The 72,089-nt window shown below is 37.1% G+C and overlaps 2 protein-coding genes across 2 annotated transcripts; one reads left to right on the top strand and one right to left on the bottom strand.

Annotated features, from left to right (window-relative positions):
* Positions 1–11,424: 11,424 nt before the first annotated feature.
* LOC149775309 (uncharacterized) lies at positions 11,425–16,109 on the top strand. Its single transcript, XM_089943618.1, has one exon. It carries the CDS (start codon positions 11,776–11,778, stop codon positions 14,203–14,205), a length of 2,430 nt encoding a protein of 809 aa, XP_089799744.1. The 5' UTR covers positions 11,425–11,775; the 3' UTR covers positions 14,206–16,109.
* Positions 16,110–47,045: 30,936 nt separating this feature from the next.
* LOC149775308 (serine/threonine-protein phosphatase PP1-gamma catalytic subunit B) lies at positions 47,046–71,870 on the bottom strand. Its single transcript, XM_089943988.1, has 7 exons — positions 71,674–71,870; positions 69,990–70,121; positions 66,094–66,324; positions 65,207–65,311; positions 59,731–59,954; positions 55,404–55,538; positions 47,046–51,335 (listed from the first exon to the last, which is right to left on the bottom strand). The coding sequence occupies exons 1-7, from the start codon at positions 71,726–71,728 to the stop codon at positions 51,228–51,230; spliced, it is 990 nt and encodes a 329-aa protein (XP_089800114.1). The 5' UTR covers positions 71,729–71,870; the 3' UTR covers positions 47,046–51,227.
* Positions 71,871–72,089: the final 219 nt, after the last annotated feature.

Below are 72,089 nucleotides of genomic sequence, written 5' to 3'. Positions count from 1 at the left end.
TCCCAAGTTGAAATTTTCGCTAGAACCATGAACCCACTGGGGCCACATCAGCATCAGCATTATTGGCAAAATTTCTTGGTCGTCTTATATTATACGGATCGCTTTCAGGGTGATTGGAGTTATCTTTCACAAACATCATTGTAGGACCTGCTGATCTTGTATAATCATCAGAATATCTTGCTAATCCTATTATTGTTGTAGCAACGTCTACATCTTTCTGAATCGATTCAATATTTGTTCCATCGATCATATAAGTGGCGCTATCAAACAACGCCATAATCCCATTGTTGACAAAACCAACTTTTACTGCACCTCCGTAATTAGTATCATCCGTTTTTATAACTGTACCTTCTACCTCAAGAAAAGCCTCAGCGGGTAAAAAGTATCTACTTGTATCATGAACTTGTAGTTCAATTCTTCCACGTTGATATGGTATTCGTGCCTCATAAGAATAAAACTGATAATCACGTACCGATTCATCTTTAAGGACAGGTGCCTCCATATCAAATGCTTCATCGGATTCACGCTTAAACATTTTATTATAATTATTTTCGTCTAACACGAAAACCGGGTTTGGAAACTCCACTTCCTGATATCATGCTTGAAATATTATTTCCTGATTCACTGAGTCTTTGATCTATCAAATTTGATGTTATATTTCTTTCTGCCTCTTTAGATAATTCCGCTAGTTTTTGATTTGCAGCCTGATTTATTATTTTACTTACGTCTGCGGGCATAATTTCAGTACTTGCCAGTTTCAATGGTGGTTGTTGTTTTCGTCGCAATAATCGTGCTAGTCTTTCTTTGATTGCCGAGAACGCATTACCAGCAACATTGACAATTGCTCCAGGAGCTTTTTCACGAACAATATCGATAGCTTTCATCGATATTTGTTTTGCAACGGGTGCTGCTTTTGGAGCTATCCTTGTGAATAATCCCCGTACAACATCACCAAGTCCATCTCCGTAAGTAGCTCTGTAGATTGGTAATCGTGAGTTCACCGCTCTGACCTGTACACGTTTACGATGATTATTATGTATGATCATCTTTTTTAATTTACCATTTATTTAACAACTAGTCATCAACAAGTTCATCGATAAGTTCTCGGTAAACTCCGATATCCATGATACCACCTTGAAATAATCGCCGACAAATACCAGCTGCTTCATTAATTATTTCTGGTGAATTATTTCCGGCACGTTTTCCTCCTATGAGAACTTCTAACCGTGACACGTCATTAATGATATTATCAGGACATAAACTAGATCCTGTTTTATGTTCATCTTGAGGTGTTTTAAATACTGGTGGTTGCATCACCGGATAAAGTACTTCAGTGGTGGCCGGGGATATGTCAGTTGAGTCACTTATTCGAAATAAATGTGAATCTATCGGTGTAAATGTCATTGCCGGCGCAGAAATTTTTTTACGTTGTAAAGGTGGAGGAAGCTGATACTGGGAGAGTTGTTCTTGATCTTGTTCTAGTCTCTCTCTACGAAGTATTTCTACTTCTTTATAAAGATCTTTGTATTTCGAATCATCACTTTTAACCTGTCTTTTGTTTGCATGTATGCGATATATCCATTTAATAAGATTTTCATTTTTTACTTTTTCATGACGGGGTTTTAAAATCCCAGATTTGTCAGATATATAATCTAATATTTTTTCGGGTAATTTTTCTATTTCAGTATTCCTAATTTCTTCAACAACCCCTTCCTTAAATTTTGCAATTAATTTTATATTTTCTTTTACTGGCTAGAATTTAGGTGCATGTTCTTTTTACACGTCGGCGACTTCAGCACGAAGTTTTCCAATACTTTCAAGTATTTCCTCACCAACATGTGGAGGTTGAGCCGCAGCTATTTCCCTGGCTATGCCAGGTGGAAGATCTCGTAAAATCTTCTTTGTCTGTTTAGTTCTTTTTGCTATTTTTTCGGTTTGTTCTGCTGTTTGTTTTGATACCGGAAGATCTTCTTTGATGACAGCTGTAACATGTTCAGTAGCTGCAGTGACGGGTTTAAACAGTTTTTTTAGTTTCTTCTTCGTACTCAACTTGTGCTTCTTGCTGCGCTTGTAGATTTTTTCTAAATGAGTCTCTGACAGGAAGAAATTTTTTAATTGCGTCTAATCGTTCTCGTGCTATTCTTGCAGTATGAGATTCTGGATGTACCATTATTTTTAATATAACAATTTTTTATTTGATATTAGCAGAAGGGGGTGTAAATTTAATTAAACAGATATCATTAATATAATGAACAACTGTGTGTGGTTAATTTAAGGAAACACTAACAAATGCAACAAAAGGTGCCGTGGAGAATATTGCAAAAAACATAATTATATTTTAAAGAAAAATCCTCATGCTGGTCCACGAAGTTGTGTTGGATGTAACAACGGCGTTAGAGGATTATATCAGATTTGTAAAAATTGCGGTGGAGATCGATACAGAAGTTTGATGAACTATTACAGAAAAAGAAAGAACATAAATCCAAAAATAGAAAAACCACCATCAGAACTTGAATATTACTTGAAGAACAAAACAAAAGATTCCCAAGATTCAGATGAAGATTCCCTTGATTCAGATGAAGATTCTCAGGATTGATAGCAGCAGAGAGGGTTCGTCTACAATTCTGTTTGGGACAAACAATAATCGTAGACGTGGTATTGACCTCTATGAAGGGTCACTATTTGTTTTGGTCTAAACACAAGGGTGACCCTTCCCTTAAGTGGTCTGTTCACCCTCTCTGCTGCTATTTCTAACCGAAAACAGAATAAAATAGATACAAGATATCTAATTTAGATTTATTTAAAAACCTCCTCCAAAATCTTTCTAAACTTTATCATTAAAGAGAATATAATCTTTGAAACATGTTTTGAAACTTTTCAAAAATCAGGCTATTGTGGCCAGCTTTTGACAATCACTAATAAGTGAACCGTGGATTTTATTGATTCCTTGTGCGGACCATGTTTGATAATTGTTATATTTGCCAAGTAAATATCATGTACAAGTTATTCATCAGTTACATAATATTACAATGCACTGTAGAGCCGTCACTGAATTTTTACCCTGCAAGTAAAAAGATCGAAATAGTAAACCAACTTATTTTATTTTCATTCTAAACTTTGACAAAAATTGTGCAAATATTAATGGACATATCTATTTCATTAAAAACATATTAAATCCATTAAAGCTTGATTTCTGGATGGAGATTTTATTATATTAACACACATATAACAACATTTCCATATAAAAAGAAAAGATCACAAAGTTACTTAAAATCAGCACTATATTGTGTGTTCTTGAACGGTATTACATTTAGTAAATTTAGTCAATCAGAAATTGAAAACAAAAGCGCTTTAATTTATCAAATAGGTGGTTTTGCAAATTGTTCGCTAGATGATCTCGCTACTATTATTTTCAATTAAATTAAGTTGTATGAAGAAGTGCGTTGGTACAATAAAGCCACCCTATCCCTGCCGGGTGATAAAGCGTAGGTGAAATACTCCGTGATTTCGCACACTGAATTTTGATGATGTATTCAAAGTTACCATCTAATCGCCCTCAGGTGAACCCTTCACCTCAGGCTCCCCATGTCTACTTCACAAGCAGTCTTTACATTCTCGCTACCCTTAATATACTGCACCTGGACCCAGTACTGCTAAAGAAGTAATTACCATCTCATTAACCGTCCATTTGTCAACTTAGCTTAAGCTAATTAGGTGAGTGGTTGATGATCCGTTTCCAAAAATAAATTTACGTCCTTACAAGTAACGTTGGAATAATGATACGCCAAACATAATTTCCTAGCATTCTTTCTGAGAGACCAAATAATTCCGCTCTACACTCAACCATTTCTTACAACCACATGCAACCGGAAATACGTTTCCATCATACTCTTGCTATAGCGCTGCCCGTAAATCTCTGTCAGAAGCGTTAGTACGTAAGACAAACCTCTTTGTAACGTCTGATAACTTAACTACAGCATCTGATGCCAGCTTGTCCTTCAAGGTCTGAAATGTTCGTTCACAAGCGTCTGTTTATATAACTTTCGTTGGAGCCTTTTTCTGTGTCAAGTCGGTCAATGGGCTAGCAGTAGCATTGACTTTAATTAATCCACATACCAACGATAGTACCCTGCCAGTCCCAACAAATATCGAACTTCGTATTTGTTTGAACCGCTTCCCATAATTGGTCAGCTTTAGAGCTATCTCATAATCTGGGGTTAACGTGTTGCCGCATTTATGAAGGTCGTCTCGTCTGTCAGCGGATTAAATACTTGACGAATGCTATGCTCATGATATTTGAGAAAATAAATCATATTCCTAGCAATTTCGTGCAGGTATATCTCGATGAAAGGTCGTTCAAGTTTGCTGGGCCGGCTAGTAAGCGGCTACCCTATGCCGACACCAAATGGTGTCGGTGAATTCCAACTTTTCGATAGGGAATGGACTCTGACCATACACACCAACATAAATATACAAATATAAAAAATGGGGTGACAAAGGCCAGAGGAAACTCGGACTACCACATTTACTGTTTTCGGACGGTACTTCTTACAAGCCTTAACAATATGGGCTGGCCTGTTGTTAAGTAACACACGTAATGTCCTTTATTCCCAAGAGTACCCTTATCTGCACCATGGGTCTTCCCACGGAATACCGGCCTCTGGCTTCCCACCGTTCTGACCATTGCGTCTTTGGGATGCCTCCGCTGTGACCTTCCTTGGTTCGCTGATGCCAGGTCGATCCCTGCCACCCCAGGTGGTTCGATGAGAGTGCTCACTCTCGTAACGCTCGGCCATCACGCTGATATCTTCCAAGGTCGAGAATTCACGCTCCGCTAAGAACAAGATTAAATCTTTCCGATACGCACATAAAACGTGTTATTTCAACATTTCATCATGTGTACTCTCGTACCTTAGCGACGTACCCATAATTTTTTGTGCAGGTATAAAAATGGACTCGCACGCTTCATGAAATTGCACGTGCATTTATGTGGAACTTTTCGATGACCCTCTGAAGACCTTTCGGAACGTTTTAGCAGACAGCTTATAGTGCCGTAGTAGTGCTGTTTCGTTGTTTTATGCGTGACACAGTCGTCTACGTCGTTCAATGTCATATTATGGTAGATGTCTTTCGTAGCTCCCTATAAGAATGCTGAAACATTGAGAGCCCACTGGTCTTTGGATATCTGATGAACCAGTGCCAACATATCGAACTGCTTCAAAAAGTTGTCAGTGATTTCGTCCTTGTCGTTGTACATGGGCATGATTGTCTGTACTGGTCGTCTGCTTTCAAATCACCTACTTGTGGGTCCTGAACATTCATTCAGGTCCTTCTGGACACGGCTTCGATCCCCATCCTCTCCATTGCTAACGTATGTCCACGTTCCCTTGCTCTTCCTCGGCTTGTAATCTGGCTAACTCGAGCTCTTTGTCCTTTTCTCGTTCCTCTGCTTGTCTTTCTTTTTCTCTGTCTGCTGATTGTCTTTCTCTTTCGTTCTGTCGCTCCGCAGGTTGTCTTTCTTTTTCTTGCTCTGCTGCTTGCTGTTTCTTGTGTTCTCTAACACTTAGCTCCACAAATCAGCTAATTGGGCCCATTCGTAAACTAACCCGTCCTTCCCAATCGATTCAAATTCCCTAACTAAATGCCTATCTGTCGCCATCATGGTTTACTTGTACGGTGAGTCATGAACTATGTTCCCACACTTGAATCTTACTGTCCTACTCGAAAAATAGCTCCACACGTACTTACCTACTTCCGTTATGTCCCTGTAATGGACTCCTTAAACCAGACTATCCGTTGCACGAATAATCAATAAACGGGCAGTACACAGCCTCAATTTCTCTCCAAAATTCAGCGTAAAGCGTGCACATCAAAACAAGGCACAATTACTACTACGGACTTACCTAATTAACTCTTCTCTCAAGAGAATACGAAAATAATCACCTCCCACCGAGTTCCACAAAGTCAGAATATAACCTTTTCTCCACAAATGTACTAAATAATGGCAAAGGCGCATGCCTCAGTCTCTTACAATGCTATTACATGAAGAGAAATGACACGAAAATTGCATATACTGAACATATATATGGAGCTATTTCCAGTTGTGTTTTCCGAGACTCGCTTGCTTCCACGTAGCCGAATCTCTCTGTACCTTTAAGTTCCGTATCCCTCAAACGTCCAGACACCTGTCCCTTGGACCAGGATGCACTCCAGTTACAATCTGATCTAGACCGCCTACAAAGATGGGAAAATGACTGGCAATGGAGTTCAATCCTGAAAAATATGAGGTCATCTGAATCACCAACAAGAGACGGATCGTCCCAGCCAGATATACCACCCATGGTCAAAAACTGACGATGACATTCTAAGCCAAATATTTGGGAGTCACCATTGATAGCAAATTGTCATAGAACAGTCACATTTACTCTGTTACAAAGAAGGCAAACAACTCCAAAGAATTTCTTCCTAGAAATATGTCTACATGCCCCAAACAAGTAAAGGCTACGTACTATAATCCTTAGTACGCCAACATTTGGAGTTGGTGTCGACCATTTGGGACCCATCTACCAAAGCAAACATTGACAGACTTGAAGCAGTACAACGAAGGGCAGCACGGTTTACTACTGGTGATTAATGACTAACCAGCAGTAGTCTCCACTTTACTCCAACATTTGGAATGGGAAGAGCTTCAAGCTCGACGCCAACAAGCTAAAGCTGTTATGATGTACCGGTTTGTACACCATCTAGTTGACATTCCAACAGCACCATACCTGAAGCAGACAGGATCTAACACTAGAGGACATTCATGCAGATTTCTCATTTCCTTCACCAGAGTCGACCGCTCCGGTGGCCTAGTTGTTAGAGCGTCCGCTTCGTATGCCGGAGGTTGCGAGTTCGAACCCCGGTCGAGTCACACCAAAGACTTATAACAATGGCAATAACAGTTGCCTCGCAAGGCGCTCAGCATTAAGAGGTTAGTGTTAGGACTGGTCGGCCCGGTGTCAGGATGACGTGACTAAGTGGGACATCATGCTACATGTCTGCGGCATGATGCCCCAGTGCTAGACATCACTATAAACTGCCCCACTGCAAGACATTGTAGCGATAAGACTGAAAATTGTTAAAGTTACTTTAAAAATCCAAATCACACACACACACACACACACACACACACACACCAGAGTCAACAAACATGCCTTCTCACGATGAGGAATCTGCCTGTGGAAATCCTTACCAGCCACCCTAGTAAACGCCAATTCCATGGATGCTTCCAGAGCAAGGCTTAGCATGGTGATCGCTTAGCACCAGACCTGGGATTTTTTTAACCTTTTTTTAGCTACATTTATACCTCCCATCACATGTATATAGTTCACACCATGTATGAGTATGTTCCAGAGGAACCCAGCACATTACTGGAAGAAGAAGAACTTTAACTAGAAAGCACTTTCTACTAATTTCTGAACTATGAACTTCTTGCCTTCCCGCATAAACTTTGACTAATTCGCGAGGAAGAATACTTAAAGCATTGCATTTCATCTGGAAAACACCCCTCCCCCGTTATTTAGCTTAGCTAATCAAGATTAAATTTATCTAACCGCCGAAAATTAACGCACGCCCATCAAAGTTCTCTATTCCGTCCTTTTTAAACAAAATTACACATCGTTTTTATACTTAGCCCTTCAATGTTCTAGCTTAAAAGCTTTAGATCAGGGGATTTATTGGATTTAAAATAATTGTGTCATGTCGAGCCTTGACCGCTATCCTCCTCATGTATACTTTGTGTAAACAAAGAATCGTCCACATTATAGAGTCGTCTTCGCTGTTATTAGCCAGTGGATTTTCTCCTGCCACTGTGTGAATTTAAGTCATCGGTTGTGAACCCTGCATTCGGAAACGTTGGGTTGCAATTTGTTTGACTTCATTCGTGCTCTGGACAGTCGTACACGTATGTCCTATTTCTCTAAGTAAGCTTATTGTGTCATATAACTCCAAACTCACCTTCACGGTTGTGTTAGTCATGTGGTAGTATAAGGCTTTTCTCCAGTCACGCTTGGTGAGATCCTCTCTTGCTACTCCGTCGTAGCTTTTTTCTGGGCTGTAGCAAGTACATTTTCTTTATCGTTGTACCAGCTGAACTTGACTATAATTGGCCATGCATGCACATTGCGCTCACCGTCACAGATATAAAAACTAGCAAGTAAATGTGCTCTCTCAATCTGTATATCATTCTGGATACTAAGAGTGTCTTGAAGGAAACCTCTCAGCTTATGCTCTGACATTTACCATCTCTCTCTGTTAATGCCTTCAAGTCCACGAATTAGCAAAATTTTCACGTTTACAAAGTACTTCAACCGTATCAAGTTTACCCTCAAATTTTATTACTCTTTTCTCCAGCTTTACATTTTTATCTCGCATTTGCAGGTTTTCTTCCCTTAATTCGCTATTTATTTTGGGAGCTAGGATCGAAGTATTTGTTGTTTAAGGCACTTGGCGCTTGATGAATAGCTAGCCTGCAAAGCCTTCCTGATTTCCATTCCAGGTACCTGTGTAGATTGAGAAGCAGATATAGCAAGCCGGACATCGCCTGATTAGTACCCGATAATCTGGCCTGCTTTCCTTTACCATGTACGTCGCTCCCTTATGGCATTATTTCACAAAGGACTATGGACGCTGCATTTTAAAGTTGGTCAGAGCCTATTACTAATTCCTCAAAATGTTATTACTATAGTCAGTATAAATCCCTACTACAATGGGAGAAATACTTCTCATGCAATATATCCTTTAATTTAAGATACCATTTAGTGCAGCCAAGCCATAAGCTAATGATTGAAACAGGAAGAACGAAAAAACAAAAGGAAAAAAACCTGACAGAGCATTCAGGTTTTGTGAATTGTGCAGGAGAAATATTTATTTAATAGAGGATGAATTTCATTTTGCTTGCGTATGTCCAGGATATGATATTATTAGAAGACAATATCTAAAATAATGTATGATTTGTACAACCAAGCGTTGAAAAATTGTCTCGCTTTTGGCTAGCAGTGATTTCGTGAAACTGTATGATTTATCACACTACTTGCATAGATCATTTGTTATGAGAGAGACTCTTTTATCTCCATCCCATTCAAATCATGGGAAAATGTTACTATTCGAAAATAAATGTCGACGTTTTTACAAAAATTATATTTTACCTGTATTTAAAAAAATGCGGCATTCCAATTGTATATGTCATAAATATAATTTTGTATTATGGGCCGGAGGCCTATATTATTGAAGAAAGTGATTTGAGTTGATTTATTAAACAAAACGATTCATAGAAAATTTCACTTAATGAAACTAAATTCAAAAGGCACAAAGTGTCCCTGGATTTGTATTTTTCCGTCACTTAAACCCAAATTCACCTTGCCTCTCCACCAGTCTGATCGTTATCCTAATGGATCATAATTAAAAATCAATCATGTTCCAAGCCAGGGAATGTTAAAACGAATGCAGTTTAGCGATTTAATACGGTACCTAGCCCATCAGTCATTTTAATTTGTTTCGTGTCACAGTGACCGCTGCATGATTCACTTAGTTATGTGTTGCAGTAACATCTTACAAAATTCACTGTTACACGGTGTAAGTTTGCGAGTCCCTAAAGAACCAGACTGCTAGTGTATGTTTGCAACTCAATAAAAAAAAACATAAAGCCAGTGCAAATTTCTTGACTCCCTAAAGAACCATGCTGCCAGTTTAAGTTTGTGACACCTTAAAAAACACATACTACCAGTGTAAGTTTGTGACTCCTTAAAGAACCATACTTCCAGTGTAAGTTTGTGACTACCTAAATAACCATACTGCCAGTGTAAGTTTGTGACCACCTAAATAACCATACTGCCAGTGTAAGTTTGTGACTGCCTAAATAACCATACTGCCAGTGTAAGTTTGTGACTCCCTAAATAACCATACTGCCAGTGTAAGTTTGTGACTACCTAAATAACCATACTGCCAGTGTAAGTTTGTGACTGCCTAAATAACCATACTGCCAGTGTAAGTTTGTGACTACCTAAATAGCCATACTGCCAGTGTAAGTTTGTGACTACCTAAATAACCATACTACCAGTGTAAGTTTGTGACTGCCTAAATAACCATACTGCCAGTGTAAGTTTGTGACTACCTAAATAACCATACTGCCAGTGTAAGTTTGTGACTACCTAAATAACCATACTGCCAGTGTAAGTTTGTGACTACCTAAATAACCATACTGCCAGTGTAAGTTTGTGACTACCTAAATAACCATACTGCCAGTGTAAGTCATTGACTTTAAAGAACTATACAGCCAGTGTAAGTTTTGACTCCTTAAGAAACCATAATGCCAGTTAAGCTAGTGACTTTCTAAGGAAACATACTGCCAGTGTACGTTTGTGACTACCTAAAGAACAATTCTGTGAGTGTTAGTTTGTGAAGACAAAAGCTCTATTCAGCTTAAACACTTTGCACTGTCCTGGTAATGTGCCAGACAAGTATGGCAAGCCAAACTCGTATTTATTGGAAACCTGGATATCTCATAAACTACGTTAGATATCGTAGACACATTATAATTACATTTGTATATGCGATATCTTATACAATATGCACGATGCCTACTACATTGTTTGAGATGTTTTATATAATTTACACGATATCCTACATATCAAGTTTACGAGATATAAAGCATAGAATATGTCGTATTTAATTAACAAGTTGATAAAATTTATGCGAATTCTTATAATAGTTTTAAAACATCCCCATTTGTTTTTATACACTTGATCTGACATTCTATAATGCTATTTACTCCATATTTACATATCAAGTTTATTAGCTATTTTATAGAATGAATAAGATAATGAGCAAGATATCTGACATAATTATGGAATATAACATAAATAGAATATATCTACCTGTTATAACTTATATGCTATCCTATTAATAGAGGACATGTATCTGATACAAATTTTGGTATATCCTATTAAAAAGAAGATATTTACCTGGTATAATTTATTTGATATCCTATGAAAAAAAGATATTTACCTGACACAATTTATCGGACATCATATAAAGCTCTATGTTTTATGTAGTTTACGAGATATCTTGTTTTTCGTAAAAAAGATACCAATATGGCTCCCTTTAAACGAGTAACCTAAACCATATTTCCATGTAGGTGACAAATTACATTCACTGATATTCAAACTAAGCCTTTCAAAATAGCGAATGCTTATATTATTTGTGCAGGTATGCATATCACAAGACAATGTGGCCGAAATAAGAATTGCCGCTTGATTAAAACTCAATAGATACTACTTTGATCGAAACGACACTTTGTTGTCAAAGGAAATATCGATTGCACACGTGATCACTTGACTGAATTGCCATTAGTTACCTACTTCGGACTGGAAAGTATTCGTCATTATCAACTGTTGGAATGCATTTAATTTTATGTTTTTATACAAGTTAGTTATTTTCAGATCATAGTTTGGACCGTGAGGCAAGCATTTAAGTAGATTCTGGGACAAGTATTTAAGTGGACTCTGGGACAAGTATTTCAGTGGACCGTACAACAAGTATTTCAGTGTTGAGGATAAAACAACGGGGAAAAATAAATTTTCTCTTGAAGAAATATTTCCATTCTACGCGAAAGAGCTGACAATGTGGTTTCAAACAGGTTAAGTCGATGCACTTTTTAATTACGAGAGGGAAATATTTAGAACAGACAACATAAATAAGACGGAATACCATATGTAGTCGCTTTTGAGATTTAAGATGGAACAAATCGTTGAATTATATGAACCACAAACTACCGGAAGAGGAAATATATTCGATTCCAAGGATCTTAGTTTCATCAAGACTTTGCGGTATGTGGAATCCCCAGTTCCAGAAAGTCCCAAAAAGTTTAGTCAAAGAGAGGCTAAAGTTTTCACTCCAAAGGGTTCTATTGCTGGAACACCAAAGCCTAACGGGAAGGCTGACCCGACACCGCGAGAAGATAGGAGTGCTACGTCTCAGACTAATCCGCTTCCAGGAATAAGGCAGGGATCAAGGACATCGTCCAGGGACACGATCACAAATGACATACCAATCACCACCGATGATATGGGGGATAAGACCAGGGTCCGTACGCCAAGAACAAAAGCCACAAGGGCCCAACCAAAAGAGAGAGAAAACAGTGCTAGTTATGGTAGACCACCCCAATTAGAGGCATCGATCAAGACTGAGAAAAAGCCCCCTTCCCAAAAACCAATTGAAGAGGCGATACTTTGTCCGATATGCCTAGAAATACTCAGGATTCCAAAATTTCTAATCTGTCTACATAATATATGCAAGCGATGTCTTAATGGTCATATTGGGAAAACCGTGGATAAGCGTGGCCCTACAAAAGCTCCTGCTTTAACATACAATTGTCCGGTATGCGATACAAAGTGCCCAGCGCCTGAACAGTCAAAGGACCCTGACAGATGGGCTGACCTTATGCCTAGAAATTTCTTTCTCGATACGTACACTCGCGTGTTGTCGGCCAAAAATGGAACGTCCATATGTGACCCTTGCGAACGCAGAAGAGAGAGAATATTGGCGAATTCCTGGTGTACAGAATGCTGTGAGTTTTTCTGCGACAACTGCATGAATGTTCATGGTGGATTTGAGCAGTTCTTAAACCATAGCGTTCTTACAGTCGAGCAGGTGAAAGACAACGGGGATGAAGCATTGCCGCGATATGAAATTTGTCATGAACACAAAGACAAAATTACTTTATTCTGCATAGATCATCAAGCCCCATGCTGTACCAACTGTGTCGCTCGTAAGCATCGTAAATGCGAAAACGTTGTTACTGTTGAGGAGGAGTTTCGAGTTTTGAATGGAAAGGGAGAATTCAGTCATTTGTCCAAACTGTTAAAAGAATACACTGCGACATCAGCCGATCAGCTCGCAAACAGAAAAAGGCTTATGCATGAGCTAGAATTGAAAAAGTTCGAGATTGTCGGCAAGATTCGGACCATTCGCCAAAATGTTGAGGAAACCTTCCGTGACCTGGAAGAGAAAATCCTGACCTCCTTCTCAAGTTTTCATAGGACGGAGATGGATAAACTGAAAGTCCAGACGACGAATTGTGACAATATACACAAAGCAATCTCTAATGCATCCATCCTGTTTGATACCTATCAAGAAGAAGGATGTGAATCCCAACTTCTTGCATTGTCCACCAAAGTTCGTATCGAATGTGAGAAATACGAGAGCACTTTAACAGACATCCAAAAACGTCTGGAGAAGGTGGATTACAGCTTTACGGTCGACAAGACGGTTGAAGATTTGTTGAAGGGGGTACGTCAGCTCGGCACCATTAATGTGACAAGGTCTTCAGATAAAGTTCCACAAATTACTGCCAATCCTTTCAAGAAAGGCGTCGCCCGAGAGATTGGAAAGATCCGCGTTTGGTTGCCTGGAGATCGTGGACACTGCAACATTACAAGCGGTATATACCTAGATGATAGCCGTCTGCTTCTGGTTGACTACGACAATTTCAAGATCAAACTGTTCAGTGAAAAGGGAAGAGTCCTTGGCAAGCTCACCTTACAAGGAAAACCAAGCGACATAACTATGATCGATGAGGAGAATTTCGCTCTGACCATCCCAAGTTCAAATATCGTTCACTTCATCTCTTTGAGTGGCAACACCATCCTCGAGGGCAAGACCATAGAGATGGCGAAGATGTATCACGGACTTGCCTACTACGGAAATAAATTGTACATGGTTTCCAGCAACGGAATAACTATCTGCTCTATTGATGGTACCGAGATTCAGACGATCAAGCCAAACAAAGCCGGTGACCCGATTAGCCTATCACCGGCTTACATTAAAGTCAGTAACGAAACCATTTTTGTATCAGACCATGAAAAGAATTGCCTCACCGCCCTCACGCCACAGGGGGCACAGCTGTACGCCTACACGGCAGAGGATCTGATTTACCCAGTTGGTGTAGACACGGACAACCAAGGGAATGTGTACATCTGCTGCAAGAACTCCATGTGTGTCCATCAGCTGTCGTCGGATGGCACCCGAGTAAAGAACATTTTAACTGAGCGAGACAAAATAGAGAACCCTCTGGCCATAGGCTTCCATCGGTTCCGGAACAAATTCTTCATCACTGAAGCCAAGGGTCTCAATAAGGACTATATACGAATCTTCCAGCTAGTGTAGTTCTGTGATAGGCTAACTACTTTTGAAGACTTTCGGCGATTTATGAATTTTTATTAGAACTTTTGCACTATTTCAGCAAAAAATTCCTATTTATGATGATTTACTGGTACTGTGAGTTCGATACAATGAATACATATTTTGAATGCTATGTTTCGATTAGAAAACTCGCATATTTAACACGATCTACAAGGATTATGTGCATACAATATTTATTGCTAAAGAAACTTTTTTAGAGCATAGGTATACGTGCCTACGGCTGAGTTAAAATCAAGGAAACTCAGTTTAAATACGTGCCGAAAATCTCTCGTGACGTTTTTAGGGTGCAGTAACATCCATGAAACGTCGGAATAGTGGATCTCACTCAGTAAGGAGAACGATAATTTTGCTAGACGTTATTTAAAACCCACCCACCCAACACACACACACACATACACACACACACACACACACTTGTTTGTGTTTATTGTTCAAACAAGCAGATATCAAGAAGCACAACTTCTGAGTAAAGTTTTAAGCAGAATCGTTATGAAATTATTTGCACTTTTAGCCCGAATGAAGTCTTGATTTTAGTTGTTTGGCCTAGTAGTTTAAAATGAGTACTGGTGGACAAATTTCGGGGGATGCAGCTTATTTGAAATCGCATTCTGTTTCCGTGTCTGTCCATTCCAATCTTTTATTCCAAGTGATATGAATAATGAAAAAATTAGAGTTGTTTTATCACGATAGAATCAACTGTATCCCTTACAATACGTCCTACATTTCTTCTATACGTAAAGAAAATTTGTCACAATGATGTCGTGTATACATTGCGACTACTAGCACATGGTGGAGAAAATAATGTCTTGTTCGAGTTTATATATTATAGTATATGTATGTACTCTTTTACTCTGTATGATCTCTTATATTCTATCTTCACGCAAAAACGTGGTTCTATTTGCATATCATGTTAAAAGATCCTTAATTATGGTAATATTTCTAGCCTGTCGAGTGTAGCAAAAATGTACTGTAATTGATCTTTCAGTAGTACATATCTGAATTGTAATGTAACCGATGTTTCAGTAGTACATACCTAAACTGCAATTTAATGTTTCATTTATAAATACCTGAAAGATAATGTAACCGATGTTTCAGTAGTATAAGCCTAAACTGTAAGGTAACAAGTTTCAATTGTAAATTTATGAAATGTAATGTAACCGATGTTTCAGCAGTACATACCTGAACTGTAATGTAACATGTTTCAATTATAAATACCTGAAATGTAATGTAACCGATGTTTCAGTAGTACACAGGGACGGCCCTAGGACGATTGAGCTGATAGGGCCCTGCGCTCAGTTTGAGAGAAAGTAATTTTAAAGCGATGGAAGAAAATTTTAAGTTCAATATCATATAAAACTTGCATATAAGTTTATTTCCAAATGACGTGCTCACAGGGGGCACCGCACGTAAATCCAGGAGCGGGGTGAGGGGGCGCCAAATAAGAGTTTGGGTGAAGGACATTAAAATGGCATGCTTAAGTTTCTGGTTAAAAATAAGTAGGTCTTATAGATTCAAGGACTTAAGTTCCACGGGAAGGCTATAAACTTCGTGTAGGTAGGATGAACTCGAGTTCCTCGGCTATAAACTTTGTGTTGGTAGGATGAACTCGAGTTCCTCGGCAGGGCTGTAGATAGATATGGGTAGGTTGAACTAGTGTTTCAATAATCGCCGATTTAGGATATGCGATAGAATAAATTCACAAAGGACATAGACACGTAATGAATTAATGATCTACGTCTTAACCGTTTTGCTTTGAAGTAATTGAAGATATTAGATCTTTTTTTTGATGTTATTTAATTGGTATTATATCTTGTTGGCAATATTTGAAGTATGTTATTAAGGCTGAATAAATATACGATTCTCTGTCATAGGGCTTCAGTGCTGATTTCAAATCAAATGAATGGATCTCTCTCTCTCTCTCTCTCTCTCAAACGTCCATTGAATATCCCGGGACTAGGTCCAAAAGAGAGAATATTACAAGTGATATCTGCATATATAAAGTATATTTTGAAAGACTAAAATAACCACTGACAGACTAGAAATGTTTCGGTTTTTATAACACAACTAAGTTGCTATCTAAGCCACGATCTGTTATGTTCTTCGTTTTAAAGTATGAAAATGACATGTTAGACTTAAGAGATATAAAATGAATTGAAAACTGCCCACTGGTGAACTTGAACAAAGAGTTAAAGTAGTAGTGACACTATCGGAGTATTGGATAACTTTCGGCCTTTCTGTAGACAATAATAAGAAAAATGCCTTACAATGTGGTAAGTCATGTGTGAAAACAAAGTGGAATATTGTTTCTTATCACAAGTACAAAATAGTTCTGATAGTTAAACCCAGACAAATACACGCACAACGAAACAATTAGAAACGAATATACGCTATCGTGTTATGTTGTTTTCTGTATTTCGTTGTTAACAGCTCAATTTGTCAATATTTACCATTTAGTGATACTTGTATTTGGTTTGAAGAGTAAGGCCGAAGTCCTACATTGATAGTTATCTGTATGTATTATTTTTTTTTTGCTCATGAAAGTTTCCTCCCTTTACGTAACGTTTATCGGAGACTATTGGAAGCGGCAAACGGACCAAATATATACAACTCAAAGTCCGTATCTGTCACATTCAACAAGACCTTCCCACACTCGAGTCATGTTAAATGAGGCTTATTCGTTTTATGAATGCTACATTAATCACTCACGTAAGAGGAATCATCATAGTACTAAACTCTTTTACATAAGATGTATGTATACTACGATACGGGATGATTTGGTAAGGTTATTACATATGATACGAGATGATTTGGTAAGGTTATTACATATGATACGAGATGATTTGGTAAGGTTATTACATAATGATACGAGATGATTTGGTAAGGTTATTACATAATGATACGGGATGATTTGGTAAGGTTATTACATATGATACGAGATGATTTGGTAAGGTTATTACATAAAGCAGACTGGGCTTATTTAGTTGCAGACCTTTAAGACTAGACTGGATGATATGATATTTGGAACTACCAAGGGGTAGTTAATATTTATATATTTCTAGGTACTTTCCAACAAAGATTGACTAATAATTTTATTCAAAATTGGATGGAAAGATTACATAATTCTAAAAGAGAGTTTCTTTTACGTAAATATTTTTTCATTCCAGTCTAAAAATGTATCCTGATAAAGTTCAATTTTCAAAATTAATAAATATTATAGTTTCTTCAGAGTGTCATCGCACAGACTGAAAATCGAAGATAATGGGTGGATAAGACGGTACAAACCAACCAAAGAAAGACTATTTTCTGTGTGCAATAATAATAATAATAATAATAATAACTATTATTATTATTATTATTATTTGAGGATAATAAATTTGGTTCTGAATCAGTTCAGTCAATCTTACATGTATTCCTCAATAATAGAATATTAAAACTATAAATGCAATGTAAATGTCAAGTTAAACTATATTTATTACAGTGTTTGACACACTTCTGATCATAAAATACAAACACATACATACATACATACATACATAAGTAGTGAAGGGGGGCACCCTACGGACAATGGGAATTAGCATTACAGACCCCCTTGGGCAAATCTACGGACAATGGAAATTTAACATGGAGAAAAATCGTGGGCAAATCTACGGACAAGGGGAATTAACATGGGAATAAATCGTGGGCCACTTTACGGACAAGGGGAATTTAACATGGGGAATAGAGTTTGGGTCTGTCTAGGGACTAGGGGAATTTAACATATGGAAATTGAACATGGTGGGTCTGTATAGCGTCAAGGGGAATTGAACATGGTGGGATTGTCTAGGGACAATGATGGTAGAGGGTCAAACACAACAGAGACAGAAACATACATACAAGCGTGAGATTTATATATAAAGCATTACCAAGACCTGAAATCTTGCTGGGGTGTTCAAAAATTTGCATAATTGTAATGATGCTATAAATAGCTATAATCAAGGAAATGCTCAACGACAAAATGGATGTGACTAAAAGTAACGCTAAAATGGCGAAATTGTCCCAGAATTTAAAGGAAAATAAACATATCCCCGAAAATTAAGTTACAATGGTTTAGACTAAAATGGATAAAATTAGTAACTACTTACAATATCAACTTCTGTGACGATCTTGGATAAATACCTATGTATCTATAATCAGCTGAAATTCCTATGAAATCCCACTATCTATTTATAGCTCCAACTTGTGGGTTTTTCCTTTGGAAAATCCCACTATCTTTTTATAGCCTCAGTTTGAGTGACGTTCCTGTTTATCAATTCTAGTATATATGTATAGCTACAAAATGTGGAAATCCCCAAGTCGATATTTATAGTCTCAAAATTTCCAGCGTCAGTGACGTCACTGTACTGAACACTAGGGGATAAATGGCAACAGTGTTGCAAGTGGCTGACCTGAATACGCGCTACTGTAGGTAGGTAGGTAGAGTGTATCTGATAGGGATAAAGTGAGTTTTATAGGGACAAACAGAGACCAATACACACACACACACACAACATACGCGCGCAGACACACACACACACACACACACACACACAGAGGGAAGAGGAAAAAACAAACCCCAAATATACTATCCACACTCGGGAGGAAAAAAAAAACAACCAAATATACGATCTACACAACGTACGCGAACACACACACACACACACACTATAAAATGGATAAAATTAGTAACTACTTACAATATCAACTTCTGTGACGATCTTGGATAAATACCTATGTATCTATAATCAGCTGAAATTCCTATGAAATCCCACTATCTATTTATAGCTCCAACTTGTGGGTTTTTCCTTTGGAAAATCCCACTATCTTTTTATAGCCTCAGCTTGAGTGACGTTCCTGTTTATCAATTCTAGTATATATGTATAGCTACAAAATGTGGAAATCCCCAAGTCGATATTTATAGTCTCAAAATTTCCAGCGTCAATGACGTCACTGTACTGAACACTAGGGGATAAACGGCAACAGTGTTGCAAGTGGCTGACCTGAATACGCGCTACTGTAGGTAGGTAGGTAGAGTGTATCTGATAGGGATAAAGTGAGTTTTATAGGGACAAACAGAGACCAATACACACACACACACACAACATACGCGCGCAGACACACTCACACACACACACACACACACACACACACACACAGAGGGAAGAGAAAAAAAACAAACCCCAAATATACTATCAACACAGAAGGGAGATAATGTAAACCCCAAATAAACTATCCACACAAACGTACGCGAACGCATACAAACCCAAATATACTATCAACACAGAGTGAAGAAGAAAAAGTTTTTTGAAAGCACCTAAGCCCTCACCTGCAATGACCAACTCTGCCAAACACCTACACCCCACCCCTCCCCACCCCCCACCTCCCAACACTACAAAACCCATTTAACCCGTTATTTTATGGCATCAGTGTGTGATTTAGGAAACATCAAGACACAAAATGATGGATGAATAGACTGACTATTGTTTACCGACTTGCATGCCTAAAGAGCGTGCGTGAAGGAAAACATCCTTCCATTTCAATTCTAACTAAAACATGATCCAGAGGGATAGAGAGAGGTGAAAGAGCACAATTTCATAAAGTGTGAGTAAAAACCAAAACACGCCATCCTTATTATACAATGTCAAGACCAAGAGACACGTTTTCTTTCTGGTCTATTCTCTTTTAGAAGGTAGTATGAAATTTCACATCAGGGCCAACGCATCGGCTCACATCGTCAATTTTTCCATTTCCATGTCTTTACTGGCACAAGTTCTTCATCATCTTCAATTTCTTCTTCTTCTGAATCCCTCTTCTTTGTTTCGTCTTGTTTTTGTTTCTTCTCTTTTCTCGTAGGGCACTCTGAATTCCAGTGTCCTTTCTCCTGACAACGATATTAGGTATCTTGACTTTTGTCTCTCTTTCTTAGACGAAGCAGGTATTCTGGAGACAAATACCCATTTACCTTTGCAGATATAGCAAACTTCATTAGCACTTACACACTTTCGTTTGACTCTCATCAAATCAACGACCAAAAGAGTAAGTTTTGTTGCCACTTTCGCATGTGAATTATGCTTTCGTATGACTTTTAGCAAATATTTGACCAGCAGGTCGATCTGTGCTGACTCTTTCATCTTCTTGATCGTTTGAGAGCGGAATGAATACTCTGACGCTAAGACACTCTCCTTATATACAGAGACCTGCCGCCTATGTAACCTAGTCAAATGTAATTTTGTAATAAGATGAAACGATTTCATTAAGGAAGTAAAAGGCAATGATGTACCGTATCGCCTCACACAAAACCTGAAGTGTTAGTTCAAATCCGTGTCAGCGATTTCGAAGACGACATAACTGGGCTTTAATCAATGCTCTCCATTTCTGCCACAAAACCACGAGTCCTGATTCACGACAAAAGAAATTTCGTTCGGTCCATAAAAAATAGTATTACATCTGAGAAACGCAAAAACGAACTTACAGAAAATTGAGAACGACGGCTTACACCTACAACGTAAATGTATGAGTTCAAGTAGTGCGTAAAACTTAGTCAAATTAAATTTTTATAGTCAAGACGAAACGATCTCTTTTCGAAGAAGAAAGCAGACACCAAACGACAATGGCGATCCGTGTCACACAACACTTTTCAAAATGTGTATTATCAGAGGTTTGTTCTAGCGATCTGCACGGTTAAATTAAATGTTGATGTATTTTGCAATAAGACGGACACAATTTCCATGGGATCGCCCATGGTACGATTGTTCGTGCATTAGTTTAATTTTTAAAAATATTTTTTTATATAAATCGCCTATAGGATAGACCCAGTAAAGCGTGACCATTCTCGTCACTGTCTGAATAGCTACTCAAGTCAATTCGAAGCGAACGCGGTAAGAAAATAAGTATAGCCAATGAAATGGCTTACAACGGGTGATGCATTGTTTTGTTCTAGGACTGTGTGGCATAATAATCCCTATGTTCTTGCGTTGTTACCATTACAGTGCAGACACTGAAATGTGAACTTACAAGCCCTCTTTGTGTGTGTGTGTGTTGTACCATTTCCTCTTACCACATCAAAATACTGAGCGTCACAGTATTGGTTCGCGTTTTCAAGCTGACCATTTTTTTTATATTTCACTTAAACATTTCGACATAAACACTCTCACATCGGTAGAGTCAGAACAGACGTATTACAGTATTGAGGGGCATGTTATCTTTTTTTTTTCAAACTAATAAATTTGGGGTTTGTATGAAGTAAAGAACCGAAAGTACAGTGAAACTCAAGGATGATGACCCAATCTGTCTCTCTATTGATGCGTGTATTTACTTAAGAAGAAATATGACCTCTAAAACACAAAGAGATACGGCAAGCATGATTAGATTAAACACAACGATGTTTTTTTCCTTCACGCCCGTGTAATTTAGAGTTTCAATCGTCTTTGAAGACAAACTTGGTCTCCTTTTGTAGGGCTTGAAATAATAAAAAAAGCTGAAAAATCTTAAGCACTTTGCTATAGATAATTTCATCAACAGACTAAACAACATAAATACCGTTACAACAATAGAAAGCCTTAAATCTTCTATCAAAAAGAAATGCATGAAAAAATTAAAGATTAACGATAACTAACCAATGAAACCGAATTTAACAAAGGCAATGACGTGTGAAGAAATGCCTCTCACTTTGGAAAGGTAGGCGAATGTACTCTGCCATGCACCATCAACTTGAAAAAAATTATAAACAGAGAGAAACCTGAATTCAAAATTCAGTTGGTTTTTTTCTTCAAAATTATTTCGTTTCTTTTTTTCTTTTTTTTGGAACAAATCTAAGCACTAATATAGAGTGGAAAAGGGAAAATGCACATGCAAGCTTTGATGTTTCTGAAAAAATGAGGGGATATTCCTGACGTTCATAACCACCTATATATGCTTGGACTTGTCTGTGACTTATCCACAAAACAAGATGTACATATTTCTGGTCAAGCTGCAAGTGTGTGCGTGTTTTTGAAAATGGTAAAACTTGGATATACAATTTTCTCGTGACACTTATAAAGTGAAGAGTCTGTGCAAGTGTCAAAAGCCAAAGTCATATAAGTTTTGTATTTTGTACGGCTTGTAAAGATTTCCACTTTAGGAAATGTGAAGTATCACAAGTTATTATCACAAACAGAAGTGGAACATAGGGGCTTGCAAGAAAGAAAATAACCCAGACAGTTGGTGTCATCAAGAGTGCTAGAGACGGTACCCAAACTTGCTTGCTTGCTTACTTGAATTAAAGTGATTTTCGCTCTAATGGAGCATGTATCACTGGTTTAATAACGCACCGCGTGATTTTTAATTACTCCTGGGGAAGGAAAGAGAGCCTCATCCCCCAGGCTTTTATGTACTCACAGACTATTTTTAAATTTAGCCACTCAGGTGTAGGACTAACTAGTCCTTAACAACCTGACTGAAAGGCTTTACACATGAGTGGGAATTGTCTCACCACGCACTCATTTTTTCTGTCCGAGCGTGGTAAAGGAGGAAAAAAGGTGCTCAGCAAGACAGCCATGGATGTTAAGTACTCACCAAAACGCTAGCCCGTACTTATTTCAAATCAAGTCCCGTTTTTTGCTAATCGACAATAATAAGTACCAATAATGTGTTAACCACCTGTGCAATTAGTTCAAATCTAACGAGTCTGTTAAATTTCCTAACATATCTGTCTAATATTAGTACTTAGTGTACATAAAAATAGCCATACTGATCTTATTTAAATTATTATGTCTAAGCGACATATACCAGTTTGGTCACTGTTAGATTTAAAAAGTTAAGTTTGTTGCAGTGTTCCAATGGGTCAAGTTTGTTTCGAGAATAGTTTAGTCAAGGAGGGATACCAAGCCAAATATGGTTCCCTATTTAATAAAAAGCAATCTTTTGGAGCCCTAAAAAAGTCTGTTTTTTCTGTTAGAAGGTAACACGTCTCTCTTTTGCTTTCACGTTCTTTCCCGCACTTCTAGTCTCATGATTCTTGATATCAGGAAATGCGTAGCCATGATGGGCGGTAATGTAAGCAGCGGCTTCTACCAGTTGACTGAGGGGGTATCCAGTGTAGGTATGTCTGTAGAATTGGGGAAGAATTCTGACCCCTAATCCCCATTGAGAAGGTCGTGGTTTAAAGGTGTCTAGAGATCTGTAGGCAACGTATTGTATGGCTCTAATGAACTGCCCTGCTATGTTGACGTCATACAATGCTTGATCTAGCCCCATTTCGGTGTACTTTTCAACGAGGGTCAGCGTCCCCCTCCTCCTCCTCAACCGCCTGAATTTCTTTTTCTGGTTCTGATACTAATTCTTCAGTTGAGGTAGATAGTTTCAAATCCGCCGCTATGGTGTCTGTCGCTGTTATTGTTGTTGTGGTTGTTATTTCAGCTGAGATTGCCTGTAGTATCGGAGTGAGAAAAGAACGTAGTGCCTCCGATAATTACATTTGAGTTTGCCATACCGTTTGTCTAACATAATTGGACCTTTGTTTTGCCACCACTCTTTCCGGGACGGGTTATTTGTTAGGTATAGTCGGCTGTTGACTAGATGTTATTTGTGTTCTCGAGGTGGGTGGAGTGCTAACTGGCAGAAACCGTAAAGTGGGCAAACGACGTCAAAGAAGTCAAAGTACGTTGGAAAGGATATCCGACCAGTTATCATTCTTGGATCGACGCTTCGCACGTCATCGACTATAAAAAGAAGTGACCATCATTCCCTTTCACACAGATTCAGCTACTGCGATCACTCCTTCACCCAATTCTTCTCTGCAAGATTTACAAAAACAACCCTTGTGGGTGAGGTATAGAGAACGTGTGCCTAAAACGCAAATCGTCTTTTTCTGCCAAATCTTCGTGGTGTATTGTGTCATCGGGGCAGCCATCGCCAATTTGAGTTTGCAACAAGGAGACAAACAATTGTGGACCACTGTATTGAGCAGTTACATCGGTTACCTGCTTCCCAATCCCTCCCTGAAATTCTCCTCGAACGGGAACCACGGGAACCTTGTGTCCAGTGTCAGTGCCAGCCACCACTCCAACAACAACTCCATTTTGGGCGAAGACACTCTGACTTCCAGTATCGCCTCGGAGAGCCACAAAACTCTGGAATTATGAGCAATAACAACCAATTTTACTTAACCTTACCCAGTGACAGTTCCATGGAGGTGTTTCCCAACAACACGTTGTGCTGTTACACGGTCAAATTACCTCAGACCATCCAGTTAGATCACGAAGCCCATTGGGAAGTGGCTTTAGTGGAAATCATTCACCCAACACAAATCAAAAACATCACCGAAAAGCAAAACACTTTCGAGGTGGAAATCCTGAATGCCCAATTGGAGGAAGAAATCAACAAAATAGGGTTTTTAGGGGACACAAGACCAGCCAGCAATCCAGCCTTCATTATCTACACCTTGAAAATTCCTTCAGGTTATTATTTTAGTGGTGAACATTTGGTGGACACTATTGCGGACAGGTTCAACTTAGCCTTTGGCAAAGCACTGAACAGAGCCAAAAAAAGTGTGAAGATTGAGTACCATAAAGTGGCTCATCGTCTCGTGATCAAATTTCAAGATACGGACACATTGTCCCTCAGGTTCAATGGTAGTTTGTTTGAAATTTTGGGTGGACATGCAGAAATGGTCGCAAACAATATGAGCCCCAAGATCAAAAGTAATATGGATTTTTACAGAGCTTTTGGAAACCCGGTAGAACTGAACCAAGGACTTAATTTGATCTTTGTGTATTCCGATGTGGTGGAGTACAACGTGGTGGGACACACCTCTGTGCCGTTACTGCGTGTCATTCCTTTCAAAGTGGATAGTACCACAAACAATGACCAGGAAGGTGCAAACACCTATCACGTACACCGTGAATTTGTACATCCTCACTATTTACCCGTCAGTAAGTCGTATTTAGACACTGTCAACATTGCTATAAAAGGAGATCTGGGACAAAATATTCCCTTCTCCAAAGGGAAAGTTACAGTGAAACTCCATTTTCGAAAACGGTTCTCTAACGAATTGTAAGTCAAGACAGCGACGAGTGACATTTTCACCCTATAAAATCCGGCCAGATGCGTGTGGAATTTCAGTTTGCAGAAAATCTACGCGCAGATAATACGGTGAACGTCCTCCTGTATGCTGAATTGGACAATACGATATAAACCAACAGTTTGAAAGAGGTCATTCTACTCTATTAGAAGTCATGGAAGACTTTTATCAATGTTTGTATAGTAGGGATTCTTTGGACATGGAATGTGAAGATCCTGAGGAAGGAGAACCCCAAGACAAAGACGAAGAAGTCATCATGATGAAGTCTAGATGGCCAGAACAAGAATCACATATAGTTTCCTGTTATGCAATAGTCTTGACAGAAAAAAAATTAAGGAATTGATCAAGAAAGATTGCTATGGATGTCATAACGATCATCCCAGTCAAATTCAACACGATAAATGCTAATGCTGAGTCAAGAAGAAAAATTGGACGAATATCTGGACGAAGCTTGGAGTCTCATCTCGGAAGAAGACGTGTTACAACAGTGGTATAAAGGCTTGCGTGAACATTATTGTACTCCATTAACAACTCAAGAGATCCATCGCATCGAAGCTCTGTTGGATCAGAGTTGGGAGACAAGGCGAAGAAAACGGTTACTTGTCAGACATTTTCAAGCAGAAAGTCAGGATCAAATTGATGACTTAAGAAAAAAAACAGAAAATGGATACCTGAGAACTTTTATTACCTTTTGAACCACAGTTCGTACACTGCTTCTTGGAATCCTGTCGTCTGTGATAAAGATGAACTCCCTCATCGCAAACCTAAAGACCATCAAGCTTACGTGATCAACACGGACGACAGTCATCTCCCAGGAATCCACTGGGTAGCCGTTTACTTTCCTCAAGAAGGATGTGTGAAATATTTCGATTCGTACGGATTGCCCCCTTTGGAAGACGATATCATTGACTTTATGAGAAGAAATGCTTAGACCACCCGATTCAATAATGTGAAATTACAAGGCACATATTCCTTGGTGTGTGAACAGTACTGTGTGTATTTTCTGCATCATCGCAGCCTGGGCTATTCCTTAGAACATTTAGTGACTCATTTTGATCCTCGTTCTTCTTCAAGAAGCGATGTGAAAGTAGATCGATGGTTTTGTGACCAGTATGCTTATATTTTGTCTCTAACTAGGAAACGTAGTGTCCATCAATGGCCTAATGACTTCCAACAGTGGAAATCACAATTTCATTCACAACGTTGTCAGCCCTGTTTAAAGTAGAGTGTGAATTGAAAAAAATGTTTGGCATTTGAAAAAAATGTTTGATGTTATAGTGTTGGATTATTGTTAAAAAATGTCAGAGTTGTTTGTTAGTATGAATAAAAAATGTTGTGTTTTGAAGAAAAAAAATGCCTTTGTGGTTTGTTTGGCTATAAGAATCTTGATTCATGCTCTTTGACTTCTCTCTATCCCTCTCATAACACTATTTGAACGTTCCGGCTCGAAAACCGTGTAGTAATGTTTTCCTTCACGTCCGCGCTTTGACCATAAAAACGGGGCAGTCTCCAGTCTGCCCATCCATTGTTAACTTATCTTCCTACGAAGATGTGCTCAAGATTAGCCAAGTTGAACGAAGCCTATGTGAATTTGCATAGGGTCATGACAAGTCTGATACCGAGACCTGAAGAGATAGACAATATCATAATGTTGAAAGTCACTGAAGACCTGAAAGAAGAGCTCTTCAAGGAGGAATTCAAGAAGGAGAAAGAAGAATGGATGGAGAAGTACAGACTTCATAAACGGCAGAGAGAGAGCAGCAACAGCAGCAGCATGAACCTGACAGCGGCTTTGTCGATTGTCGTATCGACACCAAAGAGTTCTTCTTCTTTTTTCCGAAGAAGCAGACCTTATCCTGTGAGAAAGCCTGTCATCAGAGGAGGCCGCCATCTTATAACCTAAGCGATCGCCATAGCGTCAACTTCCCAAAAAAAATTTCAGGGCTACCCCATACTCTCGAAAAGAAATAACATTCCATTGCCTATGATATGTTAGTCAGTTAGAAGAAAAAATACAGAAGTGAGTCTATCAGCACATGATTTCTTTATCTTGGTTAGAAAGTGTGACTCTAAGTTGTTCGTTTCCGTCGCTTATCATAATTTTACAAATAGTAATGTTCTGTAAAAAAAGTGAGTGAGTGTTTCTTTTAGGTCTGTGCGTTTTTGTTTTTTTTTTGTTGGTGATAATATGGATAATGTAAGTTCGGGTACAACGAAATTGAAAGAATTAGGCCCAGAACTCGGTGTGGAGGGAAGAAATATACGCAACAGCAGCGGGAGCAAGAAATGCAGACCTAGCCAGTTAGCATTGAGGCATTCTGCGTTTGACAATGCTTTTGATGTCGTACACGTCGTCTTTTTTTGGTGACACGACTTGATTTGAAATAAGTACGGGCTAGCGTTTTGGTGAGTACTTAACATCCATGGCTGTCTTGCTGAGCACCTTTTTTCCTCCTTTACCACGCTCGGACAGAAAAAATGAGTGCGTGGTGAGACAATTCCCACTCATGTGTAAAGCCTTTCAGTCAGGTTGTTAAGGACTAGTTAGTCCTACACCTGAGTGGCTAAATTTAAAAATAGTCTGTGAGTACATAAAAGCCTGGGGGATGAGGCTCTCTTTCCTTCCCCAGGAGTAATTAAAAATCACGCGGTGCGTTATTAAACCAGTGATACATGCTCCATTAGAGCGAAAATCACTTTAATTCAAGTAAGCAAGCAAGCAAGTTTGGGTACCGTCTCTAGCACTCTTGATGACACCAACTGTCTGGGTTATTTTCTTTCTTGCAAGCCCCTATGTTCCACTTCTGTTTGTGATAATAACTTGTGATACTTCACATTTCCTAAAGTGGAAATCTTTACAAGCCGTACAAAATACAAAACTTATATGACTTTGGCTTTTGACACTTGCACAGACTCTTCACTTTATAAGTGTCACGAGAAAATTGTATATCCAAGTTTTACCATTTTCAAAAACACGCACACACTTGCAGCTTGACCAGAAATATGTACATCTTGTTTTGTGGATAAGTCACAGACAAGTCCAAGCATATATAGGTGGTTATGAACGTCAGGAATATCCCCTCATTTTTTCAGAAACATCAAAGCTTGCATGTGCATTTTCCCTTTTCCACTCTATATTAGTGCTTAGATTTGTTCCAAAAAAAAGAAAAAAAGAAACGAAATAATTTTGAAGAAAAAAACCAACTGAATTTTGAATTCAGGTTTCTCTCTGTTTATAATTTTTTTCAAGTTGATGGTGCATGGCAGAGTACATTCGCCTACCTTTCCAAAGTGAGAGGCATTTCTTCACATGTCATTGCCTTTGTTAAATTCGGTTTCATTGGTTAGTTATCGTTAATCTTTAATTTTTTTCATGCATTTCTTTTTGATAGAAGATTTAAGGCTTTCTATTGTTGTAACGGTATTTATGTTGTTTAGTCTGTTGATGAAATTATCTATAGCAAAGTGCTTAAGATTTTTCAGCTTTTTTTATTATTTCAAGCCCTACAAAAGGAGACCAAGTTTGTCTTCAAAGACGATTGAAACTCTAAATTACACGGGCGTGAAGGAAAAAAACATCGTTGTGTTTAATCTAATCATGCTTGCCGTATCTCTTTGTGTTTTAGAGGTCATATTTCTTCTTAAGTAAATACACGCATCAATAGAGAGACAGATTGGGTCATCATCCTTGAGTTTCACTGTACTTTCGGTTCTTTACTTCATACAAACCCCAAATTTATTAGTTTGAAAAAAAAAAGATAACATGCCCCTCAATACTGTAATACGTCTGTTCTGACTCTACCGATGTGAGAGTGTTTATGTCGAAATGTTTAAGTGAAATATAAAAAAAATGGTCAGCTTGAAAACGCGAACCAATACTGTGACGCTCAGTATTTTGATGTGGTAAGAGGAAATGGTACAACACACACACACACAAAGAGGGCTTGTAAGTTCACATTTCAGTGTCTGCACTGTAATGGTAACAACGCAAGAACATAGGGATTATTATGCCACACAGTCCTAGAACAAAACAATGCATCACCCGTTGTAAGCCATTTCATTGGCTATACTTATTTTCTTACCGCGTTCGCTTCGAATTGACTTGAGTAGCTATTCAGACAGTGACGAGAATGGTCACGCTTTACTGGGTCTATCCTATAGGCGATTTATATAAAAAAATATTTTTAAAAATTAAACTAATGCACGAACAATCGTACCATGGGCGATCCCATGGAAATTGTGTCCGTCTTATTGCAAAATACATCAACATTTAATTTAACCGTGCAGATCGCTAGAACAAACCTCTGATAATACACATTTTGAAAAGTGTTGTGTGACACGGATCGCCATTGTCGTTTGGTGTCTGCTTTCTTCTTCGAAAAGAGATCGTTTCGTCTTGACTATAAAAATTTAATTTGACTAAGTTTTACGCACTACTTGAACTCATACATTTACGTTGTAGGTGTAAGCCGTCGTTCTCAATTTTCTGTAAGTTCGTTTTTGCGTTTCTCAGATGTAATACTATTTTTTATGGACCGAACGAAATTTCTTTTGTCGTGAATCAGGACTCGTGGTTTTGTGGCAGAAATGGAGAGCATTGATTAAAGCCCAGTTATGTCGTCTTCGAAATCGCTGACACGGATTTGAACTAACACTTCAGGTTTTGTGTGAGGCGATACGGTACATCATTGCCTTTTACTTCCTCAATGAAATCGTTTCATCTTATTACAAAATTACATTTGACTAGGTTACATAGGCGGCAGGTCTCTGTATATAAGGAGAGTGTCTTAGCGTCAGAGTATTCATTCCGCTCTCAAACGATCAAGAAGATGAAAGAGTCAGCACAGATCGACCTGCTGGTCAAATATTTGCTAAAAGTCATACGAAAGCATAATTCACATGCGAAAGTGGCAACAAAACTTACTCTTTTGGTCGTTGATTTGATGAGAGTCAAACGAAAGTGTGTAAGTGCTAATGAAGTTTGCTATATCTGCAAAGGTAAATGGGTATTTGTCTCCAGAATACCTGCTTCGTCTAAGAAAGAGAGACAAAAGTCAAGATACCTAATATCGTTGTCAGGAGAAAGGACACTGGAATTCAGAGTGCCCTACGAGAAAAGAGAAGAAACAAAAACAAGACGAAACAAAGAAGAGGGATTCAGAAGAAGAAGAAATTGAAGATGATGAAGAACTTGTGCCAGTAAAGACATGGAAATGGAAAAATTGACGATGTGAGCCGATGCGTTGGCCCTGATGTGAAATTTCATACTACCTTCTAAAAGAGAATAGACCAGAAAGAAAACGTAAGTGTCTCTTGGTCTTGACATTGTATAATAAGGATGGCGTGTTTTGGTTTTTACTCACACTTTATGAAATTGTGCTCTTTCACCTCTCTCTATCCCTCTAGATCATGTTTTAGTTAGAATTGAAATGGAAGGATGTTTTCCTTCACGCACGCTCTTTAGGCATGCAAGTCGGTAAACAATAGTCAGTCTATTCATCCATCATTTTGTGTCTTGATGTTTCCTAAATCACACACTGATGCCATAAAATAACGGGTTAAATGGGTTTTGTAGTGTTGGGAGTGGGGGGTGGGGAGGGGTGGGGTGTAGGTGTTTGGCAGAGTTGGTCATTGCAGGTGAGGGCTTAGGTGCTTTCAAAAAACTTTTTCTTCTTCACTCTGTGTTGATAGTATATTTGGGTTTGTATGCGTTCGCGTACGTTTGTGTGGATAGTTTATTTGGGGTTTACATTATCTCCCTTCTGTGTTGATAGTATATTTGGGGTTTGTTTTTTTTCTCTTCCCTCTGTGTGTGTGTGTGTGTGTGTGTGTGTGTGTGTGAGTGTGTCTGCGCGCGTATGTTGTGTGTGTGTGTGTGTATTGGTCTCTGTTTGTCCCTATAAAACTCACTTTATCCCTATCAGATACACTCTACCTACCTACCTACAGTAGCGCGTATTCAGGTCAGCCACTTGCAACACTGTTGCCGTTTATCCCCTAGTGTTCAGTACAGTGACGTTATTGACGCTGGAAATTTTGAGACTATAAATATCGACTTGGGGATTTCCACATTTTGTAGCTATACATATATACTAGAATTGATAAACAGGAACGTCACTCAAGCTGAGGCTATAAAAAGATAGTGGGATTTTCCAAAGGAAAAACCCACAAGTTGGAGCTATAAATAGATAGTGGGATTTCATAGGAATTTCAGCTGATTATAGATACATAGGTATTTATCCAAGATCGTCACAGAAGTTGATATTGTAAGTAGTTACTAATTTTATCCATTTTATAGTGTGTGTGTGTGTGTGTGTGTGTGTTCGCGTACGTTGTGTAGATCGTATATTTGGTTGTTTTTTTTTTCCTCCCGAGTGTGGATAGTATATTTGGGGTTTGTTTTTTCCTCTTCCCTCTGTGTGTGTGTGTGTGTGCGTGTGTGTGTGTGTGTGTGTGTGTCTGCGCGCGTATGTTGTGTGTGTGTGTGTGTGTGTATTGGTCTCTGTTTGTCCCTATAAAACTCACTTTATCCCTATCAGATACACTCTACCTACCTACCTACAGTAGCGCGTATTCAGGTCAGCCACTTGCAACACTGTTGCCATTTATCCCCTAGTGTTCAGTACAGTGACGTCACTGACGATGGAAATTTTGAGACTATAAATATCGACTTGGGGATTTCCACATTTTGTAGCTATACATATATACTAGAATTGATAAACAGGAACGTCACTCAAGCTGAGGCTATGAAAAGATAGTGGGATTTTCCAAAGGAAAAACCCACAAGTTGGAGCTATAAATAGATAGTGGGATTTCATAGGAATTTCAGCTGATTATAGATACATAGGTATTTATCCACGATCGTCACAGAAGTTGATATTGTAAGTAGTTACTAATTTTATCCATTTTATAGTGTGTGTGTGTGTGTGTGTGTGTGTGTGTGTGTGTGTGTGTGTTCGCGTACGTTGTGTAGATCGTATATTTGGTTGTTTTTTTTTTCCTCCCGAGTGTGGATAGTATATTTGGGGTTTGTTTTTTCCTCTTCCCTCTGTGTGTGTGTGTGTGTGTGTGTGTGTGTGTCTGCGCGCGTATGTTGTGTGTGTGTGTGTGTATTGGTCTCTGTTTGTCCCTATAAAACTCACTTTATCCCTATCAGATACACTCTACCTACCTACCTACAGTAGCGCGTATTCAGGTCAGCCACTTGCAACACTGTTGCCATTTATCCCCTAGTGTTCAGTACAGTGACGTCACTGACGCTGGAAATTTTGAGACTATAAATATCGACTTGGGGATTTCCACATTTTGTAGCTATACATATATACTAGAATTGATAAACAGGAACGTCACTCAAACTGAGGCTATAAAAAGATAGTGGGATTTTCCAAAGGAAAAACCCACAAGTTGGAGCTATAAATAGATAGTGGGATTTCATAGGAATTTCAGCTGATTATAGATACATAGGTATTTATCCAAGATCGTCACAGAAGTTGATATTGTAAGTAGTTACTAATTTTATCCATTTTAGTCTAAACCATTGTAACTTAATTTTCGGGGATATGTTTATTTTCCTTTAAATTCTGGGACAATTTCGCCATTTTAGCGTTACTTTTAGTCACATCCATTTTGTCGTTGAGCATTTCCTTGATTATAGCTATTTATAGCATCATTACAATTATGCAAATTTTTGAACACCCCAGCAAGATTTCAGGTCTTGGTAATGCTTTATATATAAATCTCACGCTTGTATGTATGTTTCTGTCTCTGTTGTGTTTGACCCTCTACCATCATCGTCCCTAGACAATCCCACCATGTTCAATTCCCCTTGACGCTATACAGACCCACCATGTTCAATTTCCATATGTTAAATTCCCCTAGTCCCTAGACAGACCCAAACTCTATTCCCCATGTTAAATTCCCCTTGTCCGTAAAGTGGCCCACGATTTATTCCCATGTTAATTCCCCTTGTCCGTAGATTTGCCCACGATTTTTCTCCATGTTAAATTTCCATTGTCCGTAGATTTGCCCAAGGGGGTCTGTAATGCTAATTCCCATTGTCCGTAGGGTGCCCCCCTTCACTACTTACATACATACATACATACATACATACATGTGTGTATGTGTGTGATTTGGATTTTTAACGTAACTTACATAATTTTTCAGTCATATCGCTACGATGTCTAAGTGTGGCAGTTTATAGGGATGTCTAGCACGGGGACATCATGCCACAGACACGCAGCATGATATCCCACCCAGTCACATTACGAGATAGATTCATACGTCAAAATAGATTTAAAGTAAGTTATAATTGAAAGGAAACCACCGTAAATAAACGAATAAATGAAAGGATGGAGATTATTTTCTTGAATAATATGATTAAAATGAGTAGCATTCCATTTCCCTCTACTGAGTAATCAAACAAAGGCAAAATACAGTCATTATAAACATTTTAAGCACATAATTCGTCACGTTCGAAGACAGTCTGTTTAATAAAACTATCCTGGAGGATACTGCAGGACATACGCCCTCTTTTGATTTTCCCTAAATAAATGCCTGTCAGTAATCAGACATACAAGTTTTTTTATATTTCTTTCTATGTTATTTAATTTAGTTTCCTGAACAAATATACTGATGTCTTCTAATTGGTCTATTCTTTGCGTTGATCCAGTTGCCGTACAGTTATTATATTATGTATTCAATTGCAATTTTGCTGGTCTAGCTCCATAGTAAAAACAGCATCAACGTCATATAGTAGATTTTGTTTAAGAGAAGGGATTATATCAGTCATCGTGTGCAATGCTGTTGCATCCTCAACAACAAAAAATCAGTTTCAGTAGCATTTATATCAGGAATTAAACAGGCCCGACCCGAGGATGTGCGGGGCCCAAGGCTGGAAGTGATAAGCGCGGGGTTTCAATCAACAACTTGCACTGCGGAGAAGTGCGGGGCCCAAGGCGGTTGCCTCGTTCGCCTTGCCCTAGGTCCGGGCCTGGAAATAAATCATTAATCAAAAGGAGAATTGGCAAAGGGCCAAAATAGAGCCTTGAGGGACTCCATTTTTCGCACATTGTAAAGATGTTGCATTGGCAACAGAAGCACACTGTTGCTTCCTATTAGGTAAGAACAGAACCATGCAAGCAAATTAAAGAAGATTTTGTATATCTTGACTTTTTATATCAATCTTTTATAATCTACTGAATCAAACGCCTTTTACAAATATAGGGCAGTTTGGCATGAATGCTTTATTCTGAAACATGATAATGAGTTATGCAGAAGATTATATTTCTTGAAAAATCAGCGAAGATGAAGGGCAGTGTATATTTAAAAAAATGTTAGATAAGGTTATTAAAATTGATATAAGTCGATACCTGTTTGCAGACGATCCATCGTCTTATTTAAACAACGGGAAACACTTTGGTTAATTTTAGATTAGTTGCAAAGCCTTTTTTTTAAATCTTTTTTTTAAAGGTACACATTTAGAGTAAGGCCGAGATGTTTACTCTATGTCCGTGTTATACCCATCAATCATACACCAAAAATGATGGGAATTGAAGGTTCTTTGAACAATACCTAAGATATACAGGGTTTTTCTAAACAGCCAGTATAACCAGTGAGGAAACCCGAGGAATCTGTTTTTCTTTAAAATTCTAACCCTATGCAAAATACGAGACTGTAGATCCCCACCACGTTTATGCGTGAATTAAATTAATGCTTTTGTCACTCATTTGATACAGATATTATTTTTTCTGTTTGCTTTGATCTTTTTCTCAATCTATAACAGTGTAACCATGCTTCTGTACTGCACTATCCTTACTTATGTACTGAGCATGTGTCCTCATAGTCTAATAGGGATAATTGCACCAATGGAAGTAAATAATTATTTACTTGTTTTGTCGTTAAATAACCTTGGCACTAATTTTGACACTTTGCTAGGCAAGACCTTGTCTTAATTCCAAATTGCAATTATTTTTTGTTGTTATTGCGGTTTTCGATTTTCAGTTCCCTCCTGTTTGCTTATAAATATTCAAATCTACAGCATACCCATACCAAAGAGTGTCCAAAATAATCGTGTGGTCAATTTTTTTTCCTCCAATAATTAATAAAGTGTGCACATTGTGGTAGGGAAAGTACAAATCATAGTATCATTTAAAGAGTTTGTAGATTCTTTGATATCAGCTTGATCCAAACAAGCACCATTTTAAGCGTCAGTCTTTTAGTTTCAAACCATAATAAATCAGAATTATACCATGAATGAGTAATGTTAATGTGATAGCAAAGTTTAATGTTAAAGCAGTGAGCAGTTACATTTTTGACAGGTACCCTGCCTGGTACTGTTCCACAGAATTTCTTTGAGGACATGATTGTTTAAGTACATATTTCAACTTTGATTAATATAGGATCAGGAATATTGTCTCCAGAGCGGAATCTAGCTCAGCCAATCAGATGAAAGGTCATCTCATTCATATATGTGGATATTGCACTTTATTGAAGTCGTTCAAGATCTTGATGATAGACCCAAGTTCCAAGTTTAATCAAAATCGGATCAGCAATATGGCCTCCGGAGGGGTAACAAATCTCAGCCAATCCGATACGCGGTCACTTCATTAAAATGCGTCGTTTTCGTTCCTATTCGGCTTCATCCAAAATCTTGATCATATGAACTTATATTTTAAGCTTAATCAAAACCTGATCAGAAACATGGCCCCCAAAGTGGTAACAAGCAAATGTAGATGGATGGACAATGCATGTAAGGCCATACCATAGCGCACTTTGCATTATGGCCATGTGACTTAAAATACAGACATATGAACAGTACATGTTTGATGAAACTAATTATGACTGGTCTATTCTGTCATAAAGCTAAAGAAATGTTTTAAATTATTGAGGTCGAAATGCATAAAGATAAAATTACAGAAATACGAGCTTGCCAATGTAACATATCTCCAATTGTGAAGAAAAAAATGTATATGAGCACACATTTCAATCATTTTCAAAAAGCCACGATACAGGTCTCTGCAGCTCAAAAACTATTTGATAAGATCGGAGAGATGGGGATAACATTGGATAACATAAGAATGTTTAGTACTTAATAGTAGAAGCTGAACACTCTGCCTCTTCGAATAGGAAAAGAAAGAAGTCTGCCACTGCGCTCAGAGAGGGACAGCTAGGAGTACGTTTCTTGATCTTGCGAGAGACAGATATCCTGGGATTGAAGAGTGCCTACCATAAGAAACTTCTGCAAGTCTTCGGGAGCATTGTTTAGTTGCAAACCCTCCTGAGACGGAGGGGTTATGTCATACTGGGACAGTATTTATTCCTAAAAAAAGAGGAAGATCTCTGGGTTGAAGAAGTAAGGATCCCACATGTTCTCTGATCGAAAATTATTGGCAGAAGAAGTGCATTTCTTTCGTTCATTATATGTGCTCCAACTTTCTGCCAGGTGCGTTGGTGTGCACTTTGTACAACATAATAAACACGTGGGTGAGAATCACATATGGCATTTTTGTGCCCATATCTTTTCACATAGTGTAACATTCCTGTAAAGAAAGTATGTACTGCCGAAACTGGTATTATGCAAATATTTTGGTTTCGAAACTATACTGCCGAAGGAGCAAATTAAAGTTATTTTAACACAAGTTAAAATAGCACTGTCCTTGTTTGATTTTCCAACTGAGTGTTAGCTTGCACACAGTGAGAGGTTGGATTACGTGAAAGTGCATCAGTAGTTATAAGATTTGTTCTAGAAACATCGGAAATTGTAAAGAGATACCGCATTAACCTCATTCGAAATCTTTAGATTATGAGAGACAAATCCTCAGGAATCTTAGAACGCAACAAAGGAACGAGTTATTTGTAACTTCACTGAAAAGAATCAACAAAATAGCTAAACGTGAAATGTAGGTAAATGTGACCGTATTTTATAGTTACGATGAGGTACAAGTACAGATGCATACAGTCCTAAAGTTGGATTATTCTCCTATAAACTGTGTAAATAGCAGAGAGCGGTCTTCCATACAGTTGCTCATCTTCCATGAATTCTCTAATGCTTTCGAAACGATGAAACCGCCTTAAAATTGTAAGATTTTACAGATAATTACATCCATAAACTTCATCTATGTCGGCCCTGATATCAGTGGGAGTTTACCCTAAGAGTGACACCAGAGATTCTGTTTTGGCTGTCACATAATGCTTTCTCCACCTTCGACCTTCGGTCTTTGGCGTACCAGAGCAAATGCATATTTTCCTCGACCTAATTGGCCCAAGCTGTCGCCATCTTGCAGTAGTGATGACTCCTTCTGTATGTGTGAGTATGTCAACTTTAATACCAGTCTCGTTAGGCCATTAGTTTCCATCCAAAGTGGCAAATTTAGCAAGGCAATAGGAGCAGCTTAAGCATTACAGCTATTAAAATTTATTTTTTCTTAATTTAAAAAAAAATTTTTTTGGTGGTTGTGACGTGATTGTGTGTGTGTGTGTGTGTCTGCGTGTGCTTGGCCAATTCTTGTGTCGTAACTATTGGTTACGTGGACCTGCTCGTAGCCTAGACGATGCAGCTGGCAATCTTACTCAAAAACATTTCCTGTCGGATGAGATGAGTCAATCATGATGGTCGAGAAGTTGTGGTCTGATGAGTCCCCCTATAGTGCAACAGTAGGTCCCTCCTCTTAGTCAATGTCCTGGGTAGGCCTACCAACTGGTCGAGTAGATCGTTGAACCGCAATCATTGGAGCCATAGAGGGGCTATTAGAATGTGCTGAGCAGTAACGTACTGACTTGTGGAATCATTCTGAAGGGTGTGAATGTGTAAGAGAAAATACGTTCCCTCCCCTGACTGATTGCGTTTACTGCCCAAGTCATGTGATCTGGGACTGGGGAGACGTAAAAGGGGAGATTGTTGTTCAGTGTCATCGCTAACAAGTCCACTACTGGTCTCCCTATGTCTTAACAGGGAATCTGCTACTGACTGGTGCAGAGACCAATCCGTGAGGACTACCTTGCCTCTCTTGGGCCAGACTATCTAGCAGAATATTTTTCTTTCCTGGAACATAGCAAACATGGAGGGTGATCCCTTCCTAGCTTGCCCACTGAAGGAGGTTCACAATCTCCACTCAAAGAAGAAGGAGCGTGTGCCTTCGTATTTCCCTATGTATGCTTGCCACTAACGTGTCTTCGGAGGAAGCCATAACATGGCTCCTCATTTGGTTAACGCACCCTGAAGGGCCAAGAATACCGCTCTCGCTACCAATTTAGTATTGTTAAGAGTGTCTTTATTCTGGGACCACAAGCCCCGAAGAAGTTCTCCCTCTGGCTTAATGTGAGCACGCCAACTCGAATTTGACATATCGGTGTACAGATAGGAGTGCCGTTTGGGGGCTTGTATTGGATTTCGAGATAGAAATCGATCCCAACTGACCCACTAACTCAAGTAGTAATGAATATCCGGTCTCTGAGAAATCTCAGCTACATTGGATCTGTGTGCGTTGTCCAGTTCAACAAAAGGAGTTCAAGGTCCCGAGGAGGGATATATAAGGCGAGTCGATGAGGTCGTGGCTTGAAGAGCCGCCAGAAGAGCCAGGATTTGTCTGTCCTGTCCTGTGGAACATGAGCTTGTCCTACATTTGTGAGAAGTTCATTTCCACATAAACGAAATCCCAAGAAGAGATTAGCTCTGATTTCTCCCGGTCTGGAATAAGTACTAGCTGGGTCCCCGTAGACAAACAGCAGGACAGATCTTGCAATAGCATCCTTTTAAGGTTCTTGTGCAATAAACATTCATTGAACTAAAGACATAGATAAGAGGTGACTACTCTTACCACCTGGCAAAACCACTGGGAGCGTGGATATACTGAACATCATAGCATGAAATCGGAAAACTCCCAGATTCAGAGAAATCCAGAGGCATTTCCTGTGAGGAAAGAAAATTGGTATATGAAAATACGCATTTTGAAGATTTATGGAAACTGCCCAAGTTGCCATGGCTCTTTTTTTGCATTCTTAACTAAGGCAGTAGTCTTCGTCTTGAAGGGTTCCTCATACAAAGAAACCTGTTTAAAGCGGAAAGATCGACGATATGCCAACACTTTAGATCTTGTATGGATATCGGGAACATCTGGGAGTTGAAAGCTGGAGACTGGTCGTTTTCTACAATATCCAATATGTCTCTGTGCAGAAGGGTTCCCACATCTTCGATTAATTTAAATATTTTTGACTGGAAGAAACGGATGGGATTCCTTGAAACTGGATGTTGCTTCCGGAAATAAAGTCAATAGTGCACTTTAGAATATAGGAACTCACGGTAAGAGTGTACACGGCAGAGGAGGGAGCAAGTCCCTATGACTACTTCACTTTCTTCCTCCTTTGGAAAGGGGGTTGAAAAATACTTAAACTTTATCCTAGGGCCTTATGGCCACCTCGTCTAGCTACTGATGGGTGAGAGTGTGGCTCAGATTTGGATTGGTTCTAGGACTGTATGCATCCCTTTGAAAAACTTCTTTGAAGGCCACGAGAGAGCGACTAAGTTGAAAACAATTCCTGACCCGTTTCAACGGGCTTTAGTGCGAGAGGGGCCCGTATAAGGTGACACTGTTTGTACTGGCGACATGAATATTGGCATACCTTGGTGCTATGTTCATATGCTGCAATTGAAATTTATTAACATGTGGTGATTCTAGAAACTATTAAAGCAGACAGCTGGTGAAATGGCTGCTCCCATGTGCTCGAAAAATGAGCATAAACTAGTTATAAGTACATTAACTTTAGCAGTTATTAAAATTGGTAAAATGAATTTTGCCATATTCATACCAGCTTCTGAAAGTGCAATGAATAAATCAGAAAATATATTAAAAAGAAAATAAGATTATTGGCTCGTTTTTTCTTTCTGTCTAATTTACCTTTCAAGTCCAGGAAGTGAAAATGACCAAGCTGAATTATTTTTGGTATGTGCACAACTAAGTGAGACAACAATCTATATCTATCCTATATGCATACAATAAAAAGCAACGAATTTCGTACGCTATAAGCAAAATAATTTTTATAATTCCTACACAGATTAAGATATTTTGGTGACTCAAATGGCATAATGCATTTAAAATTCATTTATTTCTGTTTAAATAATCCAATCCCGATATTATCGTGTTTTACTGAAATTTTCATGCGTTCTTCTGGGATATTTGACCTTTCCATGATGAAATGCAATACTAAACGTGTTGCATTCCTAGACCATTTTGGATATTGTAATAGTGTTAAGTTACTGCCAAAAATGGCCTAAATGGAAACATAAATTTGCCACGTAAGACAGAGTATGCAATATTTATAATCATTCCATTATAATAATAAGTTTTCTATGTTAATTCTTTTCGATTCATATGCAACATTACGCATTCATTGCACATTTAATTTCCTTTCCACTGGACAACAAATGACGTGAAATCATTACCCAACAAAGATAATATTATGTATAACAGAGTTACGCAAAATAATTTGGTGTTATTGTGCAATGCAAACATACTAGAAACATGTTGAATTATATTTTACTTCTGTTGATGCAGTACATTTATAACCTGTACTCCATACATTTAAATTCCTGGTTCATGAATAAAAAATATTATAATAACAAATGGGTATGAATATTCAAAGACCTACACAACTCCATAACTTAATTTCTCCTTGTGTGAGCATAAAGTCATTTCTTCTTAATCGTTTTGCCTATGTCGAGTGATACTAAAATGGTGGAATGCCAATTATTTTCCCTGACATTCTTTCTACATAACTACTGGTTTCGAGACATTAGTATTTGATCAACCGACAATTTGATTTTCGATGTCAAGTTGTAGGCAGTCATTTCTCCACATGTATATGGTGTCGCGCTGCGAATACTATGTACTTCTGACAGATACAGGTCAAGGACAAGTTGTTTTCATTTACAACATGCACCTTGGAGAGAATGTTGGCACACCTCTATGCTACTCTCATGTACTGTGGCTGAAATATCTTTACATGCTGTACTTGTGGAAACAGTACACAATCTAAGGACACTGCTGACCAAAACGGATGCTCCCTTGTGCTCGAAAACTTAATCTGAACTAGTCATAAGTACAATAACTTCTGTTGTTATTAAAGTCCAGGAAGTGAAAATGACTAAGCGGAGCTGTCAGTATTTCTTTTTATACGTGCATATCCGACTTAAGTACAAACTGTATACTCTATTATTCAAATTACACCCATCAATCATAACCCAGTAAAAGTTCTTTTAACATTACTTAAGATATGCAGGGTCTTTATAAAAATAGCTAAGATAACTAGTGAGGAAAACCTGGGAAATTCTTTCTCTTTACAAATTAAATGTTATGCAAAGTACTAAACTGTTGAGTGCAACCTTTGTAATAGTTGGAACTGAAATTTATTGCAAATCATTCGAATTGTATGTCTCGTAAATAATAAATTATTGCTTTATGAATTATTGTGTATCGCAATTCATTTTATGAACGTCGTTATCTTGTTTTGATTAAGTGAAGTCTCATTATTGTTTACGTGACTTCTTGCGATATTTAGGTTAAGTTTGGAAGCACTAAACTGATAAGCTAGAGCCACTATATCGTTGATTGAAGTTGGCTATTCTACACTCTGTAGTTTTAAGCTTCATTTTGGACAAGAACAAATGACATTCAGTCAACAAAACATTTCCACTACTGAAATGCCCGTTTCAATGGGCTGAGTGCAGGTACGAGACCATTGTTGTTGGACCCTTAGATCCCGAATTGCCATAGAGAAAATGCCTCAAATTGGTGACATTTTATTCCTGCAAAGGATAATATCTTCTGAAACAGAAAGCAATGAATAAAAATACTGACTACGATATCAATTGATTTGTTTGTGGCTTTGTGTGTTCAATGCAATTATTCAATGCCTGATTGGATATACATGGCAGCCACTATATTTTGTTACGTTATCTCATTTAAATCAGATTTATTTTAATTTTATTGTTTGTCAGTTTTAAAAATTTATTTTTATTGTACATGCTTTTATAATATAATCTTGTTTATGTGATTTGGAATATATTTCAGAAAATAGTTTGACCTTGACTGATTCATTTGTAAACACCTAAGGCTGACCAGGTTCCCGACCTTAATTCCAAATTAGTAACAGTCAAGTGAACAAGTTATTTTTTTAATATTTTCTTTAATTGTGGGAATAATAAGGTTGAGATCGAGGCTGTGTTGGATACGTGGCCCTCGACTTGTAAATAGATTTTAGTGAAGTAAACAAGTATTTTTAATTTTATTCTCGGAGTAAAATGATTGGTTCTTATCAAGGACATACAGAGGCTATGTGATTTTTTAAATATGTAAACATGATCACGTGACCCTTATCCGGGCATCTGTTTTGCGCAATATTCAAGTTTTAAACCATTGTTTAGAGAAAAAAAATGTCAGGGTTCTTCACACTGGGACGTAAAGGTGTTTCTTTTGTTATGTCATTGTGGGAATTACATTGTAATGTTTATTCGAATTATTTGGATTCTAAAAGATTAATTCATTTCTCTGGAAATATTTTGAGTGCTCATAGAGCATTCTTGAACAAAGACATTTCTGAAAAATTTTATTCGGATTTCCAACAGTGGATTATTGTTTGTGAATAACACAGAACTGTAGACAACAACAGTGAACAGGATACAGCATACGTCATCGCCTTTCATCTTGGATTCTTCGTCGTTGTTCGAACTTGAAATCATTAGAACATTTTATTATTTGGACTTATAAAATTTTATTAGTGGATTACTCTTGGATTATTTTTGGACTTGATTCTTAAAACGTAAGTTATATTTTTCTTAATTTTTGCAGTATTTTTCCAGGGAAATAAATAAGTTGTTAATTTTTGTCAAAGCTTGTTGTTTTGACTCTTTCTTGTATTACTGTTTATTCGAGCCTAAACATGTAACATAAGAATTGGTGGCTCGTCCGGGATAATTTTGAATTTTGGTTAATACAAGAAATATTTTTGTTACGTATTCGGTAGAAAAGAATGTTTTGGATAAAAGTGCTTTGGTTTCGATCAGTAAGTCTGTATAGCCCATCACGTGCTGAAAAATGGCGTTAAACACTATCAACAACAACAACTATCTTTTGGATACATCAGCTCTAAAATAGGATTTTTCACTAACACAAACTTACTTCTTGAATCAGTAGTTTACCGCCTACTATACCATATTTCTTACCTGTTCCATAATGCTGTATTTGGAATTTTAGTCAATCAATGCCCTAAACTGCTTGTGCAAAGTGAGGTATTAAAACAAATATCTTCACTTCTTAATCTCATCCTTTCTATTCAGTTTATCTTAACCCAGATTTGGATATATGGTTTTGTAGCAGGATTCACAAGGCTAAATAGATGGATAAAAAAAAAAGAAAATTGGATTCTACTTTTAAACTGCCTGCATTTTAATTAAGCTGCATATTCTGACCTTTCTAAATTTAATTTTGAAATACAGCTGAAAGGGAGACTGACAGTCATGCCCTCTATTTTTGTCCATCCAACATGTATATCTGACCTGTATTTAACACAATTTTCAGGCTCAAAATCGATCAGTGGTATCTCCATTACAATTTCCTGGTTCGAATAATCCAATATACTTCATAACTTTAAACTTTATTGTCATTATCACCATCACCAGTCAGTAGTTGGCAAACAAAATGCCAGGAATCAGACGATTTGGGTTTTCTAGGTTGCCCATATTTTATACACGCATTTGTGAAACTTCCTTCATGGAATGTTCAAACTACGCCATAACACTTATTCCAGGGCATAATTTGCCAATCAAATTTAGTTTAACCATGTTTGTCATACTTGAAGATCCCAGATGTGTGAACAGTTGCCGACCCGAAAAAACAGAATGGTTAAAAATAAATGTGATAATTTATTGAGCACGTTTTCATATGTGGGATGTTCAGCTAATTTGTGGGAGTTCTTGCGCATCACTGTTCTCCAAGTGTGCAAATTCATACATATTTTGCACAATTCAAGCAATTGCACACCCTGACAGCATCTGTTTAATTACTTTATGTATCAACGACTTTAGGGCGAATTTTCTCTGTTGCTGTGCTAGTGTTTCCTGTCATGCTGGGAATAAGCTGCACTGAGTGCTGATTGCAAGTTATTATTTAACCTCGACCAGAACATGCTGTAACCACCAATATTTGTGTGTGTGTGTGTGATTTGGATTTTTAACTTGGCCTTAAAAAAATTTCAGTCATATCGCATGTGACAGTTTATAGTGATGTCTAGGACTGAGGCATCATGCCGCAGACATGTAGCATGACGTCCCACCCAGTCACACTATCCCGACCAGTCCTAACACTAACCTCTTAATGCTGAGCACCAAGCGAGTCAGCTGTTAGTACCATTTCTGTAAGTCTTTGGTATGACTCGACCAGGGATCGAAACCACGACCACCTGCATCCGATGTGGACGCTCTAACCACTAGGCCACCAGAGCGGTCATCCAATAATATTTGAATGTAACCTAATTCACTGTGTGACACACCAGTAGAGTAACTTTCAAATGGACCCATTTAGACAAGATCGAATTCAATGTAGAAACTTCATGTAAAATTGGGTTTTCAGTAACAAGTAAAGTACTTCCATTATATTCATTATGCACGTGAAACACGTTTGGAATGTATCCTTTATGCTTAACACGCTGCTGGGTTAAGGTAATTAGTATGGAATTCATGGATGGGGCAGATTACAAACTATGTAACTTTGTTTTCATTTGCAGACGGTGAGCATGTGGTCTCAAAATCTTTTTCGTTTTTACTAACATAAATACCTAGGACTGCAAATGCTGTTTCTGACGACTTCTATATTTAAAAAATAAGAAGGCGAAATAGTAATAATTATTCATAACTGCTGAAGACTAAAATAACATGCATGGTAAGTATCGTTTTGTACAGATTCTCTTATATCGATGTGTATCGTTCCACCCCATGTTGGTATCGTCTTTTACACAGACATTTGCATAGCTCTTTTTTCCTTCTTTGTAAATGAGGATCGAGCAACTGGTACCCACAAATATGCATTTTTATGCAACTCGTGAAAACAAAGCACTTCAAGGTGGATACCTTTGGGTTTGGCTATAGCTGGACGCATTACAGGCAGCCATCACATGGAGGTTAGTTTCATACAGACTTGTGTTGCATCTTAAACAAAACTGTTGGTCTCTTACATTATTGACTGTCAGTGCTTATTTACCTATTTTCTTTTGTGGATTAGTAGTAAAATGGTGAAACTGCTCACTTTCAATACCTCAAGATTTTCATGACATACAGGTGACACTTGATTTACGCTATAGATGCATTCCAGGTTGGCACATAGATCAAAATTTCCCACAGGACTACTGTAAATTATGTAATTTTTTTGACAAAGTATACCTCAACTTTTCAAATAACAATTATTTATGCACAATTTTTAAACAAATGAACACATAATATGCAGACCTGCCAACACTGAAAACTAAATAAATCAAAATCGGGAAAATCACCATTAAAAATCTGGAGGTACAAGAGTAAGGTGTATACATCATGATATAGATGTCTACTTCTGTTTTTTTTCAATTTATTGTATGTCGCAGATTTGCATTTCTGCAAAAGTTCATCATTTACTAGTATTTGTCCTTGGGTGCCAGATTTGCTAACAAGGTTGATGATGACAAGTTGGCTCTTTGGCTAGTTGTTTTTATCTGACCATTGAGACAGCTTTCTCAGCATTACTGTTGCTATGTGGTATTGAAAGTACTGATAGCATTACTCTCCCAAGGGTTGGAAACAACAATTGGCCAGATCCATCCTTTTTTTCCCCCCCCGAGTGCAAACCACTGATTATCTGCCCTTTCCACATTCAATTCTGCATCTAACTTGTAGATTTGGTAAAGATGAAACTCTCTCTATGCAGATCATCAGTGCCAATTCCTTCCATTCAACTGGAGAAAAAGGCAAGGTCCTTTAACGATACTAATGATTGTTTCGACACACCTGCAATGCTGACACTGTGTTTATTAATGTCACCTAGACCACCACATTGTACTGAGAGATGTTGTGAGCAATACTGGCAGAATACACGATAGGTCCCTGCTTCTCCCAATCACTCCTATATTTTTGACCACATTTCTTTTGATTGGTGAATTTTCACCAGCCACTTCCTTTCCTTCTTTTTTTTGCTTCTTGCTGAGAAACCTGTCCATTATGTTGCTGTGATTTGCTGATGGGGTCAGATAAAGAGAACAACACTGTCAGACAATCTCTTTCTATTGGTGGATGAAAACCGGAAATCAAGCCGGATATGGTAAAGTAATAAGAAACATACCATACAAAGACAAGCCAGAAACAGAAAAACGGAAAATGTTTTTGTTTTAAAAAAATATGAATTGTTTTTTCTAGGAGTTGAAAAATCTCGATTTTTTTCTTATAAATCAGGGAATCTCCCAATTTTTTCAGTAGGGTTGGCAGGTCTGAATATATATGTATTGCTGCATGCAAACCACAGCACATGGCACCAAAAATGGCATAAAAGCAAGTAGCAGAACAAACGGAAAAGCGCAAGAATTGAATTGGCGTATAGCAAGTGGCACCGGTACAAGGAGACAAACAAAATTGCCGACTAGAATGACAGGCCCATTGCTAAATTTGTAAGATCATGCATACATATATAATTGGGAGGCAAAATCAAGTCAATACAGGTTTTAAAAATATCTAGGTCAATTTTAATTCCTTCTTTTTTCATACATACACAATGAAAGTTGCTTAAGATCTACTTAAAAATATTTAAAAATACCGGTAATTACATATATATACAAAATTTACCTTTCACAAACGACAACCAAGAAATACCAGACAAACACCCACTTCTTCCCGAAACAATATTCACCAAAACAGACAACTGAATACACAGACTTCACGATGCATTTGCCTGGACAAGTCACACCAAGTGTCCCTGTCATGTATATGTTTAACCCTTCTTATTCTGCCTGCTACTGACCTGCAGCTATTATGGTGATGTTATCCACCACCAGGCCCATACACTACGTTTTCCAATGGACATTAGGTTATAACGATTTCATTTACCTAAAACCTGCTGTCCTTAAAGTGGTCACTTGCTTTTCAAGAATAGATCAAATTTTTTTAAAAACCTGTTTCTCTACGACATCCAACAGTGTGAACAGTCCTCCGTGATTTCATGGTCACTTGATAGGACAAATTTAAACTTGTTCTATCAACTTTTACTTAAAATACATGGAAACCCCATCAAGAAGGTTGACCAGGCCATAACAGTGAAAGCTGAAAATGGCATGGAATCACCGTGCACATGTACATTCCCGAGATTCAACAAGGTGGCTTCTCTACTTAGGGTAAAAAATAGCAGGAAACGGCCTCAGCAATTCTGGTGGAAAATTATGACCACTAGGGTTGCATGTTAATAAATCCATAGACTTCAAAGAAGGTACAATTCAAACGGATGCACAGGCACACTGAAAAGGACTTCAATGCCCTGTTAACCCTTCGACACAATAAAAATGAATCCTAATGACAAGAAAAACTGATGTTAAAGACAATATTATTTAGGTCTGTACAACTCTTGCTGGGTCCCATAAGAACCTATAAGAATCAAATCTTCAAATCAACAGAAGGCAAGCAAATCAATCACAAAATAATGAAGTTAATACTCATTTCCTGAATAATAGATAGACACTAAACAATGTTTATAGTTCCATGTATATAAAACTGAAGAACATGTACAAATCTCCATCCAAGTAACTTCAGGTTCAACTTCTTCCATCTTCAAAGTTTAATAAACCAAATTTTTGACTAGCAAGTCTAAAGATTATCATTTTCTCATATGTCCTTAGATTTCATATTCTGTTAATAAAGTTCAGACCATCAAAAGTTCCAAAAGTTGTCTGTGATATTTTAATGTGATTAAAAACTTTGATGACGAAAGTGGACTTCGGCAAATATCATTGAAAAACCATTGAAATCAACAAGATTTGTTTTGATATAATCTCTTCAAATGAAAATGGTATTATAATTACAAAATCTTGAAAACATTAAATGGATCAGCTCTCAAATTGGGCCTTGTAATGTACATGCATGGATTTGAGCATCTTTGATGTATTGCAATATGGGAATACTCCTGCAGGGCCTAGGCAGCATGTTCAACAAGGTTAATACAACTTCTAATGAGTTAATAACTAAATGCCCAAGATAGCAACCTGTATCACTAGATGCAGCTTCGGTAGTTGTTATATATACTGACAACACATGGGCAATAAAATCAAAGCTTTCTTCATTTGTAAAAAGTACAACTTTATATATTCAGTAACAGTTGATAATAATACAAAAACAACTAATGAATGACAGTTTGGTAATTTGCCCCGATTTGTTTCAATGACTCTTCCTAACTTGTGAAACGAATTTCAAATATGTAAGAATGTGAAGTTTGCAAAAATGGAGTGACACTTGAGATTTTGTGAGAAGCTTTGTGCAACATTATGTACATGTATAAAAAATAGGCTACTAAACAAAATAAAACAGATCAGCGAAAATCACTTCAAGAGTGCAAACTGGGTTATACTCACAGTTCAGTAACATCTATTATATTATGTCTCCAGGCAGTGCATATGAATCACATGCCATCAATCTAGACCAAGCAGTGTCTACAGAATGCAACTACAGATTTGTAGTTGTTGGTTAAACTCTGAAATATTCAATGTCTTTTCTACACTTGTAACTATTTCTTTTAAGGAAATAATGGTATTCTATTTTTCAAGAGTAGACTGGAATCCATCTGACTGAGGTCTTTCAACTCCAGCTTGCACTAGAATTGAGAATTAAAAATTGAGGAAGAAATTGCACACTAATTTTAATTCGGTCTTAAAGATATAATTCTCATTTTAAAACCAGTCCATGTCTTTCTGCCTTGGATTAAGCTTACAGGATCAGCCTCTTTCTTTTACAACATATATTCATTGCATAAAGTTTTTCCTTTTCCCGGGATTATGTATTTGCGGTCTGTCCTGGTCCTTATTAGTACAAATGTCGGAATGTAAGGTATTATTTCCAGCAGTCAATTTTTGGAATGAAATTTGTACACTTTTTGTTTGCTTGTTTACTTTAAACCATCGAAAAGCTTTGCACAACTCAAATTTGTACCTCGTCTCTTTCTGTGGTCATCCAATGCAAGATACAACAGTTATGAAAACACCATAAGAAAACCATTTTCATATTGGACCTAACTTAAATTGTGTGCAAATGAAGATAACTAAAACAGGCTTAAAATACAGCATAAACATGGTGTATTGAGCACATTGCTCCCAAACTAGTGGAAGATGCTACCAAGTCAAGTTTAGTAATCTATGCCTGTGAAATCTCCAATTTTAAGCTGTACTTCTCTCACCAGGTGCAACATTCCATCAACTTCACTTTAGAAGTGGAATAAACCTGGCCAGTTTGTGGATTGCCTCTTTTTACTTCAGAAACTGGATGCAGGTGGCATCAGTGGTTATAGATCAATCAAGTCTATTACCAAACAGCATTGTGCAGCTCAGGCATGATTCACCCACTGTGTAATGGGGTGTACTTCAGAGGATACCATACAAACACGACTGGACAAGGGTCATTAAAACTTGAGTACTGTATATCCAACATATGGAGAAAGTAAAAAAGATCTATGCCAAGTCAACAACATTCTCCTTCATGTTAACTATTCGATGAAAAATAATACATAGTGGAAGTTTAAGAAAAAGAAATTCATTAGACTTTTCATGTCCCAATTTTTAAAATGTCTTGACAATAATGCCTTCCTATGTGAACCTAATGTAACAGGCATGGAAAATACATTCACTTTCATCAATGATCATACAAGGCAGTACATCTGACAATCTTTAAAGAACAGTTTTGAATCGATCAAATTGTCCAATAGCGATACTTACTGCCCAGATGGTAATATCAGAAGTAACAAGACGACAAATTATTGGCTTTTACATATTAAAGTGGCAATTGGAATACCAGGATTATTTTCTAAATAGTTTTCTAACCATTCAATACAAATTAAATCGTTATCAATGTGGAAATAAACTGATGGTAAACTTGTTAAACTGCAATACTGTACATATTACTGGGATGTGTCTAAACAGCTGTGCAAAATATACATATGACAAATTATTTACATTATTTTTCTTTACAATGTCCTGAACACGAGAAAAACACTGGTATTCAGTAGTTTAAATGAATATTTGTACAGGTTAAAATGTCTACAAAATGATGTGGCAAAACATAGTAGTTATATTAAGATTAATCAGTGGGTTGAATCATTATGTTCAATTTATAAACCACATTATCTAGAAGCAACAGAACCATTCATTTTTCTTTTACTCTATCTTATACTACAGTTTTCATGCCCCCCCCCCCCTCAACTGCCATCTATGATGACCAAATTGTTTCTCCAGCTAATTAGCTTGAAGAATTTGTGAAAGAGTCAGCAAAATGAGGGATGGGAAATAAACATTTAATAATTAGTGGGCAGCTGAATGTGGACATCTCCTCAAGCTAACTTGCAAGAAAAGGTCAAACGAGCCAAATGGAAAGGGAGTTTATACAATGAACAATTACATTAATTTACATTGCAAGAAATAATAAATATAGTTCTTTTACAACTGAGTGTACTAGAGCATGGAACAAACATTCAAACCAACACTTTCATTTTTGTTCTCAGATGACTACTTGTGTTCAGGAAACAATCCTCTTCTAGTTTTAAATACCCCCCCCACACACAAGCCATTTTTTTGTGCATCTTCCTTTCAATATTGTGAACAGAATGTCTCACAAATGTACAACTTCTGCTTTCTTCTCAACAGTTTAGTCTAATCACATCTTTCCTTTATTTGCTTTTGGTGTTCCCCGAGGTGGTGTTACTGGCCTGCCTGCATTTAGTCCTCCATATGGAAACTTCTTTTTATCAGCAGGTTTCAGAATCTGAAAAGGACAATTTATAATAAATGTTTGTTGTTGTTGTTGTAGGGTTTAACGCCATTTTTCAGCACAAGATAGGCTATACATGGCGGCCAGTATTAATGGTGGAGGAAGAACCCGGAAAACCCCCGGAAAGAACCACCGACCCACGAGAAGCTACTGGCAAGCTTTCTCACATAACCACATTAGCCGAATCCAAGACTCGAACCGACGCAGACAGAGGTGAGATGGCAGTGATCCTTAACGGTGAGCGCTTTATATCACTCGGCCACTCGGGGCCCCAAATAAATGTTTGTAAACACTTCCAAGATATATTTTCTTAAGACATGGGTGTAAATTAGTCTTTAATGAACAACAATTCCAACAAAAATTTGAGAACAGTGACAAAGTTGGGTCCTTGTAGAGAAAATGGTGCTCTACTTGTAGCAAGACTGTAGAATAAAAGACACGTGCATTCCTTTCCATCGTTAATTATATTTGGAGAATTAAGATCAGAGACATTCTTCACAAACCAAAATAAGATCCTGTTTGGTTAGTATTCAGGAAAACATGTTTCAGTTTGCATGTTCCCATATTGTCAGACACAATCACATACAACCCTGAAAACCCAAGTACCATGAATGGTACATTTGACAGTAATACATGCCCCATGTTTAATTGGAACCTATGTAGGCACAAGCAGTGTACAACTTACTCGGGGAAATTAGTCACCAATGGGTCTAAATGAACTTTAACGTTGGAAGCCACGGCATTCCAGTTTGCAGAATGATCGATTTGGGATACCATTTCCTTGGCAAGATATAGTTGTTGACATGTTAGAAGTGGCCCATAAACTAATTTTTTCTTAATATATCTTGGTCATGACAGTGACTTCTAACCTACAGATCCCAGAATTTAAAAGTTTGTTTATTATCCTAAGTGTAAGCCATCCACAAACTTTAGTCAAGGAACTTGCTCAAAAACCAAACTTGTTCTGCAGAACTTTTTCTTCCAACTCCAGTGACCAACAAATCAACATCTTCCATACCTAAAGTACAAGACATCAAAAGACTTTGGACAGCTAGAGGTATTATGCAATTACCATTTTTCTTTTTTTCATTGGTGATGACCAAGACCTCCGATCAGGCATGGGCCTCAAATGTAATCAATTACAGTATGTAATAATTGATTTCAGAAGCTCTATAATCATAATCACAATAGTCTTTCACTGGCAGTGTAATCATGATTACAAGCAGACAAATAATTTGACAGATGCAAACTTTGAATGCTTAATGTTTGTTTGTTGTAACAGCAACTACAAAAGTTGTTGAGGTGAAGGTGATGTAAACAGTGCCAAGTAGTGCTCATTTGGCATGTTAATATGTAAATAATTGTCAATAAACATTTACTTATAGTTAAAATTATGTTTTTTCAGTTATACAATGTATATCTGCCCAGAACAAAAAAACTAACAACAAGCAAATATAAAGTAATCATAATCACGATTTCTAAATAAAGTGTAATTGTATCATCAATTGCAAACAACCTGTAAGCATAATCCTAACTGTAATCAAGTACCTGTAATCTACCCCATGCCTGTCTCTGACCTCAAAATCAAATGACCAATTTCCAACACATCATGCAAGTTTTGCAACCTTTAAGATACATAGTCGATAAACAGAAAATGATGCAATGTCTTTTCTTCCACCAGCTGGAGACCTAGATCTTTTCCCCAAAGTAAAAGCTATCCATCACCTTCTGTACAGTCAGTGATGGATAACTAATATTGCTGTGCATAAACAACTTTTTTAAATAGTGATCTTGAGCTTTTAACTTCAAAGCAATGGACTTCTTACCCCAAGTACAAGAAACCCATGTAAGTGACGCAGAACTAATGTTATTGTGCAGAAACCATTCTTTCTGTCCACGACCTTCACTTTGATCCCATAATCAATAGGGTTTCTCCTTTACTCCCAAGTGCAAACCATCTACTGTGTTTGGTATCAGTAGATGGTGGAGAACTTAGTTATTATAGAGAAACCATTTTCTTTTAGAGACCTGGACTTGTTGGCAATATTTAATGGCACATATGTGTATCACCTGTAAAAATCTGAAAGCCCTCTTTGTCAGAGTGCCTTCTTCAATTTTGGTCAAATTCTGTTCTGCGGTTTTTGAGGTCATTTAATGGTTTTAAACTTTATTTTGCAAAAAGCAACCATATTTGATATAGTATCTGCATCTTTCGTGAAATTCAAAGTTGGCTTTATGATTATTGTAAAGTTAGTAATGGTGACCGCATTTGGTGGTAGACTGGCTATAAGTTTGCTTAACATTTGGTCAGATGAGCTAGAGATTTAACATTAACACAGATACCAAAGTGAAAGGCAATGCTATAAGCCTTCGGTCAGGTGAGCTTAAAATGTCATCTCTTGCCAAACACATGACTGCTGACAGGAAATGCTATAAGCCTGCTTAACCTTTGGTCAGGTGTGCTAAAGATTTTACATTAACACACAGATGCCAAAGCAGGCTTGATAAAGTCGAAGAAACCAGAATCTATTCAGGTCTTGATCCTCATTAAGGTTATCTAAATATCTAATTTAGCCAGGTTCAGATCAACTGAGACAAAAGAGAAAGGGATGGATGGAAGATTACTTCAGGTTCATGTATTAACAAGCCATCAAGTTCAAATCTTAAAAGCAAGGTCACACAATACTCCAAGGTAAGTGAAATGAACAGTTTAGTCACTATTTTTTTCTCTTAAATGCACGTGTTCACAAGGTATGTGTACTACAAATATATTATTGATCTTTGACCTTGAAGAAAATGTCATGTGGGTTATTTTTTTAAAAAATCATTCAAACCAATGTGAAGATATACCTATGTACCATGTACCAAGACTGATAAAAAATCTGCTGGCATTTGTTGGCGATACCAAATTCACAAGCATGTGCTAATGGTGAATGATGGACAAAAGGGCATCACAAGTTGGACTGGTATAAATGCTTTAGAACCAACAGTGGAGTAGGATAAAAAAAAAAAAAACACCTTCCCATTTTAGATGTACATTTTTGTTTAAATTCCATTAAGGAAATAGTAAACCTGAAGTTAATTTGAATTGGACAGTGTTACACTTTTGGAATGTTTATTTATGCCTTTTCTGGTTTCTCTTGCACAAAATATGAAACAGCCTTGAATGAAAACGAGTAAAAAAATACAGGAGATAGCTAGGAAATGAGATCTACAGGATTAGTTATGTAACAAACAAAAAAACACAAAACAAACCTAAACACAGCTTTATCAATCATTCACAAACATAGGTTGGGAAATGATTAATTTTATCCCTAAGGCACAAAAATATCTCTGCATTATAATGATTACAAATATAAGATGAAACCTTTCTTACTGCTGATGGAGTTTCCTTCCACATTTAAATAAATTTTTACTATAGAAGTGTTCTCATTTTCGTGCCATTATTCAGAATGCTTAATTTCTCGTTTTTTCTTCATGATGTACAGATTTTTCCCCCTTCAAATTAGATTTCTGCAACATTTTTGTTTACTTGCTTAACTATGTTTGGCAGTGTTTCTATCAACCTTTCATGTGCATCATGACTTTAAAATGTCCGGCAGTAATTTTGAGTCCATCCTGAAAGCTATATGGAATCAAATTCATTATTTTAAAGGAAAAAAGAGTGTCCTTTGTGTTTTAAAGGAATGAAAATATATCCAAAAACTTAAGAGAGCTGAGACTAAAGCCATTCAGTGTTATAAATGGGGATCTGACCTTTGCCATGTGTAAATGATTTTGGAAAAGGATCTTCTGGCAAATCTGAAAGGAGTCAGTAGCAGTTTGGAGGACAATTAAAAGAATACACAGAGTTGTGTACTGAAAACAGTGTTACATAACTGCACAGACATGTTTTGTAATGTCTTAAAATGATTTTCTCGTTCTTTTGGCATCCACGGGGAATTTTTATTTGCTGTTGTAAGTGTCAAAATTTTTCTCAACAGATTAATACATTTTTACCTTTTTGTCCCTAATTTCCTTGGTTGGCAATGGGTAAATTGTGTTAACTACCATTCCTCTTACCTGGAACGAGCACATCAGCGTTTCATCTACACTCATCATGGCGCCAGCATTGTCAAACTCTCCACAGTAATTTGGTGCTGAGAACAGTGTTACCAACTGGCGTTTGGCAAAAAATTCATATCCATCTTCCACTACCTAGAACAAAATAACACCTTGATCTAAAAATCATCTACTTCAACAAGAAATATGGGATACTGATGCAACACAACTTTAAAGAATTTTCAGGAAGACAAAACCATTTTTTTTAAAAAAAAATTATTGTGAAGCAATGACTAGACTTTCAAGATGGCAGAGGCACCCATATTGGATCTAACATCAGCACTATTTTTATTTAGATCCAACTAGAAAACATCTCAAGTTTTGGTGAAAACCCTACTTTAATAGGACTATCCAGTGAAAAGGAAATGCGCTTAGATCATCAAGCTAGCCATCACAGCATCAATATTTGATGCAAGATTGCCACCCTCTTCCTGAGGACCAACTATCTTTCAAACATCTTTGTTGAAATCCTCCATTTGTTTATGCAAATCAATTCAAAAGGAGTAGTGATGACAAGATTTTCAAGATGGCTACCATGGTAGCAAAGTATTAGAATCTTATCTAGTACCAAAAAAGTTCAACCCTGAATTTATTTGTGCCAATAAAACCCCAAACAAGGTTTTTCAAACAAACTAAACTCCTTAAGACGATTTGCCTAAAAATCCGTCATTAAAAAAACAATCACAAAAGGGTTGATTTAAATTTTGACAAAAGACCATCAAAATTATAATTGCTATAGAAAGGACTGAATTTTCCTCTTATAATTTGATAAACCAGTCCCCAAGCCTGTACTGATACAGGGGCTTGTAGTTTTTTAATATATAATACAAGGAACGACAATTTCCTATTTTTCCGGCAATCTATTTTAGATCTGAAATCAATGCTTCAAGCTACATTTCACTGTGTAATAGTTTCACACCAAAGTTCAGCTCAGAGATTCGATATTTTGGACAACAAATTTGGCTTAAAATGAACAGCAGTCTGTATTCTAATTTGGACATTTAGTTTGGGGTGTGGGGTAAGAGAAATTACATATAGTAAATTTGCAATTTGCAGCCACCGTGTGGTAGTGGCGTATGGTGATCGCTTAACAGCAGGCATATCAAGTTTAAACTTATATCGACTAATACTTGAATGAAATTGATAGGAAAAGTATTATAATCATTATGACTTTAATAAGCTGACAGACTAGGTGAAACTACAGCATAGATGAAACTGACCACATACTCGCCATCTGCATTACTTTAAAGTATCACAACTTCACAAATCTCAATACTCACTTGATATCAACAGCAAACTCATTTTTAATGTTGTACAAAAATTAAATTATATTCAATGAAAGTCAGATATCTTTTGTAAAAACCAGAAAGAAGATATAATTCCAAACATAATTATTTTGAGAACAATGACAAGAAACCTGTTGCTGTTGCAGCAATCTGACCAGTAAGATTCATCAAGCAGAGAACACGTCAAAGTGGTAGTCATGTGATTCAACAAAGCCCCGATAGATGTTCTCAGAATAAATAAGGCAAAATTTTGAGTTCTTTCGTTTTTGTAATTTTTACTACAACCAGTATACGACTTTCATTTAACATTTTTAATACAACATTTTAAATGGCTTGTTACTGATATCACGTGACTACTTTCTATGTCATCAACATGTGGGTTGCGAGATTTGTGTACTCGTGTGACTACAATGTAAATAGCGAGTACCAGGGCAAAATTAGTTTTGTCTTTCAACAGACTAAATACATAACAATTTGAATACTCTCAATTTCTGAGAAAGTAAATATGTGTGTGTGTGTGTGTGATTTGGATTTTTAAAGTCATATCACTAAGATGTCTGCATTGTGCCAGTTTATAGTGATGTCTAGCACTGGGGCACCAGCCACAGACATGAAGCATGATGTCCCACCCAGTCACATTATCCTGACACCAGGCCTACCAGTCCTAACACTAACCTCTTAATGCTGAGCGCCAAACGAGTCAGCTGTTAGTACCATTTCTGTAAGTCTTTGGTATAACTTGACCGGGGATAGAACCCACAACCTTCTGCATCCGAGGCGGACGCTATAACCACTAGGCCACCCGAGTGGTTACAAGAAAATAAAAAATTGTCACATAGATTTCATGCTGGTATGACTCGATTTAACAATTTTTAAGTTTGCTATGCCATCTGGTAAGTGGCTACACTTTTCTGCCACCATGTGGGCCTCTTTTAATGCTAGACTGGTTTTCATATCTTCCATGCAAGAAAAGAATACGGATATCGAGCTGTGTAAAAAGTCTACTAGACGAATCTAAACCAGAGCATATGGATTGACTCAACAAATGTTTATGTTAAGCACCCAAATGATCCATTCTGCAACCTCCAAATGTCCTGAATTTGTTAAATTTAACTCACAATCAGTTCAGTTATGACTCAATTATGTAATTGTTTCGGGTGTTAAGTAGTGGTGGAAACACCCCCCCCTTCAGCAATAGTTGCCAAATTCAGTGATTTTCCTGGTCGGGATTGTTTTTATATTCAAATTTCTTTCTTTTTCCCGATAGCGGGAGAACCTCATTGGAAATAATTCTGATTATGTAGAGTCCACAAAATTGCCAAAATGCATAAACATTTTTTTTAAATACAAGGCCTAGGTGAAGACACTAAAGCAAGGGATTCTTGGCGCAGTCATTTCATCTACAACAGTTTGTGAGCTACCAGTCTTTTTTGCTAGAGAGCCCCATGTGGCCCAGAGGTCACAGGCACTCGCATTTACAGATCACACACTGCACCTCTGTTCATATGGGTTCGAGACTCGGCTCAACCAAACTAAACCTTGCTTACCCAAGATTTGAACCAAGTTTTTCAGGTTTAAGTATATAAAAAAATTACATTAAATTCATTCCTACTGTAAATGTTTCACCCTTTTTACACTTTTCCCTCTTGCCACATGCAAAACACTTCAAAATGAGGTTCCTTTAGCCCTAAAAGTCCCTAGTTATACTACTGGTGCAGACTTCATAGCTAACGGTAAAATGTATCCTTTTACAGCTAGATCCCTGCAATTTTTAACTTGGCCCGAGTCAATTTGAACTAAATAAAGATATATTGTATACTACAAGTAAATTTCTACTTGTTTTGAGTGACTTTAGGTGCAACAGAGCCAGAAACTCATTATTTTAATATCCATTTTCACTTAGTTATAAAAAAAAATAACTGAAGACTTCAATAGCGTGTTCAATTTAAAAAATATACTGGGATATTATTTGTCAGTTAAAGCAAAACAATACCTTGCATACCTGTGATGGCACATTTATCTCTGGGTGCAAAGAAGGAAAAGAACAAAGTTGCTTAAATTTAGGATTAAAAAATTCAGTTACCCTAGTTGCTCATAACAAAAGACAAAGCCAAAGATACAACTTTTAAAAGCTAACAACATTTAACAGGTTTATTCACTGATTATTCATATATGTATCATATACACAACACAACATTAGGTAAACACATTTATATGCAGACTGTTCATATGTGCATTATCTAAACAATATTTTGTCAGGTGCTAAATGCAACTTTTCCACTCCCAGTTGCATTTCATCTGCATAATTTTCTTTTTTGTTGGGCATAACATGTTTTTTGGGATACAAGCTTTCTTTACAAAGTTGCCAAATCATTGATGTGACTGGTTTAGTTGAAAAGCTACACATATCTTACCCTTATCTCATTGTTGGTTGTACTGTTTACTTTTCTGGTACCCTAACTGCAATACATGGCCAAAAATTAGATGCCGTTTTAATGAGTGTCCTGAATGGCCAGAAGGTCCAATTCTTCCATATACTAGCTTCTGAAGACCGCTGACAAATGCAGTTTTAAACATATGGCTATACAGAGCAATTAAGTCCAAATTGAGAGAAATTCTGCATTTGCTCTGAAAATGATCCAAGCAAAGCCACTGAATTTTTTAAATATATTAAACAGTGTACATTGTAAGCAAAAATGGCTGAAGCTCTTAACCTTTCATACACCTCATCCAAGATGTACATGGATATAATAAAATTTCATCACTGACTAGAAAATAATCAGTATGGAGGAGAAATTTCTCATATCTCTATATAAAAATTTAGACATGCCCTTGGCACAGGGCTACACTGATTATGGAACACAGACCTGAACAGTTTCTAAATGTCCAACATCAGTTTATTTCCAGCTTATCATATAAAGTGGATACAGGTCTGTGATGGTTGAATATATTTTTACCCTGAACATGCATAAACTGTTGGCTTGTTATCAAGTAATGCATACCTGGTGGGCCCTACATATAAGGTCAAGGTCATGTTTGTGTAGAAATTTTGCCACCACTTCTGCTCCAAATGTAAACGAGACACCACGGTCATTTTCTCCCCAACCCATTGTTTCTTTGTCTGGATCTGACCAAAGGAGATCACAAAGAAGACCCTGATCTGGAACATCTGTTGGCCGCATTATTCTGCGGATCTGCTCCATGGACTGCAAGTCTGGACTCAAGCCTGAAATATTGCAAAATTATCTACCTTACAATACACATGTTAACCCTCTGAATATCAACATTTTCTACCTTATAAACATACCCATATGAACAAGTATTTAAACATTATTTAACCCTTTACCTCATGCAAGCATCTTTGGATGCCTCTACTCCATTTGCATGGAAGCGCCTTTTGACGCTTGCTGTAAACATCAGCCATTTTAAGCTGGTTTTCGTAGCGCCACCTTCAGGGAAAACCCCCTTATTAGATACTACATTCATTTCTGCGAATGAAAATTACGTCAGATCACGTGGTCGCTATTTATGCACTGGTCAATATCTGCTATTTAAAGTAACTGGGTCGTAATCTCCCCTCTCCAAAATGGCGGACCTGGATTTCATTCAGTACGTACGAAGTTTTCATGATTAAAATCAAAACCATGAAAGATTCAATAACTTAGGTAAAGGCTCTGATATTGATGTAGGCAGCAATTAGTTTTTATAAATTATCAAATTCAGATGACTTAGTGATGTAGACGCACACGAAAACCTTGTAAATTTCGAGTATCGGAAATGGCAGCTACGGTTGGTCACGGTGCCTCACTGACATGATGGTGAACAAGTTCTCTCTCGATTTTAAAGCACATAAAAAATTCTTCTGTGAAAAATAATTACACAGCTATAACAATCGGACTTTACTCTTAAATTTTTCCACATATAATAGATGTGTACCAAAAATGTAAAATGGTTAAAACTGCTGTTAAATGTAACATATACTACATTGCTTAACAGTTCACAGGCAGGCCTATGCGTATGCTGTCTACTAGGTAACAGGTGTTCTATTTATAGTGTGCTGCACTTTGTCACTATGCTCTATGAGGTAAAGGGTTAAAACAAAAATTGAAAAATTGCAATTGTTTTCCAGTCAAGCTAACAGCTGGCAAAAATGGATTTTAAAAATTAGTACAAAATAATAATCATCAAATGCTAACAGTTCACAAAAATAAAAGATGACAAAAATCGATCAGTTGTTTCCAAATTATTAACCAGCAATTTCAATCACCTGTCTGTAGTTTATAATACCAACACTGACAGCTGGTCAATATCAATAGCTTAGAAGAGAAGTATGCATGCGAGTATTTATAACAGGGACAACAGTCTAGATTTGTTAGTATTGAATTGCTGAATTTACCAGTCAGCTGGTTTCAACAAATCCGGTATAGAAAACTATTGTACTAATTTTTACAGTAGCAGTGTACACTACTGTATGTTCAGGAAAGGTTGGGCCAAAATGTTGTGAAATTACTCCATGAAAAATTGCCTTCACTATGATGTTCCAAAGTTTGAAGGCAAAAGAAGGTAGTGTCAGACTGCCAAAAGATGGCTCTCATAAAGAAAAATTTGAATAGTTTTGATAAGTTCAGATAGCCATAATTTCATGGCATAAGTCTTGCTAGGATTTAAAAACTAAGAGTCCCACCAGCAAAAGATGCAGTCCCCTAGCAGATGAGTAGAACCAGTGCATAGCTGCCAACCTCCGAATAAAAAAATACTGACTGCTTGTGACAAAAATACTGATTTTCAGGAATACTGATTTTTAACATTTTAATGCATATGTAACAATTTACAACATATACAACCATCAATAAAGTAGGACAGTGGTTTACATAACTATTTAATGTCAAAGATGCATGTGTTGTACCATGTTCCATTCGGGTGCCCATTCAGAAGGTGCATGAGTGCAACACACTCAGACACAGGCTGTTTATAGTAGCCTTTTCCACACCTTATTTTTCTGCCAATCATTATCAATTTGAATGTATCAACTTTCAATGATGATCTCAATTCTGTGTGATTTTCTTATTGAACTGTTGTTTTTGTTCTAGCATACGAGTAATCCTTTGCGATTTTACTGTCTGGAAAACGTGTGTGAAATAAAATGCCAGCAACACTAGTAAATGAAATTGGAAGGTTAATCCCCCCCCCCCAACTGAATTAACCGAATTCCAATCGAATTACATCAAGGTTCTCTCTGGTATTTATATACGTCCTAAGTTCAGGCTGAGTTGTGTATGATTATGCAGCAAGCTGATGTTTATTACCTTTTTCGTGCTCTTTATTTCATGGGCGCCTCCATGCCCAATAGTGAAATCTCATTACACAATTTGCAAAACGTAGAGTTTTCTCCTTTACTAGATGGTTTCACAAATCTAAACAAGATGGTACAATTGTCCTGCCAGTTCTGTTTTCTTCTTTCCTCGAGAAAATTCTGAATATTCTGAATTCCTATTCAACATGATTTGAAGTTGAATATTATGAAGATGAGATACAGTGACAGCGGTAACTGTTTGCGAAATCCAATAGGGCGGATAAAGACAGGCATTGTAGCCTCGATTTAGAATGAACCAATCATACTGTAGAACTGTATTGCTATATACATGCGATACATTTCTATCAGAATGGAACAGAGTGCCCGTTTTAAACTGAAAATTGCAAGGAATTGTTTTATATAATTTGTTTTAATTAAAAAAATGTATTTTTTGCACAAAAAAAAGCGTACACCCGTATTCAGGTCCAAAATACGGAAAAAAAACGGGACAGTTGGCAGCTATGACAGTAGTTACCATTGAGTTTAATTTCTAAGTTCTTTACACCAATGACATACAACTCTTGTCAGTCCATTAAAGAGTGAATTATGTCAGGCCAAGGAAATGTCTTACTCCATGCATTAAGCTAAGCATCACACAGTGTTCCATGTGAAATATCAGTTCTAGCAACTTCTAGCACTCTCTTGAATCTCATTACAATCTTCGCCAATTTGCCCCAAAATACTTTTTCAAATTTGCAAACAGCATTCTGTCTAACTCTCAACCTGTCTTGATTATGAGGTCACATGTACTGCTTATTTGGCTATACTTGGAAATAAACACAATAACTCAAGGGAAAGGTGTTCATTTGATGTACTCTTACAGAAAATTACACCACTGGGTCTTTCTGCCTCTGAATTCAGTCACTGTAAATATCAGTACATTTTCCCACCACTCTGCAGCTAGTCATGTCTTTGAACTTGCCTCCAAGCTATTGGGTCATGTTCTTCAGATGTACTCTTACAATGACAACATGTACATCTGGGGCTATTTCAGCAACTGAATTTTCTCATTGTAAATATAAGTACAGCTAAAATGATTTGATCAACACATTTTCCCACTCAGCAGATAGTTGAAGCAGGACTGGCAAGTCCTTGAATTTGCCATCTGGCAAATGTGTGCGCATGGAGGACTCCTGTATATGTGATGTTTTGTGTCCCAGGTATATAATAAAAATGCATCCAAATATGCGTGATTAAGCATTTCCTGGACCTCTGTCATGGGCTTTAATTCTCATGAATGAAATGTCCCTCTCAGAGAGTCTCATAAGCTCAATATTTAGTAGAGTCCACAAGGAAATAGTGACCAAAAAAATATCAGATGAACCCTTAACAGGTAAGAAGAGACATTTCTGACTTTCCTTCTTCCTTTTAAAGAATACAAAGACAACCATGAAACTTAAACTCCGATCTGGGTAAAGGAGCATATTCTGATCATCCCAAGCACATATACAACTAAGACTCATGATCTCAATTTCAAGTGCAGCAAATGAATGTAGCAGATTCTTAGAAAACCAATTTGGCAAAGAAGTAACCACATCATAATTCCCATTCAACTGTGACTAACCATTTTTCATGGGCAAGGCATGAAGCTTGCTCCTTCCTGCTGATGCCAACGAGAACAGGAAAGCAGTGTGCAGGCAAGGCTCTCAAAGGAAGATTCTCACAAAGGTTCATAAATGGAATTTGACAATGCCCAAACAAAGATCCCATCTGGGCATTAGTTTGCGAGATACCAGTCAATGAAACTAAAAATAAATGTCTGCATATGATCTTTTGACTTGGTGCATTATGAAAGAGTTGAGATCTTAAAATAGCAGACTTCTGATGGAAAAGGTTTATTTTCCCCATATGTTCTGCAAATATACAATGTACCTCCCACCTTGGTGTCATGTTGTAACCACTTGAACACGTACAGCCAAGAATTCTAAAACTCTGCTTCACATTTTTTTTTTTCATTTCATCTAACCCGGCATCTAACAATTTTTAATTATCGTCATCCATTTTGCAGAAAATTCCACTAGATCATTGTCTTTTTTTATTCTCCCATTCACTTTCTACATTCCTGACACCACAACCTTTAAGTTCACTCTCTACATTCTCACCACCATCTTCAAGTTAAAAATAGCAAGTTTACTTCATGCCACACTTGATTTCACATTCAGCAATAATGGACAAAACCTTCTACATATGCAAATGATAAGGGTATAAAATGCAGAACCCCTCTGGAACAAATGTTTCTGCTTTAAATAGTGTTATTTCAAAGTATCCTTTTGTGCTTAAGTACAAATACAGACTTTGGAACAGGCATAAATGATTTGTTAAATAAATATACTTTCAAATTTTTGTTTAGATTGCTATTTATCGTTAACAGTTAAATAAAAAATAAAAATTGTATACTAACATGCAGAACATTTTTATATGCTAAATGTTGAACAAATCTGCAGTGATCTTGCACCCTGGCACGCATTTCAGCAATGGTATCTTGAAGCATTCTTCAAGACAAAATATTTACAACTTAAGTTCTGATTACAAGCTTCATTTCCAACCTTTTTTACCATTAGAAACCTCTGGAAAGAGAAATCCAGTTTGGCCTTTTTCCACCCTCTGGATAACACCCTTCCACAGAAAGGTGTGAACCTCATCCCAAGAAGAGCAGTGATAACATGATTTACTAAAGAAATTTATCCCATTTTGGGAGGTAAAATTGGTACCATTTGATATGAGATCAACTACACGTAGTGAGAACCATTTTTATGAAAACCCAAAAGTCAGTATAACCATATCTTCAACAGGAGTAGTGATAATGATTTTCAACACTGTCAACAAGCCCTAACTAGCTTTCTTTCCTAAACATTTTCTATTTTTTATAAAGATTTCATAACATTTTCCAAAATGTGGGCATAATGTCACCCTCACATTTTCAGTTTAAGAATGGACCCTGCAACCAATCCTATCGGTTTTTGCTTTAATAATTGGCCTACTGTATCCATTTGAAAAAATATGAATATATTCTCAAATTACCCAATGTAGAATAATTTTGGTCTTTAAACCTCTGCTGGTGTTAAATCATTATGTGGAAATTTCAAACAAGAATGACAAAAAAGTGTCCAATTGTTTACAATTACCTCCATGGCAGCAGAAAATCTTTTCATCTATTATGGCAGCAATTGGCAGACAGTTGAAACAGTCTGTAAATGTTTTCCACAACTTAATGTTGTATCGTCGTTTACCTGCAGAAGAAACATACCACAGGTGATGAAAAGGCAAACAAAGGGAAAAAAAGGAAACAAAATATAGAAATATCTTCCAACAATGCTAAACAAAATATACCACTGATACAAAATGAAAGAGCCTATTGGAACAGGAACTGACAATAGTTATAGAACAGTCTTGCTATAAAGCTACAATGCCTTACACAGGGTTCATACAGAATTCTGAATGATAAATTCAAAGACTTTTTGCAAACTTTCAAAGACCACAAACATAGATTTCCAAGACCTATTTTCACCAACATTTTGTATACAAGTTATGATATATGAGGAAACAATGAATGCAAATACAATATTGTTTAATGATGAAATGAAACCGAACGGGTCATCACAAGAAAAAAACCAGGAAAACTCGACTACATCCAAATCTAACAACCTTGAGCAATTTTATTTGTGATTATGGAAAGAAATTAAAATGTTTGGGTTTATTTCAATTTTCAAAGACTTTTAAAGACCTCAGGGTAATCTGCTTGATTTTCCCAAACTTTCAAGGCTTTGAAAATGATCCCTCATTTTCCCAAAACTGTCAAAGATCCTCAAAGTCCGTATGAACCATGTAGGATGGACAGTGGACAAAATGAATGAGGTTCACCATATACCAATTAAGCCTCTGTTACAAGTGATTAAACATCTACCTGGCACTGCAACACAAAAATGGCAACAAGCAAACATGGAGAGACAACTAATGTACAAATTTGTGGGATTAAAAGTAAAATTCAAACAAGATAATTGCAATAACTTACACTCATCATAGAATCCATAGATTCTGTTTATACTGGCACACTCGTGGTTGCCTCTGAGGAGAAAGAAATTTTCTGGGTACTTTATTTTGTAGGCCAGGAGGAGACAGATGGTTTCCAGTGATTGCTTTCCTCGGTCCACATAGTCTCCCAGGAACAGGTAATTGCTCTCTGGTGGGAAGCCGCCATATTCAAACAGACGTAACAAGTCGTAATATTGACCATGTATATCCCCTGAAAAACAAGCAAATTATAAGTAACTGAGATACATAACTTAAGAGAAAATAAAAATAAATGTATACCAAGATATCACAGTGGTACTGGCTAAAGACCAACAAAAAATAAGTCTAATGAAATGATGATCAAAAAGTAAACATTTCAGTGAACAAACGACAAAAGTAAGGTCTTAAACAGACAGTACTAGTGATAAACAGTAAATATGTTATATGACAACATTAGTTCATAACACGTAAGCCCGCAAGACTCTTTCTCAGTTTATGATAAAAGAATCCTCTACAAAATCTTTTGGCACATTAATAACAAACAAATGGCAAAGCTTTTAAATCTCAAATAAACAAAAGAAAACTAAATATGTGAAGAATATTAGCAAAATATCTTAAAAACTAACTTCAAAATGACTATTCTAGTGTAAATGAAGGCTGTAAACAACAATGAAAATATGAATAAAGTGCTGATTGTTCTGACTTAGTTCAGAATTAGAGTTTTGAAAAACATGATTGTTTTCCCCAATCTTATTGTTCAAAACAAAGATTTCCATGTGTTTTCTGAGCAAACGTCTCAATTTTTGTCCCCGATTTCTCGGCAGTTGCCTTAACCCCCATCCCACCAAAAACTCCATATTTCCAGGTTCGGTCATTTTGACACCAGGGCTTTAAGATAGTGTTGGTAACAGACAGGTCCAGCCGTAGTGAGGAATATCAAACTCAATAAAAAAGCACTGACATATGTCTGAGCTTTATTAAATGCAAAAAAGTTATTCTTAAACAACGCACTTTTCTTTGTTTACTGATCTGAATAAAATGTTCTGTAGTCTTAAATGGTCTTTGTTTTCACTGCCACAGTATTCAAGATTAATGTAACTGCAGTCAAATCAACCTTTAATTCTGCCACTAGATCTGTGGGCCAAATAATGTAATATTAATGAGATTGAACACATTTACCTGTATCCTACCATATTCGACCAACGTCCAACTTGTTTTCCAGCAGACATGCCAACCCTGATGAGGGCATCTCAGTAAGGCAGTTGATTTTTTTCTTCAAGATGAGCCAGTTTTCAGTAAGATGTAATATCAATAACTGCTATTGTAAAGCTGGAAAACGTAATTAAAAGTTCGATGCAGCGACGATTAACATTATTTATCACTAATACAGTTGCACAGACTTTAGTTCCAAACCCTATGCAACTCAGTGGCTTGTTGCTATAATCTCAACTTGACGTAATTCTTGGAAGTTCTTTTCAATTTGACATGGCGCAGGCAATCTTGTCTCCCGCCACAAGACATACTCAAAGTGGCACGCTATGTCCAATAAACGTAATTGTGTCATTTCCAGCTTTTATTCACAGGAATCTGAATATTCCTTTTTATTCTTCTGGGTGAGTATTAACACTTTTCTAGAGGCTTAATTTCCCTTTTGTCTTAAACATGTACTGCTATCTAGATGCCATTAAAAAAAACAAACTATAATCATCAGTTTGATCACGCAGACACTTTGCATGAACAAATATGTGCGGATTAAAGCGTTTGGGGTACTGCTGTAAAGTTAGTCTGGTTCCCTGACTGATTTCACTAATTCTAATATGACACCCGGATCCAAATCAAACATGGATGGACGGATTATCCCGATTTTTCAGCAACGATCATTTCCCCATAGTTTTTCAATGTATGCCTAAGTCCATATTTTAAGGGTAATTTTTTTTAGACTTAAGGAAAAATCGTAAGGGTTGGCAGGTCTGTTCCAGTGTTCTTTAAAATGTACAAGAGTGTGCATCATACTTTGCATTCTTGTTTGTTTTTTTGTAGTTGATGGGGGGCTCATTTTCTTCATGCCTGTGTTCCTGCAGCTTTTTGGGTTTGTCGATGGACAAGAAATGTTAACTAAACACACAACTCATGTTAATCTTCTGTTATGTAAAAGTGTTGCATGCTGGTTCACATTATAATGTAGTCAAAGGCTAATTCAACCTTATAGTACAGAACCAGTTGTGCAATACGAGTGAACTATTACATCAGAAATTTCAGTCTGTTGAATGAGGCTTCAAATGTACAATGTTGGAATTGTCTCTTTCCGAGTAACAAGGTAAAGCCCCTTTGACTGAGATGAGACTTCAGGTCTTGTGACTTTGATACTTATGTGGAAGGGTATTCAATTCACAGGAGTCTGACGTTTTATCAATAAAGTACAACAAAATCTGTGACAATTCTAAATCACCTTGTCTGTACCCTAAATATACAAATATTAAAAGTAAAAAGTGATTTTGTGTTGTCACAGATTTTGTTGTACTTTACTGATAAATCATCAGACTTCTGTGTTCGAATTTAGAAGAAAACATCAATGGTTCAGACACTTTTTAATACACATTAAGTCTCTCATGTACACAGCAAAAGTGTTACAAGCTTCAAGTAACACTGCTTGTAAGTAATCCTGCATGTATATTTTCTGACACTTTACTTAAGAAAAAATTGTGAGACTACTTTTAATTTCTATGTTTTGGAAAAGTGGGATGTCAGACGGACTTGTAACAAGCTTATCTCTTGGGCCTGACTGGGAACTGCAGGTCCCAGACCTTCAGACCACCGTGATTTTCAGGCCCTGGATATATGACATAATGTGCCCAAAACAATGATGTTTTAAGTATTTGAGGAAAGGAAATAACTCTCCTCAGCACTAACTAGAATGCCGTTTGCAGCTCTCCTGCATTTTACAAAACACAAGTTTGCCATTATTTAAAGATTAATGGATATGTCCACTATTTTTCTGAACTTGATAGTTAAGTCGATGCCGATTTGATAACCTAACAATACGTCAGTAAGTCAATATTCTGCAACAGCTTAAATTATAAATCAGTTTTATCAAAATGTCATGTACTGCTTGTGTCAAATATTAAAACATGCATGCGAAGTTCTGATGTGTTATCTCAAAGGGATGCAGCAACAGACAACACTAAGGTTTATTAAAAAGTTACACTTGTACCTTATTACCTCGAGTACAGTTGCAGAAAATGCAGTTCCAAACCACGTGGAGCTCAGTGGCTTCTTGTGAGCTCTCAACCTGACAAGGGGATGGCATTCATCTTTGCTGCCATAAAACTTGCGCATATCAATATTATATTATGTCCGGTAAATCTGCTGCCTTTCCTGACTTTTTTATATAGAGAATTTAAAGTCTTCATACTTCTGCGCTTATTCTTTAAATGTTTTAAGAGACTTACCGTCACTTTGCCATCATATTTCTGTTTGCTCTCTGCTGGTTGTAGAAAATACTACTAGCAAGAACTTCGCCAAGCATGCATTTTGCATGACAAATATGGAATGTTTGAAGTATTCAAAGCATGCTTTCAAGCTAGCCTCGTTTCTTCACCTAAATCTAATATGCTATGGGGCAAGCCATTATAAAATGTGTCAGGTGCCATCCTGGTACAAAAGTCGATGCAGGCAAAGCAGTACCAACTGACTGACTGACTGAAGATAATCGGGGTCAGTATGCCACAGGAAGTTTTTTTGCTTGAGGTTGAACACAATGCATCTAAAGTATGAATAAAGACTAGATGGGAGTGAAATTTCAGCAATCAAAACAATGGAGGAAACAAAACCTTGAAACTACACAGAAAAGTGACTGCTATATCTTGCTCTTTCACAATCAATTTGTCAAAAACTTACCACATATCTTCAAGGGAGCTTCCAATTCCAAAAGAATTGGTTGACTAAGGAAAATTTCTCTAGACTTTAAACATAATCCTCGAATTTCTGATTCTGTCAACTGTACATTCTTCCCTGGTCTTGAGCCACGAACTAATGAAAGAGAAGAACAAAAAAAATTTGATCAAGAGGTCCAAATTTAAGACAAATTCACCCATATATTATTGCCATATGCAATGTTTGTTTCCTCACCGGTTATACATGTAGAATCACCAGTGTATTTAGCAACTATCGAATCTGTATTTCAATTGCTGATGCACATGTGCAAAAAAGCATCACCCTATGACAAGAGCATGTCAGAATAAGAGCACATCAAGCGGAATCATCAAAATCGAGGGAGTCTGAATTTGTTTATCAATATGCATAACTTTCATTGTGACATCAATTTGATCAACGCACGTAACATTCAATCCGGATTGTTCTGGATCACACCTTTTTAAGCTCATTTCATCCAAAAATGTATACATACTTTAACATTTTGCTGTATGCACCTCTCAGGGCTTGTAAATAATGACCTTCCAAAAGGAATATGGAGGTATACAAATCCAAATAAAGTGAATACTTGCCACTTAAAGATATGTAGAATCAAATTCTAAAAAATGACACCCATTACTGAAATAGTTGGTGTTGAATTCCTACACAAACCATGTCGACCTCAGTACACGCTACACAACGCCGTTTTTTAAACACAAATATCAGAAGGCGTCTTATATTGTAGAACTAGCATAATCCCTCTACTATCAATCCATTACATTCGGTTCTTTTCAACACTCACTATAGTAAAGTCAAATGGGTCATGTATGTGCATTTACTCATTTGAAATGAAATATAAATTGTTCTTTTCAAATCTTTTAAACTCGCTACGATTAATCTATTGTTCTTTTAAAATATTTTCAACACTCGCTACTATTAATCTAAGTCGGAATGATACACCAGCAAATTTAGCAGCTACTGAATCTGGATTTCAATTGCTGATGCACTTATGAAAAAAGCATCACCCCATGGCAAGAGCAACACATCTTAACCTTCTAGTAAAGACTATATCACCAGGAACTAATGCATGGACTGTTAAGACTTGTTACTTTCATTGATGCTGCATTGTGTGGGGCATCAATGCCAGAAAGCGAGTGCTCTGAACGATTGAATGTCATAGATCAACAGAACAAGCATTATGGTTACCAACTGGATACACGGTCTGAAATAAATTTTATCAATTTTGTAACGACCTGTCAATACAAAATATGAGAAGACGTTTTACATTGTAGACATCGTCAGAAGAAAATTATATAAAGATTAGCGACTTCATGCAACTTCTTACAAGTGACTTTCTGAAATTACATTTCTATTCAAATACATTTTTACTTAAATCGCTCACTGCTAACAACGAATTTCCACTGAAAATACACACATACAAAGAAGCCTTCTGAATGTTAAGTGCGTTCACAATTTAACGTTCCCATTTCTCGATATCCACATGAAATAAAAGCACAAGCAAACGTAAAGTCAACCGAAATACCTTAATATAAACAAAAAATGAAATGTGATCCCGAAAACATTATTAACGATGATTATTTTCCTTTACAAAAGTGAAAAAATAACTGAAATTTATGTTAATTTTTGACGTTTGACAACACCTTCAACTTACCCTCCAATAACCTTGCTATTATGCTATCTATATTCAATTTATCAGTATCTGCCATTACAAGAAAGATGTTTTATATACTATGTATGTTCAAATTTGGTTTATGTTTAAGACAAACACCGATGTTCAAAGATTTGTAATGATGTTTTTTTACATGTATCTACTGCCTAAAATAAGATGGCGGCCGGTTTCGAAGGCGGAAGGATATGTGGTTATTGGCCGGTAGTGATCGGCAGACAGTCGAGGACTACTTTTACCAAGTTTCATGTAAATAAAGATATCTATTAAGAAGATAAGAAGATAAGAATTCTTTATTTCAGACTACATAGTCCATACATCTAAATTAAAATAAAGATATAAATTAAAAACATTGTAAACATAAAAGAACATGTATCATACGTACAAGTATACAGCTACAT

This window comes from Sinohyriopsis cumingii, chromosome 19 (genome assembly GCF_028554795.1).
Source record: "Sinohyriopsis cumingii isolate HCF-2022 chromosome 19, ASM2855479v2, whole genome shotgun sequence".
NCBI lineage: Eukaryota > Metazoa > Mollusca > Bivalvia > Unionida > Unionidae > Sinohyriopsis > Sinohyriopsis cumingii.
This window is presented reverse-complemented; position numbering and strand designations above follow the sequence as displayed.

What these genes read in the sequence shown, in the direction of transcription:
- LOC149775309 (XM_089943618.1), top strand. Translation starts at nt 11,776, where the DNA reads ATGGAACAAATCGTTGAATTATATGAACCACAAACTACCGGAAGAGGA.
- LOC149775308 (XM_089943988.1), bottom strand. Translation starts at nt 71,728, where the DNA reads ATGGCAGATACTGATAAATTGAATATAGATAGCATAATAGCAAGGTTA. An exon ending in AATAGCAAGGTTATTGGAGG is followed by an intron (nt 70,122 to 71,673) that starts GTAAGTTGAAGG and finishes CTCTTTCATTAG; the next exon opens with TTCGTGGCTCAAGACCAGGG. An exon ending in CTATGGATTCTATGATGAGT is followed by an intron (nt 65,312 to 66,093) that starts GTAAGTTATTGC and finishes TTTCTTCTGCAG; the next exon opens with GTAAACGACGATACAACATT.